The sequence below is a fragment of the Nymphaea colorata genome, chromosome 12 (assembly GCF_008831285.2).
Source record: "Nymphaea colorata isolate Beijing-Zhang1983 chromosome 12, ASM883128v2, whole genome shotgun sequence".
Lineage (NCBI taxonomy): Eukaryota > Viridiplantae > Streptophyta > Magnoliopsida > Nymphaeales > Nymphaeaceae > Nymphaea > Nymphaea colorata.
This window is the reverse complement of record NC_045149.1, coordinates 18,662,177-18,734,265: the sequence shown is the minus strand read 5'-3', so window position 1 is coordinate 18,734,265 and position 72,089 is coordinate 18,662,177. Positions and strand designations below refer to the sequence as shown.

The 72,089-nt window shown below is 38.3% G+C and overlaps 4 protein-coding genes and 1 long non-coding RNA gene across 5 annotated transcripts; 1 reads left to right on the top strand and 4 right to left on the bottom strand.

Annotated features, from left to right (window-relative positions):
* Positions 1 to 15,782: 15,782 nt before the first annotated feature.
* LOC116265472 (uncharacterized) lies at positions 15,783 to 17,177 on the bottom strand. The gene is made up of 3 exons (XR_007574835.1): positions 16,452 to 17,177; positions 16,100 to 16,269; positions 15,783 to 15,835 (listed from the first exon to the last, which is right to left on the bottom strand). It is a non-coding gene; the product is annotated as an uncharacterized LOC116265472 (long non-coding RNA).
* A 4,807-nt stretch (positions 17,178 to 21,984) lies between these two features.
* Positions 21,985 to 29,955, bottom strand: LOC116266305 (NADH dehydrogenase [ubiquinone] 1 alpha subcomplex subunit 9, mitochondrial). The gene is made up of 12 exons (XM_031647462.2): positions 29,794 to 29,955; positions 29,572 to 29,668; positions 29,242 to 29,306; positions 28,941 to 29,026; positions 27,950 to 28,034; positions 27,783 to 27,853; positions 25,587 to 25,718; positions 23,754 to 23,869; positions 23,523 to 23,646; positions 23,377 to 23,445; positions 22,900 to 23,020; positions 21,985 to 22,605 (listed from the first exon to the last, which is right to left on the bottom strand). The coding sequence occupies exons 1-12, from the start codon at positions 29,870 to 29,872 to the stop codon at positions 22,469 to 22,471; spliced, it is 1,182 nt and encodes a 393-aa protein (XP_031503322.1). The 5' UTR covers positions 29,873 to 29,955; the 3' UTR covers positions 21,985 to 22,468.
* Positions 29,956 to 32,060: 2,105 nt separating this feature from the next.
* Positions 32,061 to 42,822, bottom strand: LOC116266280 (glyceraldehyde-3-phosphate dehydrogenase GAPCP1, chloroplastic-like). Its single transcript, XM_031647428.2, has 14 exons — positions 42,593 to 42,822; positions 41,015 to 41,109; positions 40,758 to 40,825; positions 40,619 to 40,657; positions 39,207 to 39,307; positions 37,742 to 37,854; positions 37,383 to 37,482; positions 37,132 to 37,278; positions 36,555 to 36,615; positions 36,381 to 36,478; positions 35,964 to 36,106; positions 35,163 to 35,246; positions 34,067 to 34,156; positions 32,061 to 32,282 (listed from the first exon to the last, which is right to left on the bottom strand). Exons 1-14 carry the CDS (start codon positions 42,662 to 42,664, stop codon positions 32,225 to 32,227), a joined length of 1,269 nt encoding a protein of 422 aa, XP_031503288.1. The 5' UTR covers positions 42,665 to 42,822; the 3' UTR covers positions 32,061 to 32,224.
* A 4,001-nt stretch (positions 42,823 to 46,823) lies between these two features.
* Positions 46,824 to 49,635, top strand: LOC116265432 (pentatricopeptide repeat-containing protein At2g13600-like). The gene has a single exon (XM_031646024.2). The coding sequence runs from the start codon at positions 47,075 to 47,077 to the stop codon at positions 48,833 to 48,835; it is 1,761 nt and encodes a 586-aa protein (XP_031501884.1). The 5' UTR covers positions 46,824 to 47,074; the 3' UTR covers positions 48,836 to 49,635.
* A 7,547-nt stretch (positions 49,636 to 57,182) lies between these two features.
* LOC116265180 (probable indole-3-pyruvate monooxygenase YUCCA5) lies at positions 57,183 to 60,070 on the bottom strand. The gene is made up of 3 exons (XM_031645726.2): positions 58,782 to 60,070; positions 57,793 to 58,164; positions 57,183 to 57,670 (listed from the first exon to the last, which is right to left on the bottom strand). The coding sequence occupies exons 1-3, from the start codon at positions 59,457 to 59,459 to the stop codon at positions 57,446 to 57,448; spliced, it is 1,275 nt and encodes a 424-aa protein (XP_031501586.1). The 5' UTR covers positions 59,460 to 60,070; the 3' UTR covers positions 57,183 to 57,445.
* Between the last annotated feature and the right edge of the window lie 12,019 nt (positions 60,071 to 72,089).

Genomic DNA, 72,089 nt, shown 5'->3' with positions numbered 1-72,089 from the left:
GATGGGGATATCAAAGTTAACTTTCTACCAGCTGCATGTCTTAATCTTCGACAAAACAATCCTCTCGGCAGCAATGAACAAAAAATCATTGTACACCAAAAATTACTCATATAATTTACACCTTCTTTTCCAAAACTATCCGCAAGCAACTTCCCAAACCGACGATCATACAACCAACACTTATCAAATCACAAGATAACCTCATAGCCATGATCCAAGATTTGGCGGCCATGAAAAATAATCAGATAGGTATTCCGATGAACGACCAAATTTACATTTGATCTTACATGAAGTGAGTAGGATCAGAGGTCTCTTCTGACCCGGATTTGGTGTTGAATTCGGACTAGAGAGTTACAATTTGTATCAAACATCTAATTTGGCCTCGCTTAGTTGTTGGATTTCGGTTTCATATCAACGATCCAAAAAACAGGCCTAATACGCTCCGCTTCAAATGTTGGATTTGGATGTTGAATCACAAGCATAACTCAAACCTGTTTAAGTAGTATGGTTTGACTTTTGCATCACGGCTCTAGATCAGAGGTCTAATCTGATCAGGTTTACAAGTTGGAATTGGCCTTTGAAAACAGGGGTTTGATCAGACGTCTAACCTGATCGGTTTAACATGTTGGATTTCAGTATTACATGCAAGGTGTCGATCGAAGGTCGAATCTAGTTTGGTCTAAATGTTGGATTTAGCTTTTCGGCAAAATCTGTATTCCTAAACCATCCATTGACACGATGTTGGCAGACTTTTAAACATCCCAACAAACAATCAAGTAGGACATTGTAATGAAAACGTATCTATGTGCAAAGATAATGATTCCAATTTCCCCACGTAGACATATATCAAATATGAAATCTTCAATACAAGCTCCTTTGACGGGGATATCAAAGTCAACTTTCTACCAGCTGCATGTCTTAATCTTCGACAAAACAATCCTCTCGGCAGCACTGAACAAAAAATCATTGTACACCAAAAATTACTCATATAATTTACACCTTCTTTTCCAAAACTATCCGCAAGCGACTTCTCAAACCGACGATCATACAACCAACACTTATCAAATCACAAGATAACCTCATAGCCATGATCCAAAACTTGGCGGCCATGAAAAATAATCAGATAGGTATTCCGATGAACGACCAAATTTACATTTGATCTTACATGAAGTGAGTAGGATCAGAGGTCTGTTCTGACCCGGATTTGGTGTTGAATTCGGACTAGAGATTTACAATTTGTATCAAACATCTAATTTGGCCTCGCTTAGTTGTTGGATTTCGGTTTCATATCAACGATCCAAAAAACAGGCCTAATACGCTCCGCTTCAAATGTTGGATTTGGATGTTGAATCACAAGCATAACTCAAACCTGGTTAAGTAGTATGGTTTGACTTTTGCATCACGGCTCTAGATCAGAGGTCTAATCTGATCTGGTTTACAAGTTGGAATTGGCCTTTGAAAACAGGGGTTTGATCAGACGTCTAACCTGATCGGTTTAACATGTTGGATTTCAGTATTACATGCAAGGTGTCGATCGAAGGTCGAATCTAGTTTGGTCTAAATGTTGGATTTAGCTTTTCGGCAAAATCTGTATTCCTAAACCATCCATTGACACGATGTTGGCAGACTTTTAAACATCCCAACAAACAATCAAGTAGGACATTGTAATGAAAACGTATCTATGTGCAAAGATAATGATTCCAATTTCCCCACGTAGACATATATCAAATATGAAATCTTCAATACAAGCTCCTTTGATGGGGATATCAAAGTTAACTTTCTACCAGCTGCATGTCTTAATCTTCGACAAAACAATCCTCTCGGCAGCACTGAACAAAAAATCATTGTACACCAAAAATTACTCATATAATTTACACCTTCTTTTCCAAAACTATCCGCAAGCGACTTCCCAAACCGACGATCATACAACCAACACTTATCAAATCACAAGATAACCTCATAGCCATGATCCAAGATTTGGCGGCCATGAAAAATAATCAGATAGGTATTCCGATGAACGACCAAATTTACATTTGATCTTACATGAACTGAGTAGAATCAGAGGTCTCTTCTGACCCGGATTTGGTGTTGAATTCGGACTAGAGATTTACAATTTGTATCAAACATCTAATTTGGCCTCGCTTAGTTGTTGGATTTCGGTTTCATATCAACGATCCAAAAAACAGGCCTAATACGCTACGCTTCAAATGTTGGATTTGGATGTTGAATCACAAGCATAACTCAAACCTGGTTAAGTAGTATGGTTTGACTTTTGCATCACGGCTCTAGATCAGAGGTCTAATCTGATCTGGTTTACAAGTTGGAATTGGCCTTTGAAAACAGGGGTTTGATCAGACGTCTAACCTGATCGGTTTAACATGTTGGATTTCAGTATTACATGCAAGGTGTCGATCGAAGGTCGAAACTAGTTTGGTCTAAATGTTGGATTTAGCTTTTCGGCAAAATCTGTATTCCTAAACCATCCATTGACACGATGTTGGCAGACTTTTAAATATCCCAACAAACAATCAAGTAGGACATTGTAATGAAAACGTATCTATGTGCAAAGATAATGATTCCAATTTCCCCACGTAGACATATATCAAATATGAAATCTTCAATACAAGCTCCTTTGACGGGGATATCAAAGTTAACTTTCTACCAGCTGCATGTCTTAATCTTCGACAAAACAATCCTCTCGGCAGCACTGAACAAAAAATCATTGTACACCAAAAATTACTCATATAATTTACACCTTCTCTTCCAAAACTATCCGCAAGCGACTTCCCAAACTGACGATCATGCAACCAACACTTATCAAATCACAAGATAACCTCATAGCCATGATCCATGATTTGGCGGCCATGAAAAATAATCAGATAGGTATTCCGATGAACGACCAAATTTACATTTGATCTTACATGAAGTGAGTAGGATCAGAGGTCTCTTCTGACCCGGATTTGGTGTTGAATTCGGACTAGAGTTTTACAATTTGTATCAAACATCAAATTTGGCCTCGCTTAGTTGTTGGATTTCGGTTTCATATCAACGATCCAAAAAACAGGCCTAATACGCTACGCTTCAAATGTTGGATTTGGATGTTGAATCACAAGCATAACTCAAACCCGGTTAAGTAGTATGGTTTGACTTTTGCATCACGGCTCTAGATCAGAGGTCTAATCTGATCTGGTTTACAAGTTGGAATTGGCCTTTGAAAACAGGGGTTTGATCAGACGTCTAACCTGATCGGTTTAACATGTTGGATTTCAGTATTACATGCAAGGTGTCGATCGAAGGTCGAATCTAGTTTGGTCTAAATGTTGGATTTAGCTTTTCGGCAAAATCTGTATTCCTAAACCATCCATTGACACGATGTTGGCAGACTTTTAAACATCCCAACAAACAATCAAGTAGGACATTGTAATGAAAACGTATCTATGTGCAAAGATAATGATTCCAATTTCCCCACGTAGACATATATCAAATATGAAATCTTCAATACAAGCTCCTTTGATGGGGATATCAAAGTTAACTTTCTACCAGCTGCATGTCTTAATCTTCGACAAAACAATCCTCTCGGCAGCACTGAACAAAAAATCATTGTACACCAAAAATTACTCATATAATTTACACCTTCTTTTCCAAAACTATCCGCAAGCGACTTCCCAAACCGACGATCATACAACCAACACTTATCAAATCACAAGATAACCTCATAGCCATGATCCAAGATTTGGCGGCCATGAAAAATAATCAGATAGGTATTCCGATGAACGACCAAATTTACATTTGATCTTACATGAACTGAGTAGGATCAGAGGTCTCTTCTGACCCGGATTTGGTGTTGAATTCGGACTAGAGATTTACAATTTGTATCAAACATCTAATTTGGCCTCGCTTAGTTGTTGGATTTCGGTTTCATATCAACGATCCAAAAAACAGGCCTAATACGCTACGCTTCAAATGTTGGATTTGGATGTTGAATCACAAGCATAACTCAAACCTGGTTAAGTAGTATGGTTTGACTTTTGCATCACGGCTCTAGATCAGAGGTCTAATCTGATCTGGTTACAAGTTGGAATTGGCCTTTGAAAACAGGGGTTTGATCAGACGTCTAACCTGATCGGTTTAACATGTTGGATTTCAGTATTACATGCAAGGTGTCGATCGAAGGTCGAAACTAGTTTGGTCTAAATGTTGGATTTAGCTTTTCGGCAAAATCTGTATTCCTAAACCATCCATTGACACGATGTTGGCAGACTTTTAAACATCCCAACAAACAATCAAGTAGGACATTGTAATGAAAACGTATCTATGTGCAAAGATAATGATTCCAATTTCCCCACGTAGACATATATCAAATATGAAATCTTCAATACAAGCTCCTTTGATGGGGATATCAAAGTTAACTTTCTACCAGCTGCATGTCTTAATCTTCGACAAAACAATCCTCTCGGCAGCACTGAACAAAAAATCATTGTACACCAAAAATTACTCATATAATTTACACCTTCTTTTCCAAAACTATCCGCAAGCGACTTCCCAAACCGACGATCATACAACCAACACTTATCAAATCACAAGATAACCTCATAGCCATGATCCAAGATTTGGCGGCCATGAAAAATAATCAGATAGGTATTCCGATGAACGACCAAATTTACATTTGATCTTACATGAACTGAGTAGGATCAGAGGTCTCTTCTGACCCGGATTTGGTGTTGAATTCGGACTAGAGATTTACAATTTGTATCAAACATCTAATTTGGCCTCGCTTAGTTGTTGGATTTCGGTTTCATATCAACGATCCAAAAAACAGGCCTAATACGCTCCGCTTCAAATGTTGGATTTGGATGTTGAATCACAAGCATAACTCAAACCTGGTTAAGTAGTATGGTTTGACTTTTGCATCACGGCTCTAGATCAGAGGTCTAATCTGATCTGGTTTACAAGTTGGAACTGGCCTTTGAAAACAGGGGTTTGATCAGACGTCTAACCTGATCGGTTTAACTTGTTGGATTTCAGTATTACATGCAAGGTGTCGATCGAAGGTTGAATCTAGTTTGGTCTAAATGTTGGATTTAGCTTTTCGGCAAAATCTGTATTCCTAAACCATCCATTGACACGATGTTGGCAGACTTTTAAACATCCCAACAAACAATCAAGTAGGACATTGTAATGAAAACGTATCTATGTGCAAAGATAATGATTCCAATTTTCCCACGTAGACATATATCAAATATGAAATCTTCAATACAAGCTCCTTTGACGGGGATATCAAAGTTAACTTTCTACCAGCTGCATGTCTTAATCTTCGACAAAACAATCCTCTCGGCAGCACTGAACAAAAAATCATTGTACACCAAAAATTACTCATATAATTTACACCTTCTTTTCCAAAACTATCCGCAAGCGACTTCCCAAACCGACGATCATACAACCAACACTTATCAAATCACAAGATAACCTCATAGCCATGATCCAAGATTTGGCGGCCATGAAAAATAATCAGATAGGTATTCCGATGAACGACCAAATTTACATTTGATCTTACATGAAGTGAGTAGGATCAGAGGTCTGTTCTGACCCGGATTTGGTGTTGAATTCGGACTAGAGATTTACAATTTGTATCAAACATCAAATTTGGCCTCGCTTAGTTGTTGGATTTCGGTTTCATATCAACGATCCAAAAAACAGGCCTAATACGCTACGCTTCAAATGTTGGATTTGGATGTTGAATCACAAGCATAACTCAAACCCGGTTAAGTAGTATGGTTTGACTTTTGCATCACGGCTCTAGATCAGAGGTCTAATCTGATCTGGTTTACAAGTTGGAATTGGCCTTTGAAAACAGGGGTTTGATCAGACGTCTAACCTGATCGGTTTAACATGTTGGATTTCAGTATTACATGCAAGGTGTCGATCGAAGGTCGAATCTAGTTTGGTCTAAATGTTGGATTTAGCTTTTCGGCAAAATCTGTATTCCTAAACCATCCATTGACACGATGTTGGCAGACTTTTAAACATCCCAACAAACAATCAAGTAGGACATTGTAATGAAAACGTATCTATGTGCAAAGATAATGATTCCAATTTCCCCACGTAGACATATATCAAATATGAAATCTTCAATACAAGCTCCTTTGATGGGGATATCAAAGTTAACTTTCTACCAGCTGCATGTCTTAATCTTCGACAAAACAATCCTCTCGGCAGCACTGAACAAAAAATCATTGTACACCAAAAATTACTCATATAATTTACACCTTCTGTTCCAAAACTATCTGCAAGCGACTTCCCAAACCGACGATCATACAACCAACACTTATCAAATCACAAGATAACCTCATAGCCATGATCCAAGATTTGGCGGCCATGAAAAATAATCAGATAGGTATTCCGATGAACGACCAAATTTACATTTGATCTTACATGAACTGAGTAGGATCAGAGGTCTGTTCTGACCCGGATTTGGTGTTGAATTCGGACTAGAGATTTACAATTTGTATCAAACATCAAATTTGGCCTCGCTTAGTTGTTGGATTTCGGTTTCATATCAACGATCCAAAAAACAGGCCTAATACGCTACGCTTCAAATGTTGGATTTGGATGTTGAATCACAAGCATAACTCAAACCCGGTTAAGTAGTATGGTTTGACTTTTGCATCACGGCTCTAGATCAGAGGTCTAATCTGATCTGGTTTACAAGTTGGAATTGGCCTTTGAAAACAGGGGTTTGATCAGACGTCTAACCTGATCGGTTTAACATGTTGGATTTCAGTATTACATGCAAGGTGTCGATCGAAGGTCGAATCTAGTTTGGTCTAAATGTTGGATTTAGCTTTTCGGCAAAATCTGTATTCCTAAACAATCCATTGACACGATGTTGGCAGACTTTTAAACATCCCAACAAACAATCAAGTAGGACATTGTAATGAAAACGTATCTATGTGCAAAGATAATGATTCCAATTTCCCCACGTAGACATATATCAAATATGAAATCTTCAATACAAGCTCCTTTGATGGGGATATCAAAGTTAACTTTCTACCAGCTGCATGTCTTAATCTTCGACAAAACAATCCTCTCGGCAGCACTGAACAAAAAATCATTGTACACCAAAAATTACTCATATAATTTACACCTTCTTTTCCAAAACTATCTGCAAGCGACTTCCCAAACCGACGATCATACAACCAACACTTATCAAATCACAAGATAACCTCATAGCCATGATCCAAGATTTGGCGGCCATGAAAAATAATCAGATAGGTATTCCGATGAACGACCAAATTTACATTTGATCTTACATGAACTGAGTAGGATCAGAGGTCTCTTCTGACCCGGATTTGGTGTTGAATTCGGACTAGAGATTTACAATTTGTATCAAACATCTAATTTGGCCTCGCTTAGTTGTTGGATTTCAGTTTCATATCAACGATCCAAAAAACAGGCCTAATACGCTACGCTTCAAATGTTGGATTTGGATGTTGAATCACAAGCATAACTCAAACCTGGTTAAGTAGTATGGTTTGACTTTTGCATCACGGCTCTAGATCAGAGGTCTAATCTGATCTGGTTTACAAGTTGGAATTGGCCTTTGAAAACAGGGGTTTGATCAGACGTCTAACCTGATCGGTTTAACATGTTGGATTTCAGTATTACATGCAAGGTGTCGATCGAAGGTCGAAACTAGTTTGGTCTAAATGTTGGATTTAGCTTTTCGGCAAAATCTGTATTCCTAAACCATCCATTGACACGATGTTGGCAGACTTTTAAACATCCCAACAAACAATCAAGTAGGACATTGTAATGAAAACGTATCTATGTGCAAAGATAATGATTCCAATTTCCCCACGTAGACATATATCAAATATGAAATCTTCAATACAAGCTCCTTTGACGGGGATATCAAAGTTAACTTTCTACCAGCTGCATGTCTTAATCTTCGACAAAACAATCCTCTCGGCAGCACTGAACAAAAAATCATTGTACACCAAAAATTACTCATATAATTTACACCTTCTTTTCCAAAACTATCCGCAAGCGACTTCCCAAACCGACGATCATACAACCAACACTTATCAAATCACAAGATAACCTCATAGCCATGATCCAAGATTTGGCGGCCATGAAAAATAATCAGATAGGTATTCCGATGAACGACCAAATTTACATTTGATCTTACATGAACTGAGTAGGATGAGAGGTCTCTTCTGACCCGGATTTGGTGTTGAATTCGGACTAGAGATTTACAATTTGTATCAAACATCTAATTTGGCCTCGCTTAGTTGTTGGATTTCGGTTTCATATCAACGATCCAAAAAACAGGCCTAATACGCTACGCTTCAAATGTTGGATTTGGATGTTGAATCACAAGCATAACTCAAACCTGGTTAAGTAGTATGGTTTGACTTTTGCATCACGGCTCTAGATCAGAGGTCTAATCTGATCTGGTTTACAAGTTGGAATTGGCCTTTGAAAATAGGGGTTTGATCAGACGTCTAACCTGATCGGTTTAACATGTTGGATTTCAGTATTACATGCAAGGTGTCGATCGAAGGTCGAATCTAGTTTGGTCTAAATGTTGGATTTAGCTTTTCGGCAAAATCTGTATTCCTAAACCATCCATTGACACGATGTTGGCAGACTTTTAAACATCCCAACAAACAATCAAGTAGGACATTGTAATGAAATCGTATCTATGTGCAAAGATAATGATTCCAATTTCCCCACGTAGACATATATCAAATATGAAATCTTCAATACAAGCTCCTTTGACGGGGATATCAAAGTTAACTTTCTACCAGCTGCATGTCTTAATCTTCGACAAAACAATCCTCTCGGCAGCAATGAACAAAAAATCATTGTACACCAAAAATTACTCATATAATTTACACCTTCTCTTCCAAAACTATCCGCAAGCGACTTCCCAAACCGACGATCATACAACCAACACTTATCAAATCACAAGATAACCTCATAGCCATGATCCAAGATTTGGCGGCCATGAAAAATAATCAGATAGGTATTCCGATGAACGACCAAATTTACATTTGATCTTACATGAAGTGAGTAGGATCAGAGGTCTGTTCTGACCCGGATTTGGTGTTCAATTCGGACTAGAGATTTACAATTTGTATCAAACATCAAATTTGGCCTCGCTTAGTTGTTGGATTTCGGTTTCATATCAACGATCCAAAAAACAGGCCTAATACGCTACGCTTCAAATGTTGGATTTGGATGTTGAATCACAAGCATAACTCAAACCCGGTTAAGTAGTATGGTTTGACTTTTGCATCACGGCTCTAGATCAGAGGTCTAATCTGATCTGGTTTACAAGTTGGAATTGGCCTTTGAAAACAGGGGTTTGATCAGACGTCTAACCTGATCGGTTTAACATGTTGGATTTCAGTATTACATGCAAGGTGTCGATCGAAGGTCGAATCTAGTTTGGTCTAAATGTTGGATTTAGCTTTTCGGCAAAATCTGTATTCCTAAACCATCCATTGACACGATGTTGGCAGACTTTTAAACATCCCAACAAACAATCAAGTAGGACATTGTAATGAAAACGTATCTATGTGCAAAGATAATGATTCCAATTTCCCCACGTAGACATATATCAAATATGAAATCTTCAATACAAGCTCCTTTGATGGGGATATCAAAGTTAACTTTCTACCAGTTGCATGTCTTAATCTTCGACAAAACAATCCTCTCGGCAGCACTGAACAAAAAATCATTGTACACCAAAAATTACTCATATAATTTACACCTTCTTTTCCAAAACTATCTGCAAGCGACTTCCCAAACCGACGATCATACAACCAACACTTATCAAATCACAAGATAACCTCATAGCCATGATCCAAGATTTGGCGGCCATGAAAAATAATCAGATAGGTATTCCGATGAACGACCAAATTTACATTTGATCTTACATGAACTGAGTAGGATCAGAGGTCTGTTCTGACCCGGATTTGGTGTTGAATTCGGATTAGAGATTTACAATTTGTATCAAACATCTAATTTGGCCTCGCTTAGTTGTTGGATTTCGGTTTCATATCAACGATCCAAAAAACAGGCCTAATACGCTCCGCTTCAAATGTTGGATTTGGATGTTGAATCGCAAGCATAACTCAAATCTGGTTAAGTAGTATGGTTTGACTTTTGCATCACGGCTCTAGATTAGAGGTCTAATCTGATCTGGTTTACAAGTTGGAATTGGCCTTTGAAAACAGGGGTTCGATCAGACGTCTAACCTGATCGGTTTTAGATGTTGGATTCCAGTATTACATGCAAGGTGTCGATCGAAGGTCGAATCTAGTTTGGTCTAAATGTTGGATTTAGCTTTTCGGCAAAATCTAAATTCCTAAACCAACCCTTGACATGATGGTGGCAGACTTTTAAACATTCTAACAAACTGGATTTTTAATTTGGCATTTGGATCAAGGGTGTAATCTCATCTGGTTTGGATGTTAGATTTCACTTTTGCATGACGGGTCTTGATCAGATGTTTAGCTTGATCCGGTTTAGATGTTGGCCTTGGGCCTTGGAAACAAGACTTTGATAAGAGGGCCATCATTGATTGCCTTGAATATGCCCCACGTTCTTGAAATGAGGAATCATGTAAATTTTCATATTGTTCCCAAACTGACGTTGTGTTTGGTTGACACCCCAAAATGGAGTTTTGAGATGCAAAACCTCATTTTGCCTGGAAACCCTATTTTTGGGGTGTTTGGATGACAATAAACTGGATTTTTAAGAACCTCAGTTTTTCTCAAAACCTGGTTCAAAAAACCCGCTCCCCCATATTTTTCACCCTAGGGGCAGGTTTGGTACAGTTTTATGTCTACACTTAGAAAAATCTATGGACTTGGTTAGCATTTTTAAACGTGGGTTAATTACTTAATTGTAAATATACTACAAGTTCTCTATTCATGGATCCTCTTATTTCCAACTAGTAGCATAAATGAAATCATTATGCATTTTATAATAATTGAGGTAGTTATAAATGTGCTTGGTCATTAGGTTTATCGAAGGATCCTAATGATCAGTTCGATAGAAATTTATAAATCAACCCTGCTCTAAGGAGAATTTGAGCAAGGAACTATAGTCAAAGGTAATCTTAAAATCTAGATGCCTAGTGGTGGTATAATGGGTGATTTTATTTGTTCAACTATCATTTAGTTGTATATAACATTCAACTGAACTTTGAATTCTAGAGGCTTCATATAAAACCAGGTTTTTTTCATCCAAACAAATGCCATGTTTAGAAGGTAAAAACTTGGTTTCTTATTGTCATCCAAACTGACAAACCAGGTTTACAACCTGGTTTAGAAAGCGAAGTTTAACAATACCTGGTTTCCTTATAACCTGGTTTTAAGAGGGTGTCATCCAAACACCCCCTTAATATTGTCTCAACCCCCCACTTAATTATGTAATAATTTCATGAGCTAGAGTGGGAGGAAAATGAACAGTTAAAAGAACAGCCCTAGCTTGTTCATGAGCTCGGTCAGTGCATGTGTGTGTGCACAATTATATTGCTAACAGCCCCCATCTGCCAACGATGACCAGCTGCTATCATGCGAATGGAGTCAACAGCATGTTTGAATGACCTCTTATCAAACTCGGGAAACTCATGCAAGATATCTAAAATCAGAGAAATTTGTTGCAAAATAGTACAAGCAAGCAAAGCAACAGATTGCAAACAGTAACTTTTTTCATATGTCTATCATAAAGCTTAATTCACACATAAATTCACAATATATTAAATTCACAATATATTAAGTAGAACATGTTGCATTCAAACAATACTAACAAGTGAAGGAAAACAAAGATGGATGGTGGGTACCTTTAATTCTTGAAGCATACCAACAATTTTATCCGCTTCAGATTGAGGGAGAAATTCTTCTCCAACAAATTAATATCAATACAAGGCTCTTCTTGAGGAAAGCATCCAAACAATTATTGATATCTGTTGGATCTTCTTGGAACTCCATGATGAAAAACATCAGCCTCACACCTGAAATCAGGGCAAGGGTTCCTTAGAACCCTTATTGCCTCCCCAGAGAAAAGTATGGATGCAGTAAACTGCATATAGAAATATTCTGGTCGCACAACCTGCACTGTGCAGCATGGTGCATACTTGCATAAGACATGGCATATATAACAAGCTGACGCACCAGAGCAAACAAAATAGCAATAGAGATATAACATTTCCATTTCCAAAAGGTAGGCAAGCTGAACAGTCTTCAAGAGGTAAACAACCCCTGATGTATGTGTCAAATAGGTATAAGCTACAACAGAAAAATATTACAAAAATATGTGTTTGAACGAGAAAGCAAATCTGGTTCAATGTTATGGCCCATCTGAAGAAAAAATTTGTTCTCTTGTATCTAGGTTAAAACCGAAACAATCACCATCAAAGGTTGGCTGCTTTGAGAAATCAAAGTCTTTTCAATATTTAGTATAATGGACAATATCAATTGACTTGCTTAAGAAGTCAATGAAATAGAGGTAAAAATTAAGAAGCCTGAATAATTTAAGAATTTAAAGGATAGATGCCCATCAAAGGGACGAGAAAGCAGACAGGAAACCAAAATTTTGCACAGACATAATCAAAAGTCCTTTGTCACGTGATTTGAAATTTCAACACTTCAAATTGCAACTGAAGAGTATAAAACCAACAGTCCAATGCACCAATCAATGTTTCATCTCTGAAGGCTCGAGGAAATATACCAAGAAAACATGGAATCCTGAGTTCCAGTTTGTCAAAGATGCATGCAAAATGCACTTACATATCAGGCACTTCAATTTTCGAATTGGTAAAAACAGTCCAAGATGCTGACACAAGGTGCTGAATGTTCAGTTTTCAGTTGAGCAATTGGAAAGACGGGCTAAGAAAAACTGTCAATCCTAGTGATTGTTCAACTGTCTGCAGAAAAGAACAATACCTCCTAATAAAAAAATTTCCATATTGATCGTGAAGAAGTCCATGAACCATCCAGGCTGCTAGTTGTCGATACATGACTTGATGCCCTAACAAGGTAGCCTGGTAAATGTACAAAGGTGAATCGCGGATTAACTACTGTAAGTGTTTGAAAGACCCATTTCTAGCTATAGACAACAAGAATAAGTGAGTTACACATATCATGACTAAAAAAGGTACATGAAAAAACATCATATATGTTCCTCATCAGGAGATGCATGCCCTAACATTTAAGGAATAGATGCCACCAACTTAGCTATTCTCGATTTTCAAATATTCCTAGCACCCAAAAAGAATCAAGTACCTAAGAAGAGGCGATAAAGTTAGATGATAGACTTTTCACCTTACCAGTCAAAACACACAAGCTTAGTTACCAAACCTTCCCAAACTAAATGCACAGGTAAATAAACAAATCCAGTCTGAACCTTTACATACAAGCTTCCAAAAAATGATGATTTGTTTGATAAGAAGAATATTTAGTTTTTGAAGCTCATATATGTATTTGAACTGAACATCATGTCATTTTCTTAAACAATATGTGATTATATTTAACATTTGGCTGTTGAATGTAGAAACATCATCAATATATATAATCAATTTACCAATCAGCACAATATTGATAAAAATTGCAGCTAAACTCCTCTCTTTGTTAAAAGTTAACTTCACTAGAACCCAATGCTTTGAAATCAGAAGGTGAGATATCCCCAGCAGTCTCCATCCGTGGTTACGAAGTACCCACTTTACGTTGTGCCAATTCAAGTCCTCCCATAGACTTAGGTGCCAACAATGGATATTTCCATCAAATAGCCTGCTCAAGAAAAAGTGCCTACATAATTGGCTGATGAATGTCTCTTGTTCTAAATGATATCCACTGCCATGGCCTTCTAAAGTGTTATCAGATAACCTGAAAACTGCTTTAGATGGTAATGAACATAAATTTATTTTTTATGACCCTTCGAAATGATTCGTCTCTATCATGATGATTGTTGGTGTACTCACTGTTATTTTTGGCATCTCTCTCTCCGCTGGACCACAGTTCAATTAGTTATTTGGGCAACATGACCAACCTACTGTTATTCTTTACCATCTAAAATGAATTTTGTAAATAAACCTATTGTACATATTCAAATATTTAAAAACTGATAGGCAACCCACTTACGAAGCAACTATTTTCTGTTTTCATCTCACCTCATCTGCATGCTAATAACCTCACTCCCCTTAGCATCTAGAAAACAAGCCCATCACTTGAGCAGTTGGCTTCTTCCCAAAAGTGGATCTAGACAAGAGTTTAATGCATATTGAGGAGATGCGAACACATGAAAGGCAAATGGTGTGAAGATCGGAACTGTGACAGAGACTGCAATATGCAAGTAAAGGGGCTCATGATCTGAAAGTACATCACTTGCCAATTCAAACCATCTCTCTACAGATAATGCAGATGCATGAACTAAATCCTCCAGCAACAAAGAGGTTGTTGCAATGGTTTTAAACTGTTCTTATTCCATCATCTGTATATTTCAGTTTTTTTTTAAAAAAAAAAAGACAAAGGTTCAGCTTCAAAAAGAACCACATAAAACTCTAGTGGTGGAGCAGGAATTTGTCATCAGACCATAAGAGAACTAAGCTTACAATTTGACAAATGATAAGAAATTTCATAGCAAAAAAGAAAAAAATCCTCATTTCTCAAATGCAGTAGAGAAAGAGCTTATGGAGCAAAAGTAGGGACATCTAGTAATGCATAAAGGTGAAGTATGAGACAGACCAATAAGGACTGATCACTATAGCTGTCATGAAGGCCTTGATCAGACTTTAATTGTTGTGGGCACTACCCATTTCCTAGTTAAAACTATTTAGATATGCATATATACACATCCCTTGATCAAGAGGTATCAACCAAAGATTTTTACGTCTGCTTGCAATAGGGTTCAGGCTCATATTTTCCTTTGAAGCGGTCTTTCGGGGGAAAAGGTAATCAAAGTAAGTTAAGAAGTGCCCACTCAACTGGTAATTAAGAAACAATTTATAAAAGAATTCAAGTTGATTTAACAAAATAAAATCAACAACTGTGTAAAATGCATGTATGCTATCACTTTGGCACTAATGAGTAAGACAAATTTCTATGAGTTTTACTGATCAGAGCAGTTTTGCAGAGGAAGCAAACTAAAGAATAGGTGACCTTACAAAGGCAGGTAATTAAGTTCTGCAGAGGAAGCAATTAAGAAGTTCTCCAAAGGAAGCAATTAAGAAGTTCTCCAAAGGAAGCAAACTAAGGAAGAAGCGAACTCATAAAGACTGGTAAATTCTGTAGTTACCTGAACATGGCAGTCATGGAACATAGGCGTAACAAGTACATACGCGGGGGACAATGGCCCCTGCTTTGGCTGTTGAGCTGCTTACTTGTACTTGCCAAGTTCATCGTACCATGGTGAGCATTGGTCTCTCAACTTTGAATCATCTATGATAACCAAATTAGGCATCTTATGGGCTGCAAATATATGATTGGTGGGGTTTCTGTTGTTCGAGTCGTTGAAGCCCATCCTTCATCTCTTAATATGGCTAGAGCAACATCAAAAAAATTGCCCATGTTTCAAGTCAAACAAAGTAAGGAAAAACAGACACGAACAGAAATTCAAAGACAAGTCAAAGTAGAGAGAGAGAGAGAGAGCGACGAAAAACAGAAAAAAGAAAAATCATCCAAAACAAATAAAACTGGACCACATTATTCTAAGACATATTATCGCCACGGGTTCCCCATTCTTGAGCAAAGACTCGTGGTCGAAACCTTTCCCATTTATTAAGGACTTTGCTTGCAGAAATGGAAGAATCCCCAATTTCCCAACCCTACGAAAGAAGAAGAATAAACAAAAAGCATCTCAAACTCTCAATAATAAAAAACTGAAATAATAAGCTGAAAAAATACTTCCTTTTTCTGCACCAAGTAAAGTAATTTTTTCCCTTCAGCAGAAACACATAGAAAAAATCCAGAAACTAAAAATTTAACCTACATAACCTAGCAACAAAAATCAGCAGCTAAATAAACATGCAGAAAAGTAAAATAAATAAATAAATAAACCAGATGGACAAAGGATAAGGAGAAGAAATTACCGGTAGAAGTAAACTGACTTCTGGGCGACGAGCACCGCCTCTACAGCGATAGCTTCCACCAAGAAAGCAGCCATTTGCGAGAGCAACAGCATCCGAAGAGGAGAAATCTCGGCGACCTCCATCTCCCAAAAAAAATCAGCAAAATAACGAAAGGGAACCGAGAATCCTAACTATTCGAAAAAAAAAGAGCCCAAATCACTCCCCAACATAAGATACAAAAAGAAAAACATGGTAAAACTCACAGAAGAAACGAAAAGGAAACTCAAGCCAGGACTCTCAGAAAAAAATCTCGCAAGGAAAAAACAGAGGAAACAGAAACATATCAAAGGAGGAGGAAAAAGAGGGTGCGCACCTTACAGCCTGAGAGACGAGAACCGAAGCTTAGAAAGCGGCCGCGCAGTTGCAGTAGCTTCGCACCGGCGAAAGCACCAGCTGAGGGGCTGCAGGCGGGTGAAACGGAGAACGGAGGAAGCGGAGGAGCAGGTGGAGCAGTAGGGAACCCCTGCTCAGGCTCGAGGTCGAAACCCGTGGAGAATTACTAGATATGTGAAACCCTTATCCGGCGGCGTTCGATGAACCCCAGGCCCAGTCGGCTAGAGACCGGCGTTTCCGACGGATTGGAGCCGGACTTCCTGCTGCTGGAGGGTGATTTTGGTTGACTGAAACCCTAATGCTTCGTCTTCCTCTTCGAACCTTCGATCCCGGAAAACGCCACACGAGACTCTCGGAAAAAAGCTCTCCCAAGGAAAAAAGAGAGGAAACAGGAGGAGGAGGAAAAACAGGGCGTGCACCTTACAGAGTCAGATTAGGGCCTGAGAACCGAAGCTTATGAAATTTAAAAAAGGCGGGAAAAAAAAGATAACCGCCACAGTACGGATCGATCTTGATTTCCAACGACTACCGATCAATCTTGTTTCTCAATAAATACCGATCAATCTTGTTTCTCAATAAATACCGATCAATCTTGATTAAGAAACAAAAGTAAAAAATAAAAAGGAAAGGGAGAGTGGCCTTCCATATCTGGACGGACCGAACGTGGTGGACGCCCTAATAAATGAGCAGTAGTGGCCACCGCCTGTTCCTCCTCCCACAACAATGAGCGAGGGATCCACCGAGAGAAAATGGACAAGATACTATATTGCCTCTAAACGCTATTATTCGGCAAATCACCAATTGAAGCAGCAGATGAGTTGCTTTAAAAGACGTCTGATCAACTTTTCAATTACCGGATTCAGTTAATGGAGTTTGTATTCGGATTCAAATGTTGGCACTAGATTGGCCAACTAAATGGATTCAAAATCAGATTAGTAATTGGAAGCAATAAATTAGTCCCACAATTTATGTCATGTTACACAACGTCACATGAAAAAACAAGCCAAAAAATATATATCACCGAACAGGAAGCACGGACACAAACAGCAAAATCATATAACTAACACAAATGCTTTATTTAAATCTGTCAGACCAAAAAACAACTACAAAAACTTACATCTAAATTTTAGAAAATTTCACTTGTTTTACATAAAAATTTTGAAAAATGATATTTCAGCTCTAATCAAAATTTATAAACTTTAATTCAGTTCCCCTCATGAAAAAATTCTAGCTCAGCCTTCATGACATGCATGATTGCAGATGAGCTGGTGTCATATAACCACTTTCAACCAAATCACAGAGCCAGTCAACCCGGGCCTTATGGATTACAAATGTGGATTTGTGTTTCCATACTTGAAACTGATATTATTGGTTTTTCTTTCACTTCTTTTACCACTCTTTATGTTATTATGGACTCTCTCTCTCTCATTTTTTTCATGCTTTACAAATAAGAAGATGTTTTTTTTTTTTTTCCTAAAGATGAATCGTCATGTTGGAAACTTACTAGGTTCCAGCAATCATGCTCGTGTCACAATGTGTCTGATCTATGTCGACAAGCTTTGCTGTCCCAAGGTCTGAGATCTAATTGGGGTTCATTTCGATATCAAATAGAATGTTGCTGGCTTCATGATCCCTATGGATTATCCTTAGACAGGAATCTTCATGAAGGTATAACGGTCCTCTTCTATGCTCACTAAATGTTATTGTTTCTACGATGGATGCATTATACTCTAGTTGATGAGTGTCCTGCTTTCGCTCAGGTCCTTAGATCCCGTGGGCAAAGCCTAATGAAACAACAATTGAAAAGACACTTAAATTTCTAACACAAGCTGGCCGCGTTATGGTGCATTCAAACACATGTTGAAGCCATTATGATAGTAAAGGGGGAGCAAGACAATGGGATGCGAATGGTTGAGATAATGTGGGTTGGGATCACTTGGGCTGATACCATGAGTGTTCCTTTAATTGATTGCATGGACATCTGATCGGATTGCCTCAAAATGTTGGACGTGAGAAACAAAAAAGAAAAAAAACATCCCATTATGAAATGGGATCTGATTTGGATTTTAAAAAATGGCATCAGATTCAAATTAAAATTTAAACATTGGGTTTGTATTTGATTTTGAATGAGTTTCTTATACCCAACATCCAATTTGAAAGTCGGTTTTTTTAAGTAGTATAAAAATGTGGATAAAGTTAGGCTTGCGAGGTCGATTTAAAAGCACGATTAGGGCCAGATTCAATTTTGAATTTAGATATGGTACAGACTTCTTTGTTTGCATTTAATAAAAGTAAAAAATTTGTTTTGTAATAGAAGTAAAAATCATTACCCGTGGAAACGAGGGGTTTTGTTTTCTATTGAACAATTACATAGTTAATGATTTGTAAAGTAATGAGTCAGTTTCTAGATTCATTAACCAAAAAAAACCTGTAATCTTCCAAGAAATATAATTTTATTATGATCTATTCCAACCTAGTTGCTAAGTCAACTCTAATTTTATGATCTATTCCAACCTAGTTGCTAAGTATACTCTTTGACGCAGTGACCCAGTTTTCAGTTTATCATAGTCCAAATCATTGTCACAAAAAACACATTTTATTAAAAAAAACACATATAAAACATAAAAAACAAGTCAGCCGTATGTATAAAACATGAAAAAAGCACATTTTTTTTTAAACTCCAAAAAGTGGGTATAATATGGGTATTATACAAGATATAGTGCCGAGTTGTTTGATGTGCCCTTTAAAATATAGTGTTTCATGAATGTATCACAAAAAGTAAGACACATTCATCATAATACACTACACTATAAAAAAAAGTAATGTTCAAATGCTCTTTTTGTTAGTTGGGTAGTAGAGATACTTTATTAGTGTCCCATAAATCTGTCTTAAAAGATTGGACGGACCGTTCTAACATTCTATGAATATTTGTCAATGCTTTTGAGCATGTTAATGAAACACTCACAAAGTGTTCACACGATCCTCTTGCTTACATGCGGACTGATTTCCCAGTGCTCTAAGAAAAGTATAGCAGTGATGCAAACACTGACGTGCGACGCCCATTGCCTTTGGCATTGGCATAGTTTCGCTTTCCCACATGAAAAGAACGTAAAGGTTCAGTGGTGCAATTTGAGATATGAAAAATATTTTGAAGGAGCACTTATTCATAAATTTTCGTAATACTTGAAATAATGAAAACATATTTGACTACACCTAGAAATTTTCTTTTTTCCAACAACCTACATTGGTTAGGGGGAACGTCAGAAAATTAGGCAAGATGATTAAGATGTCTCCAGAAGGCCAGGTAATTTTCTCGTATGCCTTTTACACTTAGGACATCATCCCACTAATTTAACAGTTGACTTGATTGAAATAAATTCACAATTTTTTTAATAACAATAAAAAACCATGTACATTTTTTACAATGTTGAAATATCAGGTTTATGATAAAAAAAATTTGAAATACCAATTTATTGTCCACATCCTGATCGGCTGTGTCGGATATTGTGTCATATCGCTGGGTGCATGCCAAAAAAGTGCATTTGCATGAGGCCACAAGACGAAAGGCGCGGAACGATATCTCAAAATTCGCATAATTTCTTCTGGGAAATATTATCTCAAGTGAATGGTTATATCTTTCATATTTCCGAAAAAAAATTCTAATCAGCACAATGTGATCTTTCTGTACCCATTTTGTTTTTTGTTTTTCCTATTATTTAAGTGGCTTCATTTCCCATTTTCCATACGCTTCGAATTTGAAAATATAAGGACAACAAGTGGTGTTTCGAAGAACATCAAATGTTTTCAAGTAGATTGATTAAAGACCCAATGGTTTTTGTTGTTGCTTTTTTGAAAAAGGAAATCTGAAACACATCATTTGCGTAGCAATCTGTGGAAACTGGGGAATGAATTGCAACTTTCTCGAATGAGTTGAAATCTAGTTGGATCTGAACCCGTCTGACCTTGCACATAAACATCATTCGGTTGTTTATTTTATTTTACTATTTTCAAAAGCTTCCACTAGTCGAAGTTTAAGCTTTTGTAGTCTTAATTTATGCTTTGATGAAAGAATGTAAGGTTCTATCATAAATATGAATGTATATAAAGTAGTATAGGTTGTATATCTCTTCTCCTTAAGCATTTACAAGAAAATATTTGAAAGTTGCTTCTCAGAACAGATGAGACATAAAATTTGTAAAATGTTTCATTAAATCCCCTAAAGTTTGGTTTTTTGAAAGATTTTACCATGTCTATATTCTCTACATGGACAGGCTTTTCTTCTGACGTACGGCAATATGCTTCTTTTGACTGGCAAAGAAATTTGGGGTTAATGAGTCTAAAATTATGTTTCCAAAGTTGCTGTAGAGGAAATTTAAAGGACAGTTTGACCATGGTTGAGGAAAAGAGAACGTCAGGTTAACAACATCTAATTGCAAAGCATGGCCTTGAAATTTAATCAAAAGTAAAGAACTATGAAGGATAATTTTTAAGTGGCCTTCTAACCAGTCGATGTTTTTACCAGGAACACGTCTCAGTGTGTATTATACATTCTCCCAATCACATGGCTAATGGATTCAACTTCATTTGCAAACTGAAAGAGAAAGTTCAATACCCATGCTACCTCCCTTGGAAAATCTGGTTGATGTCTGCCGAAAGTAAACTTCTTGTCGATAAAAAGCAAGATTGTTATCTTGCAACTAACATCGCAAGGAACTGACAAAAGATGTCTTTACAAGCAGATTTCAAAATGAGGGAAGCAAAAGTGGGGAAACCAAAAGCGGGGAACAGACGTCTGACCTGCAACACAACACAGACATGATTTCATGAACGGCAGCTGCTCCATTGGCGTAGCTCCAACTTTATTTCTAAAGAACCAAATTGGCATTGCATTATAAACATAAAAATGTGTATAAAAGTGCCTTTAATAACCCACTCTCATGAAAATGTTCTCAGAGACGGTCAAACCTGCTTTTGAGATGCCATCATGCTTCTGCAAAGTAGAGGAAAGTTCAAAACAGTTCTGTCACTAGAACATAAAATTCTTGAAAAACTGTGGAATGTTGATTTTCTCAGTTGGAAAATGGTACTTTTTCTGAGATGTGACATGATGAGACCTGATCTCATATTAAGCCTAAAAGGTTGGCCTGTTACCTTTGTTACTTCGTCAAAGTACAGCCACCTTTTACTGCCAACATTTTAAGTGACGTATCCGCTTCATAAAGTGAAACTGTCGGAAGATCAATGTTAGTTTCGACTCCCATCACTTTGTCTTCATATGTTAACACTTGAGATCCGGGTTCAATCTCTCAGTTGACAAGGCCAACATGCATGGCACGTAGCAGGCAGACTTGTTTGCGGGTGTCATTTCCAGTACGTTGTAGTCGAAAATGTCCTAATCCATCCCATCACATAATATACCTCTATTTTGAGTACGGCAGACCACGAACAACAATGTTTGGTGATGTCAGAACGGTCTAAAGATGTTGCTTTTGCATTTACTATGAAGAGAAGAATGAGACTGAAGAACCACATGATTTTCTCTTACTGTGATTTTGTTGAAAGAAATTCAAGTATTCAATTAAGCTAAGATACCAACAAGAAAATTCCCTTTACAAGGATTTGAAAGTTTAAATATACCCGGACAAGTCGACAGTAGTAGCTTCAACCTCCTACACCTTATGAAAGAAGAAAATGGCTCCGCAATTTGAAACCAAACAAAGGTCAACAAGGGAAATAAAGTGGGAGAAAATTCCCCTAGAATTCAAGGGTCTCCAATGTCATTTATTCTCCTCAAACCCGTATTGTGCACCTGACCATAGACACGAATAATTTGGCTGAGTCTGTCCAACTGAGGCCAAAGCAAACATCGAGGGGCTGTTATCAGTCATCAAAGGTGATGCCAAATCCCGGATAGCAAGTAATAGACAGCAAAAGGCACTTTCAAAACCTGTCAACGATTATTGTAAAACAGCTCCCAACAGACTAGCAGATCGAAAACTAGAAATCCGGACTCGTTATTCTCTCACTGATCGTAGCACCAATAGAAGGTCCACCCTTACGGTAGCAAGTGAGGTACTCGGTTGGATAGCCCTTCAGTTTGTGGGGCGCAATCCCTAGGTCTTGAAACGTTAATGCTGCAAGTAGCAAATAAATATTAGTACATGCAAAAGCTTGAGAGATGCTTCTAAGAAAAAAAAAAAAAAAAGAAAAAACCAGAAACGATGACAATGACCAGCCATTATCAGTTTGCACAATTTCAATCGCCATCTAGAATGATTGGCTACCAACCATCTGGGTAAATTTGCTGAATCAGAGGGCACCACTTCCAAGAATGACCCCATCTTGAGGGCCTCTATGGGCCCAGTTCAGTATCCTCAAAATTTCTAAATAACTATGAAATGTCATATACAAGGAGTAGGAAAACTTACCATTTTCAGAAACAACTGTGTCCACTGTAAGGGATTCAATCTGATCCAAATTGAAAATGTCAGGGTTGGGAAGAGGGAATGGAACCTTCCGCAGAAAGAACTCTCTTGGGGTTGCAACAGCCTGCATGTCCATGAAACCATTCATTACCACCACTAGATGCCAAAATGGTGCAGCAAATGAAAGAAATATATTACTCCCCACCATCCATGGAGATGAACACAAACGGAAGACAACAAGGTTGACGGCTCAAAAAGCTACTGGAGAATGACCAAACCTCACCTAACTTGTTAATTTTCAGATTTTTGTTGAAGAACTACTTTTGAACCTATCAATAGCGGGGGCTATAACAAGAAGATAATTTCTAGACATAGCAACTTTAGGAAAGTACACAGTGCTAATGGATAGTGAAGTATCATTTACAGAGAAGTTAAAATTCTCCTTCCAAGGAAAAACATGAGCAATGCCATAATACTTACCCTTGCAATAGGAAAAGGTACATTAACATAACGGGGCCATTCACGAATAACTTCATACATCAGTTCAGCCTGCAGAAAAGAGAATTCATATTCATAAGTAACACAAGTTCAAAGATCCTTCCAACAGCAGCTTGAAAGAGTACTACCAGTTGATGTACAGTCATAATATCTGGACCACCCAACTCATACACCTTGCCCATGCTAGCTCCATCATCTTTCAAGGCAGCAACAATGGCAGCAGCAACATCAATGACATAAACCGGTTGGATCCTGAACTGACAGCATCAGTCAATTAAGCAGAAAAGCTTCTTTCAAACCTCAGGCAGAAACAGAAAGCATGCATTAAAAAAACAGGAATAATTTGAGAAACTACATACTTTGATGATCCATTCCCTATCATTGGAAGAAAACTCCACTTCTTCGCAAAGTGCGCCCACTTATTCATAATTCGGTCTTCTGTACCAATCATAACAGCTGGCTTCATGATCGTTGCCTGTAATAAGTTAAAATAAATCTACCTGAGAAAATCTCATAGGAAAATGAACAAGATGTTAAATTTGAAATTTCAGCTTCTGGATAGAACTGCAAATGCATACGGCAGATAAAATTATTTATTACATTCACTTGCAAGGACAGCATTTTCCTACATTTTGACACTTTCAGGAAGCAGGAAAAGAGAAGTCTGTTACATCAATATTTTTAGCTTACAAAATTGTCATTGAATGGCAAATGAAGTGCCACACAGCTTCCAATCAGAAGAACGAAGTGTTAGTTACCTACATGTAGTGAAGACTCACTCGTTACTTCAGTTTATGTTTAGCTACAAGCGATGAGCCAGATGATATCCATGCTCATAGACAGGAAATTGTTGCCAATGGAAACTAATCATGACAAGACACTATAGCAACAGAAGCATAGAGAACAAACAAGAAGAACATGTCAAAAACCATAAATCTGGACCACCAGTCAATCGATTAAACTGTCTGAATTCCCAAAGTGTTTCCACAGAAGAGAACTGCGAGAGTTTAAAAATGTATAGACAGGTAGCTATGTAAGATTTGGAAGTTAATGAAACAACTAATACCCTTAATTAGGATATGAAAAGGAAATATATAGAGATAGAAGAAATACCAAGTACCCAGAGTGGCATAAAAGAATAGAAAAACAAAGGCGCACCAATAATTAATCAACTAAGGACAATAATTGCGAAGCAAAGAGTATCCAGCAGAATCAAGTCTTAATTTCTTTGATATGAAAAATTGTTATCCTTCTACACCATATTCATGAATGGAAGTAATTCCACTTCCAACTGAATCCCCTTTTACTGAAGAAGTGTGGGTTAATCTGCAAATCACAAAGGTTATACCTGCTTCAAAGGTTTACTCTGTAGCACCCACCCTTCTCATCAACCTGGAAAGACATTAACATGGTATACCAAAAAAATCCTCTGGAAAGCTTGTCAATAAGGGGCTTTTCGAGTGCAGGCAAAACTCTTATCTACCCAAAGCTTCTCCAGAAGAGATCAATCGGCTTTGAACATTGAAGAGTTTTCGCTCCACAAATAAAGTAAAAATTGTTGCCCAAGAACATATTCCGTTGTTGACAGTAGTTTATATACCAAAGGTTCACTGGTTGTGGAGGAAGGGTCTTGAATAAAATGCAACGCCTATGTCTTTTTATTTCATTAAATCAAGTATACCAAACTTTTGCATAGGCACAATTCTGGTCAACATGCTTTGGCTTATTAAAAGAGATAACATATTGTCCTCCAAAGGAGGGTGGAACTTTTGCTAGCAAAATTTTTGCTTCGTCTAAAAGTTTTATTGACAAATTTGGGGCCGACCTAGCAAAACCCACTTCTAGACAAATCTTTACCATATGACCAAACAGTTTCTTCATAAAATCCAACATGGATCATAGGCCTTGTTGTGCTCCGTAAGTAATAGTTTTCACCTATCAGTTGGGTCGTATTCTCAACAATTCATATCCCATACTACTATTATTTCTCTTCTAGAACTTAGGTTGTATAAATAGGGAAATAATCTACACACAAAGATAATTTGCCTTAACATTATTGTTCAAAAAACAAAATCTAATACTAAATGAATAAATCATAGAAATCTATGTAGCACACATTTGAAACAACATAAATTGTATCAGTAGCACCTAATTAAAGAAGGGACGAGGCAGATGGGAATTGGGGACTCCACCTCTGGTAACTCTCTCAGAACAACCGCTTCTGCAGCAGCTTTGGCTCTCAGCATTCTGGATGGAGAAGAAGAAGATGCCCCTAAGCAGGACATTTGTATAAATCTCATGATGCCACCATGTTCTCTAGCTATCTGCATATAAAAATTTCCAAATCCACATTTGCAGGACAGATCAATGGGATGACAAGTCATGGGAAACAATAACTAGAAGACAAAATAGGTATTGGAAATCTCTGATATCCACAAAATTCACTGCAGATTCATATAATTGCAGAGCACGTACTGCAGATGGCAGAACAGAAGGATTAGCAGAAAGTCATAAATACTTGGCTTTCCTCAGGGAGTGCTTTCCATTCGAAGAAGAAGATGAGGAAGTAGCGCTAACACTTTTCAAAAGATATTTTCATGTTTCAAACGTTAAATTGTGGTACAATTGTCAATTAGGACATAGGTCCACTGCAACAAGAAGGAAAAGAGCAAATAATCGTAATCACGCTTTATGCTACAGTCTACTAAATGTCCCAGTTCCTGCCATGCATTTGCTAATAGATTAATATGCAAAAAAGGTTGTGCACTGGAGGCCCATACAAAATCCGCGGACACCAGATTCCCATACTAATTGACAAGTTTTTTTTCCAATGCATGTTTCCAATTTGGAGTCCCATCTTTGTCAAAATACATCTACAAATTCGCATTCAGAGCATATATATTATGGATAGCCTAGATTTACCTCACTAAGTCTTTCACTGAAAAGATAGGTAAGATACCTATCCTTGTTAAAAAAGACCCGCGACGCTCGTCTTCTCCCTCTCGATTTTCTGTGTTCTTCCGCCTTCCGGCTGGTGCTTCAGCAGCTGGAGACGGACGGTGGCTGGGCGACCGGCGGCGGCTGGCGACCGGCGACCCTACCGACGGCAACCTTTCTCCATTTAGCGGACGGACGGCAGGTTTCTTGCTTTGTTAGTTTGTATGTTTCGTTTTGATTTCTAAGGTTCCGATCAACATGTTTGTTGCGGGATTTGTTCTTCTTTCTAGTTTCCCAAAATTGATTGCATGTTCATAACTGGTTCGCCATCTTAAATTGGAAGCACATTCCGATGGTGGTGTGCTGTCTACTGAAAATCAAGGATTTCCTGCTCCCTATTCATCTGCCTCACCACATGGCATGTTTTGAGTTTTTTCCTTTTTCTTGATACATTCAGTTCTCAACTGAGATGATTTGTTCGGGAAAATGGTAGAGAGCATATTCTTTTCTAGTGGCTTGAAGAAGATTCTGCTGACTGCTGGTTTCTCTCTTCTGTGAAAACTGCAACTTGCACATCAATTCGTTCCTGATGTCTGTTTTTGGGTGCTAGTGTAGTTGGAGTTTGGCAATGCTTGAAATGGAGTAAATGAGATTGTCTTTTCACACAACTGTGTTTACCGTTTACTCATTTTAAAGGATGCCCATTTGCACTCAGGCCTCAGCTCTCTTTCATGTGTGGCTTTTTCCATTTGCTTCATTTCCCTGTGCTTCAGATGTGTCCCCTTGTCTGCTTCCATTTGCTTTCATGTGTGGCTTTTTGTTACGCTCTTGTTGAGTTTTCAGGCATGTTCGTTAATTTGATTATAACTTATAAGTTATGCACTATGTAGCTTATGATTGTTGTTCACTTGTGATGATCTCATTTGTTTTTTCAATTTTTTTCATTTTTTTGAATTAAAAATATATAATTATCGCCATACTGCCGTACCAAGATTCACGAAAATGCCATACCAGTGTGACATAGTTCTTATTTAAAACAAATGAACTAATGAATCTATAAGCTTATTACTCATTTCTGATCTCACACAACTTGAATCAAGGTTTATCACAATGAGCACTGAGACGTTAGACAGATGTAAGTGGATGCACATGGTTGCACCCAAAATACCTGAACATTGAATTCGAGAAGTCAAAGCTACAACCACACGCATGGCAGCAGCTCATGCGAGTGCAACATGGTGAGGCAGCCCAAAAGAGTCGGTGTAACATAGCCAAACACTAGCCCCACCAAATTCTTTTTGAAGGGTTGGAAATTTTGATGACACAAATTTCTCCGACACCCCTAACAATAAACTACTTCACTTGATGATTTGCACAGCATAGCAATGGAACAAAAATGCCATGAAATGCATAGAATCATAGTAGATAAAAGGGATTCAAACTTAACCTACCTTAGCTATATGTTCAGCCATATCAAGGTTCACTTCCTCAAAACTGTAGTTCCGAGTCTCATACTCTCTTCCTGCAAGCATCCATAAATATCAATCCACAATGAAAATGCCTTTAAAATTCCAATCACAACAGGAGGAACCAAGGACATGAAAAGCAAAATACCAACCAATAAGATTCAGCACAACATTAGCTTTTGCCATAACTGCCTTGATTGAACTTTCATCTCGTGGATTATATTTCATTGGTACAATCTGCACACAATATTATAAACTTAGATACCTTCTTTTCTAAAAAAAAAAAGACAGTCTTAACCAAACTCAACAAATAACGAAGCCTAGAAACATAGCATCATGCAGTTGACCCCGCTGAATGAGTTAAAATAATCAAAACATACTCTAGCCAACTTGGTGAATCTTTATTCCCTTTTTCCCTGAACATGGCACAGATATGACAGCCCAGCAAACCAGGTAAAATGAAATAACTAAGTTGACAAGATGGAAGAAATTAATTCAGCACTTTCTTTTGGAATCAACTCAATTAACAACCCTTTCAGAATAATTTTCCTACCAATTCATGATGGCAATAATACACGACTGCAAGAATCTTGCAATCCATGCAATTGAATATTCATTAACGTTCTAGTCTTCTGGACATTGATATTGTTGTCAAGGACTCAAGGGCACACCTATGCATGCACCTAGGTTCCTCAGGCATGGTTGTTCAGCATAGGCATGAACAAGCAAGAAAGAAAAAGGTTTTCACTTTTCTTTTTTTCTTCGTCTTTTGTTTCATGAAACATTTTATTTGCATTTTTCCTCTTATATTTCTTCTTTTTCCGCAATATGTAGCAGTTTCTTCTTTTCCTATTCACCATTTGCATATTTGATAGTTATGGTTCGCATGCTATGTATAACCTTTAAACTTTAATTTTTCAACTTCATTAAATTTCATGCTTTGAATTTCTAATTATTTGTATAACATGTTTAATGTGCCACTCAATGCATAGGCTGCAGGTGGTGCTTTTGTCTATATAGGTTCTAATACATGAGATCGCACCAACATCTGCAGGCGCTAATATAAGCTGCACAGGAGAATACGCTACAATGGAAGAACTACTTAGAAACAGCAAAGTGAACAAGAAATGGCCACGTAGTTACCTGACCCAAGTCACCCATCAATTTGAGATGTCTATGGGAATCCTCCGAACCTCTGAAAGGAACCAAAACTTGTGATCCCATTTTGGCTGGAGATAAGGAATTGTATCATCAATCAAGAATACCAAGTAATAAAATAACATCAGAACACCATAAAGCCATAATGCTGAATCCAAGCACCGTAGGACTAGTTTGAGAAAGTTGCTAAATGTAGTAGAACACGATACCAACAGCTAAATCGAGATACACTTTTTAACATAAACTCTGTGAATCAAGCGAAAAAAAGGAACATGTACATACATACCAAGCTGTTGTACCACATAACGGCCAAGGAACCCCGTGGCCCCAAACACCGTCGCAACAATTCCACTGCCAAAAATTCACTGACATTTCAGAATCGAATTCATCCAACGATAATAACACTGGTCACAAATCAATCAAAACCTACGAAAGAGAATGATCGTGTCAACGACCCCTAATTATAAAATGGCGAGAAGCCTTGCAGAAAGTCTCTTGATTCAATGCGTCATTGTAAATTTGGGGGGCGCAAACCAACCAATAGATGAAATTAAACAGCATCAAAAATCAAGTGATGAGATCGTCGCAACGAACGAAACGAAAATGGACACTTCACCTGACGGATGATCGCCCACCGGTGCCCTTCCGAACGAGATGCCCAACGCCCTTAACCGCGAGAGTGGACGCATATCTTGGATGTTCATTTCTGCATTCTGATGGCCACAAGAATAAACATTGTAAAAACAATTTACAGGAAACCCGGGATCAAGAAAACCTAACAAGGAATTCGATGGGGAAGACAATTAGTACAGAAACCGAATAGAGAAGAATCGAAAACCTGAAGATGCGTAGAGGTATCTGAGCGTGGTGGAGGATTTCATCAGAGGCCCAACACGCCTCGAGTAGGCTTCCATCATCTTTCCCCCTCTCTTTCCCTCCCTCTCCCTCTATGAAGAGAATAACTGGGAAGTGTAGTGAGGAGGAGCGCGGTCTCCTTATTTCCAAGATTGCTGCAAGCTAAACGCGTTGGCGGCTCGGAGCCGACTCGGATAATGGTCTGCAGAGGAAAACCGGATAATGAATACGAGGGGGTGCCAACTAGCAGGATTCCTGACTCGGCTTCAATCAATATCCGGTTCCATATTATAATCGGATCCCAACGGAAATGTTTTTTTTTTTTTTCTTTAGTACTTGAACATATTTCTTTTATCACCATGGTGCATGCCGGGTTCGGTATGGGTTGGATCAAATTTTTACTGTTTAGAATGGCAGGTTGCTAACTACATTTTGCTTTTCTGTAAATCAATATCTGTACTTGGGATCCAGATCCAACTATGTCTGTTCGGATATCGTTCATATCTGATTTTGATGTTGAAACATAATCCAGATTAAATTTTGAATAAAAACCCAAACTCTACGTTGATTTATTTGTACCACTGAAGTTGAACTTGGTTAATCTAAATTGACCTTCCTCACTCGTTTGTGAACATTGAGTAATCCAGATACTATGGTTGCCTTTGTTTCATCGTTGACCTGGCATTTGCAGTGATATGAAATCATTAGGATCTAACATATAACGTGAAAAAATTCATGTTACTCATATCCTCAATTTGTTTAAATTGAAAATAATCCAAAACATATCTTTTAATACGAACTTGATCTAAAAGCTAACAAATGCAACCAAAAGTTAGAAGCCGGAAGCTCTCCAGTTTTTTCTATTCTGAATTTAATCCTTTCAAACGCTGAACGGGTCAAACTTTTCCACACAAAAAAAAAAAAAGAAAAACATCGCCGGTGTTTGTATAGGTGTGAGACAGAGACTTCATCCGTCCGGTACTACCGAATTTTCTGGGGTTAAAAAAGCCACGAAAGTTATTTATGTTTTGCTTTTAATTAATTTATACCAAAGCAATTAATGATACGAAAAATTCAAGCAAGCGCAATTTGTGAAGTTTTAGAGCCAAGCTACCGTTCTTCGTGATTAAGAACCAATGAGTATATTTTCTTTTCCTTTTTCGGGTAGTTACAAACTTTTTGGAAGGAAAAAAAAAAACCCAAAGTTTTGCTAATGAAAATATAGTTCTGAGATGCCAGTGCACTCGTTCCGCGTCATCGCCTTCACGTTCTTGCCGAAGTTGGTGCTTTAGGTCGATGAGTGGCATCGGTCAGAACCACCACTTTCGGCAAGTCTGACCCGTTGATACATCTCAACTGATCGGAACAAGTCGATATCACTTGCCGGAACGAAGAAAGTTTTTATGTCAACTATGATGGGGAAGCCAATGTGAGTAATTAAAAAGAATAATAATAATTTTCTGAAGATCAGATTTTTTAACAGTTAATAAGAAATATTTAAAAAGCACAGAGACAATTAAAGAGAAATAAAATGAATATAATCGATAACAGTATGCGTTTCAAACCAAGGCTTCATGGGGAGACGACATGGGAATGGATGCCCAACCCGAAGATCGCGGGTGGCATCCCCAAGGTGACGTTTTAATACTTGTAACTAAATACTTGGGCGTAAGTATTTAGCAACGGATACCTTTTGAATAGAGTTTTTGTTTTGCCTTCCATATACCTCCATTTCTTTGATTGCCTAAACCTTTGTTATAAGTATCTTAGTACCATGTTTGTTTGTACATGAAACTTAAATACCATTTGTTTTAAACAGTAGTTCAATAACAATTATTTTAAAAAAAGATGCAAGCACTTCAACAGTACCAAAAAAAAAGACAAGAGAAAAAGCCTTCGAATTAGTCTCTCACCTATTTTGGTAAAACTTTATTGCTATTGTTAGAACTAAAGTTTGCATCTGAATGTTTAATTTCGGGATGAAACTTACCACCAAATATAACTTTTATTTCACCTGTACACTAAAGTTCCAGTTATTCAAACGACCGTCATTTTCCAACTGTGGAGATTTTTTTTAAAAAAAAAAAAAAAAACGAAGTGACAGCACCTGATCACGTTGTTCCTCTATTACAAAACGTCTGATCCCTAAACACTGCAGCGGTGAGCGGTGCCTCTCACTTCCTTACCAATGCCAGCTACTATTCACGGTCAGCGGGTTACACGAAGCAAGCATGCGAGGAAACCCCCAAATAACAAAACTGCAACCATTTTATATCCATTTATTTGCAACTTTCACCTGGAAAAATACTATTACATGGAGCCCCAATCCTATACTCCACACTAGTAAAAAACCATAACCCTCCTTACTGCCAAAATTGCGTTACCCTAAACCGGGGTTTCGCATGAAGAACGTCTCAGTTACTTGATGACGCCACCAAAGCCATGTGCTCGATCAGATCAACAACTCGGTTGCTGAAACACAAAAGAAAAAATAATGACAATAATTAGCCGCAAAGCTAAGATCAATAGGTGTAACAGGTCCCCTGATTCGTTATCATCTGAAGCTGACAAAGACATTAGGAAGACGTTGACCCTTCAAATTTCTACAGTACAAGTCAAGCGAACAAGCCATGCTAAGCATGCAACGTCGTCTGAGAAGTCTATGCGTTTTGGATAGAAGCCTCCCTAACCAAGGAGACCAAAAATGGCAAGAACCAAAAAAAAAATTAGCACAGAGTACCTCGGGTACAAGAAACTCGGTTATTCAATGCTGTCTCAATGAATCTGCGAAACCAGCCCAGTAAGGAGAGCAAGGAAAGTATCATATCGACTTCAGTTCGTTTGATACTGAAATATGGACAAGTCGGCACAACTTTGCATCTACTGAGGTACTAGGAGTGATTAGGCATAAGCTTTTAGATGATACTTAAATCGATTGCCAACTCCAGATAGGGGATGGCCGGCATTCTCGGTTGATTCAACCAGCATATTCACTACATGTTTTTTAATGCTTTGTTAATTATATATCTGCCATGAGTTAAGACGCCTTAGTTTGTATAAAGGCTCGCCCAGTCTTCGGGGTGTCAAGCTTTGCTGATCACCTAGGCTAGCTGGTTTTAGGCGATTTAAGAATGCCTAAATATAGCCTGGATGCTTAAGCACTCAATAGCCTTGGTTTTTTCAATTGACAATCTAAAATTTTGTTCTTTGTTTTCCTCTTATTTTTTTCGAGACAAATTTAGATTTTCTTCTGCTTTTGTCCAGTTTTTTCACCTTTTGTTGTTGGCTTGTTGCCCCACTTGCGTCAATTTTGCATTAAAAGTATGCGTGTGTCCTTACACGTGGACTTATAATTATAGTTAAAATCCAATTCATATAATATCATATCTTGAGTAATTTATGTTATTCCAAGTTTTTAAGTCACATACATCTTATTAACCTGTTTATTTGAATTATAATCGAGAACACATTTTATGCCAAGCAATGCTAATAATATCAAAAATTGATGTTCCTCTTTTTTTATTACTAATTTTAGGTATTGTTATAAAATTATAATTTTCGAAACTAGAATTAGAGGATTTACTAGTTAGCATTCAGAAAATGGGCAGATTTTGGGTGCTCTGTTACATTCAAAAGTATTGACATTTACTTGTAAGCTTTTCTTCACCCTATATAACTTGTAAAACTTTAGTTGTTCAACTTCGTGCATTTGATCTTTCAAACTTTTAAGTATGTTTATTATCATATCCGATGCCTAATGTATTTGTGTCATCGTTCATTTTAATTGTTTTATTATAAGTTGATAAGTTCATTATTGGTACATATAAATATTATATAGTTTTATCCCTGCATCCTTTAAAATCATACCCATGTACCTAGCAACCACATTTTTATGGCACTGAAACTGCGCAAACAAGCGAGGCTGATTCATATTTAGTTTCTAGCATTCCCAAGCAATTATCAAATTCTTTTCTACTGTTGAAAACTGAAAGGTTTATTTGAATCCTGTAGACCATCATATGATATTTCATGTGTATTAACTTTAACAATATACACTACCAAACGACCTTTTTAGGCCAATTGCAACTTTTGACACCGTATCAGATGATATGCATAAGCATGTGTTTGTCTTTGTCAGCAATTTTAAAATTAAAAAAGAGGAAACCATGTTTTCAATTTTGTTTAATTTTGAAAGGTCTATCATGAATATGCATAAACTAAAAAAGGTCAAATAAAAATGGAATCCAGAATGGTACCTGTAACCCCACTCATTGTCGTACCATGACACAAGCTTCATGAATGAATTGCTCAAACCAATGCCAGCTTTTGCATCAAAGATGCTTGACCTGAAATAAAATCACCATATCAAGCAACTTGATGGTTTCATAATTAAACCAGCCAGCAATTAACAACTAAGCATTTCCACGCATACATGCATAGCCTGATGGCTGACCTCTGGACTACAAGGGAACTTTATTGTCTTTACAAGCATTCTGTAAGATCCCACATGAGATTGGTTTAGTTGGTCTCTACAAGCATTCTGTAATATCCCCCTAGTGACATCGCTCATATGCAAACCAGTCACAACATTTTGCCCCATATTAACCTTGGTATGGTAAAAGGTTTGAATACCTAGACATGGTTTTCTGGGAAAGGATATTAACAAATTCTTGATTAAATAAAGATAAATTTGTGTCCATGCATGTACAAGCTTATTCAATTAAGGTGTATAATTTGAAGATTCCAAAAAGATTTGGACTAGCACAAAAATAACCCAAAAAAAGCCTAGTATGTGCATTTCATAAACCAAGTACAAAAGAGCCCCATATTTGAGACGGTGAAGAAGAGTCCTATCTCCACCACACACTGGCTAAAAATTCGTTTCCTTCTTGGTGCGTGCCACTTGGTCAATAGTGACTAAAGACTCCCTTCTTGGTTGATGCCTCTTGGTCAACCCTTGCGGCTTTGAAAATGTTCACTTTCATAGAATGCGTGGCCATGCATGATAATTTTATGTGTTCGCGCTTGAATAGGCATATGCCTTTGTGTGTGTGTGTGTGAGTATTGCACGGCCTTTTGGTAACAATGTATGCCCTATTACTATCTTGAGTAGATTGTGAAATGCTTTAACCAAAACTTTCCTGCTTTTAGGGACCAATGGGTGCTATGCGAAGTGTTGCAATTTTGGCATCAAAATCAGAAAGAGTTCATCATTCAACGTATACACATTTCATTGTGTTTGCTGTTTTTGTTGTATTTAGTTATTGGAGGATGTGAAATTGAAAATAACAGTGATGTTTTTGTTTCTATTTCTTCAAACATAAATAATCTGAAGTTGTGTTGATGATTCACCTGCTGTCGCCGACAAAATCATTGGAGACCACATCTTCATCCGTGTACCCAAGAATGCCCTTCATGGGACCTTCTGAAGCAGCCCTGGTGTCATTGCAGTTCATTAGCACATAGCAGATGGTCATTATGTAGAAATTCACCATGTTCCACAACATATAAAAATCGTCCAGAAAATGACAGCTAAATCATAAATTTTTTCCTGTGCAACAGAGGAAGTTGAGACTCCCAAATACAATATGAGAAACAAAACCAAAGACTTCACTTCCCAGAAGGAGACCTTTCTGATAATGCAACATTGGCTAGAGAAGCTATAAATATGTCAAATCAAGAGGGATGTTTGCCCATGTAAAATATATATATATATATATTTTGCTCAGACAAACAAACCAAAGGCTTCACTTTCCAGAAGGAGTTCTTTTTGAAATGCAACATTGGCTAGAGAAACTAAAAATATGTCAAATCAAGAGGAAAGCTTGCCCATGTTAAAAGAACAAATTTTGCTCAGACAAATGAAACCAAAGGCTTCACTTTCCAGAAGGAGTCCTTTCTGAAAATGCAACATTGGTTAGAGAAGCTAAAAATATGTCAAATCAAGAGCAAGGCTTGCCCATGTAAAAAAAATTGTTAGCTCCTCTAGAGCTGGAACATCTATACTGGAAAGTTAAAGCAGTGAAGCCCATCTTCATAGATTTCAGAATTTAATATGAACTGTGAGCCCATGCAGCTATGAAATTTTAGCTTCTTTTACATGCTGGTGATCAGCAAAAATTGTGAAAAAAATCAGCATTCTTTGTGGCTCACCTTATTGCTGCCTTTACGGCCTCATATGAAGCTGGTCTCTCCAACCGACAGGTAAGATCCACAACAGAAACGTTGGGTGTTGGAACACGGAAGGCCATGCCAGTAAGTCTCCCATTCAACTCAGGAAGCACCTTTCCCACAGCCTGAGAATAAGCAGCAAAAAGGTGCTACGATTAGCTTAACTGCTCAAACATAACCAACCCGAAGTAACCAATTTGCTGCAAGAGTATGTAAACAGTAAAGGCTGAAGCAGTATTTGCGATCCCTAATGAAAAGTTAGTAAGTATTTCAAGGAATGGCCAGTAGATAAGAAGTTCAGCAATACAGGAATGCACTGACCAAGATAAGAACAATGTGGCATAAACATGACAATGCTACACATTGAAACTGGTCATGAGATGCTGAAAACACATATACCTTGGCAGCACCAGTGGAACTTGGGATAATATTCTGCCCTGCTCCACGACCTCCCCGCCAGTCCTTCATTGAAGGACCATCTACAGTCTTCTGTGTAGCTGAATTGGGAAAACCAAGCATATTATTTAGAAACAACACTGAAATAAAACAACAAGCATGAGAAAAGCAACTAACCGGTTGTAGCATGTACAGTAGTCATGAGACCTTCAATAATGCCAAACTCTGAATGCACAACCTGCACATAATTACCAAGAAAGAGTTATTCTTGCTTTCACACTTGCCATCTTTCTTCATGAATGAAATATATCGTCGCACACACCGCTGACTGAAAAGAGATCCAGCCAATACTAGGGGGAGCTGACAAAACCTGAGCTCAAGGCCAGGCGGTTCCTTGGGTGGCTGAGTAGAAGCCATACACGACTCATCTGAGAAATCTTCTAAGCAAGTGGAGAAAAAAAAAGAAAAAAGAAGGGACATTCTACAACCGAACATTCAGTCAAATCTAGATTTTACTACAAATGCCAACATGATTGCTTCAACCAATAAGAAATCAGACCTTCTAGACCTTATTAAAGCTAGGAGCCTAGGATCTAAACCCATCTAGATCTCCTTTGCAAGGTTATAACCAATTAATCATCACTCCAAGATAATGGTTTAGTTGAAACTTGACCACTGGAAAGCCATAAGATGGGTGAAGATCCTACTATGCATGGCACAGGAGTACACAGACTATAGTAGAAGAAATACATACTTTTGCAAGAGGAGCCAAACAGTTGGTCGTACAACTTGCATTAGAGACAACATTCATTTCAGGTTTGTAGCTGTGCTCATTTACACCCACTACAAACATCGGGGCATCAGCTGAAGGGGCAGATATCACCACTTTCTTTGCACCTGCCTAGTAGCATAAGAAATTAAAGAAAATGAAATAATGTTCGGTTGTTCACATGATATAACAGACCAATACAAATTTCAACATCATTACAAGACCTGATTCATTACCTTAAGATGTGCAGAGGCCTTCTCAGTTGTGGTGAAAACTCCAGAAGACTCAACTACATAGTCAACACCATGAATGTCCCAAGGAAGCTCTGCTGGGTTCCTGTATGCAGCCGGTGACATGGTTAGTAAAATAATATAATCATGAGCATTAACTTTTTGTTATAGTCAAATAAGAGACTTGAATAACCACAAATATGCAAGATTAGATAAGATCAACCATGGCATCTCAGACCTGGTGAGGCAAGCTCTTTGCTGTCAAACTTTTTACTGATGAGGAAAACTCATGACTGTCTTACCAGCCCCAGTAACAAGAATTGGGGAGAGAGAGAGAGAGAGAGAGAGAGAGAAAATGTAATAACCTTTTATTAGAGACAAATATCTTCTTTCCATTGATCTCCAAGGTCGAGTCGTCCAAAACCCTAACAGTTCCTTTGAACCTTCCATGTGTCGAGTCATACTTAAGCATATAAGCCTACCATGAAAAACAAGGAGACATAAAACATCATTTGTGAAGTTAACAGGTTACATAACCAAGAAGAAACTACAATGTAGATCTGAAGAAGTACATCATAATGTGACTTCATGAAATAAGTTGATTGAGTAAATACGAGGACTATGTGAACTGATTTATACTTTGTCCAAACAACTCAATTGATAATTCACAAGGTGTCACATGCAAAGTTACTTTTTCAAATTTCAAATACTAGATTCTGACATTAACTGTTCATACTTCATACAACTCAAACAATTTCTTTGTCTCGGTTAAATGCTCAAGAGCGAGCATTTATAGGAGAATGATAGAGAAGATTGTTTGTCTGCAGATACACAGACATATATATGAATATGATCTTTACTTTTGGGCATCTAATTTGTAGGTTCATGACCTTTTTCTGGCCAGATTCTAAGCATTTCTCAAAAATTCATCTACGCAGATGGACCCAGATCGTCCAAAATTATAAGTCTGATCACTAAAATCCAATATGTAGACCTCAGTCACACGGGTGCGCCAAATATGGTAGCACACCCGCATCAACTCGAGTGCAGGTGCGGCCCGACACAACACCCGATTCGATTGGGCCTCACAGCACCCGACTTGGTCAAACAGAATTGGTTGCTAATGACCACACCCATTCTTCTTTTTTCTTATCTTTTTTTCATTTTTTTTCCCTTCAGCTATCTTTCCCTCTTCTCTCTCTCCTCCCCTATTTCATTTAATAAAACTTTGAATTTTGTATGAGATTAAGATAACCTTAATAAAAAAGTTTAAAAATATAGACAAATAAAATTACTTATGTAACATATCACATATATATGTGTGTACATATATATATACACACACACACACACACACACACACATATATATATATATATATGCATATATATATATATATATATATATATATATATATATATATATGCTCTCGCCACACCCGCACACAATTTTTTTTTAACTTGCCCCATCCCACACCGGCACCCGCACCCATGTGACATAGATGTAGGCTGGATTTCATGAAATGTGAGTCCAATCCATTGATTTTGTTGTTCTTTAGCACTTGTTAAAACCTGATGTACACACACATATACAGCAGTGTATTCTACCATAGGTGCACAAAGGCACACATACACACTTCACACAACAACCATATATGTACATACATATATATTGGAAGACAAAAGTTGAGCCTATTCTACAATCCAGGCAGGTTGCTAATCCTGCCTCTCTGAATCCAAAGAGTATATATGTGTCTGCATGTGTGTATGTGTCTGCGTGTGATATCCACACACATACACCATATATATATGACAGAGAGAAAGACGTTACCATATACTTAGCATCAATAAAAGGGTCGTTCACAGCAACAACATCAACACCATGTCCTTCTGAAGCCACACGCAACACCAGCCTTCCAATGCGGCCAAAACCTAAGAAAAATGAGTATGACAATATAAGACTGTCATAGTGTCATAGAATCACATATTAAAATTGTTAACGTTTTAGAAGTTTTAGAAGTCTTGAACGTAATTGTATTCTCAGGATGAAGCAGAAGAAGCATAAAAACATACTCTATAATAAATGAACCACAGTGAAAACTGAAACCATATATGCAGTCACATCTTTCTCTCTCCAATGTATGTCATGAAAACAATCATTCCCAACACACACACACTCCTACATGCAAACAAGTACGGAGGTGAACATTCTTTCAATTTCTTTGCCAGTTTTGTCTTTCAAAAGTTAAAACTCTATAATGTAAGACTGATGCAACAGTTAAACAGGAAAAGAAATATCATCTTCTCAATGAAGACACTAAACAATGTATTTAGAGGAACTTGCAGCACATATCAGCTCCTGTGATCATTATAGATGACTTTGGTAGTTATGCCCACCTGCGGTCATTATTGTTTTCAATTGTTTTTCAGTTGTTTTCAAAATTTCAAATTGTTAAAGTTGTCAATCTTCCTAAGATAATTTTAGCCCTAGAATGCCAGCTTGCGTAGGCACTCAACTGTGCCCTTTAGGGGAAACCATGCCCAAGTGCTGACTAGAGCTTCTGACTACCTGCAGCACATGCCTTAAGTGCCTATTCATTTTCAATCCCTTTTTTGAGCCACAGGCATGGTAACCGGTCAGATCTTAGTTACAATCATTTTCACAAATGTCGTCCTCAAGAAAATTTCCACGAGAATTTTCTTGGGTACTTTTCTCCAACATTGCTTTTCGGCGATGTAGTTTTTTTGGGGTAAATCTCAAGAGAATCTCGATGTGTATTAACAATTAAAAAAAACGTAAAAAACCTTTAAAAAATAAAAAAAATCAAGAAAAAATATTAAAAGCTCGGGAAAAATCACAACAAAATCGCAATAAAATTGAGAGCTTTTCATTTTTGGCGTGATTTTCAAAATCTCACAATTTCTGCCCATCTTTTTGTTTTAATTGATTTCTCGTCTCGTCAATATCGCAAGAATTTTGCGATATCTGTGACACTGGCTATGATTCTCTAGAATAAAAGGAACTTATAATAAATTACATATTTGACCATCAGATCACAATGAAGAGAAAAACAAAAAAGGAACACACAAAAAGAAAGAAAGAAAGTCAAAGCAAAGGAAATGCAGACAAATTTCTAAATGATAAAGGGCATTAGCATCAAACCTAGAAAGTCCATAAACAAAAGCATTGAACTGCAAAAATGAGATTAAGCAGTACAGAAGATCACGACAGAATTTCCTTACCATTTATGCCAATCCTCACAGTCCCACTGTTTGCAGAACCTAAAAAATGTAACGACAACAATAAGACAACAATGGTTCAATAAGTGCTCTTCTTTTTTAACTTCCACTAACGAAAGAGAAAAGAAGACCGTTTACTCACTGTTAACTTTTGGAGGCATCTGAGTCGCTGTAGACCTTATAGGCTGTAAACTTCTAGCATTGCGAGACCTAAACAGAAGAAAACATGGACTCCAATAATATCACTGCATGAAATAACCACCACAGACTTTCTCCCAAAGTAAAAATTATTTTGAGAGGTAAAGAAATTTGCAAAAGTTCATCTCAAGGATGTATAAGGAGAATACCAAAGTGACTGTGTTGTCTTTCAAACATACAGACATGGAAGAAAGCACTTACTGAATGGAGGCAGCATTACCAAAGTGATTTGTGTAGCCCAAGAAGTTATCTTGGAGCCTCCCCTGCTGCAGCTTAAGCTTATTAAAGCAAGCCCCCTGCCAAATAATAAATGTTCAATGACCCATTGAAAATATAATTGTACCATTGAAAATGGATATGTTTGGTCAGCATACATTATATAAGGACCACACCATCAAACTACTCAAGCTAGAAGGTAACACAGGTTCCAATTCACATATCTCGAAAAACAAAAAGCCAGAAGATTTCAATTGCAACATGTTAACTGGATTAGATGCATAAACACAACACAAATACGCTTTCTTTTCTTAAAGTTACTTAAAGGATCAGTTTTTTTTCTTTTGGAAACAAAAAACAAATGAGCCAAGAGCAGAACACATAATTCAAAAAAGATGAAAAATAATCTCCATAAGGCTTTCTTACCAGTGAATCTGAGTTAAAGGAATAGCTCGACTATCTTACTTTGAAACTAAAATAAACGTACAAGACAAAGGAAAGGGCCCCAGTATGTATAATATAGCCAGTAAATCAATCTAAACAGATGACCAACAAAACCCTAAAAGAAAAGAAAAAATCAGAAAAAGTACAAACAGAAACCTAAAGCAAGTAAGAAAGGCCTGTCTGCAGATGGCAAATGATTAAAAACAAAAACACAACGCACATGGAGGAGTCAAATAAATAAACATTGTGCGCATGTGGGAAAAAAAAAACAAAAAACAAAACGATATGATTCACTTGAGACATTGTAAGGTGATGGATGCACAGATGACTTTGAATTTAAAAGCAAATAGAACTTATAACATAAAGCAAACAGATGATGAAGTGAATCTACAGGAACACGCACGGACATGACAGGAGAAAGCCTGGAAGTGAAAAAAAAAGTCCTAAAAGTTAACGCCAGAATTTCTGAGGAACATCCTTGAATGCAATAACTTGAGACAAGGACGGAACGGATCCCAGAAAAAGAGAAGATCTATAACCCGGTAAAAGAGAAGATCTAAAAAATACAATCTGAAGACCTCACTAAGCGCACTCGAAAGCGTAATCAACTCGCACATAATAGAAGCCGGAACTCCAAAATGAACAAAAGGATCATCACATTAACAGGGTCAGACTGAAGAAACACTCTTAGAACCTCGCAGAAAGCGAAAAAGAGAACAAACAAGCATCAAAAGCCTTAAAAGAAAACAATCATCAAATAAACAATAGAAACCAAGAATTCATTGTGGATCACGTCCGTCGAAACAAATTAGCACAAATGATTTAGAAAATAACCAGAAAAACCGCAGAATTCAACATTGCACACACGTCACGGGACCACCAAAACCAACAGTCTCTTCACTCAAGTTTCGCCCGATCCAACAACGATATCACACGCTGGTGAAAACATCATTCTCCGATGGGCCATGTAAAGTATCCATCCACGCCTTGGCGTCCAGCAACCGCCGACATCATCCAGCATCGTATTGGCAGAACACTCTACAAGGGAAACGGCGTCCGGGTGCGCACGAGCGAAAAGATACAGACCAATTGAAAAGAGAAGAACGTTACGTTTCTTACCTTAAGAGAGGCCATGGCGTGGGATCTGGAGTCAGCGACAGAAGACGATCTGATCATCGGAGATGTCGCCATTTCCCAAGCTCGACGGAGAAGGAAACGCAGGCAGCAATAATCAAAACAAAACAAAAGAAGGAACGAAAGAATCAATCGCAGGGAGGCTGCCACCCGTGAAACCTAGAAACCGCAAGATGAAGGAACGGACGGAAGGCATTTATAGGTGGGAAGGGTTGGCGTGGGCTGCCCCGAGGACGAAAGAGCGAGGGAAACGCCACCGACCGATCTTCGCGCCTTTGGGAGCTCCTTTAAATCCTGACCATTCCTTTTGATGGCGTGGCATCCAACACCCCAAAGCTTGCGAGTAGTACGACGGAAGCATAGTTTCAGCTCTCTGCCCGAGGTTGGTGGCCATGCACTTAATTTACTTAATGACCCTTCATTCTCCCCTCAATCCCTCGCATAATGTGTTATGAGTAGATGTCTTTAACGGGAATCGTTTGGAATATCTCTTGCCCTTTCCTTCCCAGGAGAAGAACAAAGGCGCGCACCCTGGAGGCTCTTCCAGTGGATGTAAAATGACAGATATGTCCTTATTCTTGTCGGGCCTTTTCGGGAAAACTTGTAGAATTTTCTTCGTCATTTCTGATATCTTCCGGACCCATTTCGGTCATTTCTAGCCCTTCAACGGCCTTCTATTTTTCGCAATTTCTCGGGGTATAGTCGTCCTTGTGGAAGTCCAGCTCACCTTTCACCCAGCGGTGCGGTTATTGACTCGGTCCTCGCGCTGGTTCCACGACCGAACCGTACCAGAACTTGTGTGTTCGTGAACTTCCGATCACCGGCAATATCATTAACTTGGTCGTGAATTTCGTATCTCTTGGATCCCGAATTCAACCTACATGATGGGCATCGTGTTGGCATTTGTCTTGGTCTGCGTTTTGCATTTCTTTGTGGGGGAAGCTTTGATATGCACCGTTCTTCTTCCTTGCCTGTCAATATCATGCACAGTTTAGCTTGCTGGAGACTGTTTAAATTAATTCACAAAAGAAAGATGCCCTTCGAATCTTATGCATTGTTTTGATCCAATTTCATCCGTAGGACTGTGATTTGCATAGTTGATTTGATATACATGTCGATTCACAAGTTTTGGATTTCCCGCGAGCAGAATATATAAATAAAAAAGCTGTGTCAGTAGAAATTAAGGCCAGTTTATGTGCCATGATACAAAAAAACTTTGGTTGGTGAGGTGGGGTCGAACGGATGCAATCAAATAAGCAGCCATTGTTTGATTCTTATAAAAGTTGGCTGCATTATTTGACAATATATAAGGTCGTTGCACATTAATTTAATTTTTCTAAACTGGCTGCCAATTATGGCCTTTCTTTTGGGTAGGTGCTTGCATAACTTCGTCTTGAATCTGTCTTAAGTTGACTGCAAAGATTTTCATTGGCTTCCCTACATTTCAGAGTTTGAACTACTTGAATTGTCTAAGTACCATTTGCCAAGAGCTTTCATATGAAAACAAGTTTCTTCACAATGCCAAACAAATGTCTCACTACAAAAAGCTGAGGATTTACCGACGGTTGAAAAACATGGGTAAAACATGGAGATGCGTCCATAAACGTTTTACCGACGTCCATGGCGGTCGACGATGTAGATAATGTCGTTGAAAAACAAAAATATTGTCGATGTCAATAGACATCGGTAACAAAACTTTTATCTACATGTGGTGGCCGTTAACTTTTATCAACATGTGACAGGCATCGGTTTTTACTGACACTTTGTAGACGTCGTAAAACGTTTTATCAACATACAGATGGACGTCGATAATATATTTATCGATGTAATTTCATGTGTCGGTGAAGATTTGTTAATTTTCTTTATTGACCTACAAAATGCACTACTGCAGTACTAAGCCATCTATAAAACCTTGCAGCATTTTCTGTTTTCTCTCCATCACCATACCAACATTATCATAATAGTTATCCATGTTAGAATGCACTCAGTGTTCAGTCCCTTTATTTGTTCACATAATATCATAAACAAAAAAAACTTGAAGCAAAAAACATAAAATCATTGTGCTCAAACAATATCATAACCTAAAACCATTTACAAATTGAAAAAACTTAAAATTAAGTTTGAGCAATCTAGCTTGTTATCGTTTAGATGTCAAACATTGACGAATAACACCTTCAATTGCGCCAAAAACTTCAGTAAACACCAGTGGGAAGAAGATGAAGGAGAAAGGAAAAGAGTGAATAAGAAGAAAGAAGAAGAAGGGCTCTGACGGAGTTATAGAGTCGAGAAAGCCTTTACCGAAACGTAGGATGCATGGGGAAAGGTATATTTTAAAATGTCGATAAAAGTTTTACGGCAACTTTTACCAACGTTTTACAAGTCTCAGTAAAGGTGACTTTTAATGATGTGAGCAAGACCACATGCAGTGAAAGCTCAACTTCAAATGACATCCTAGCAACTAGGGGCAAAATCAGAATTTTTTTTAGGGGCAGGCCAAACAGTACGTCGGGCCAAACTAAATTTTTTTAATTTTTTTAATATATATATTTTTTTCTGCGCTCACTCATGGCCCCCCTCCATCTGCCCTGCTAACAACACACGTTAGCAAAAAGTTATTTTCTAGTGACGTTTTTTTTTTAGCAAACGTTGGTCAAAATGACATGTTGATCGATGCTTGTGAACAGGACGTCAGTAAATGCTTAACTTCAACGACATCCTACCAGAATGTGTTGATGAATGCTACTTTCATCAACATTGTGTTCTGAACGTTGGTAAAAATTAATCTTCACTTAAGTCTACCTTTCATTCGCGTCGATGAATTCGTCTTAATGGATTGAACCATGCTAGCACTTCTGCATAATAATTCTACCAAGGATGCAGGGGCGGAGCCAGGATTTTATTTAGGGACGGGCTGACAGTCCAACTTCTGAATCTGGGTAGGGCCAAATTAAATTCAAATCCAAAAAATACATGGTGTAATTAAAAAATTATATTTTTTTCAATGTAATTTTTTTTTTTCATTGGCCAGGGTGGAGCCATGGCCTAGGCGGCCCCCCCCTCCCTCCGCCCCTGCAAGGATGTCTAGCTTTCCTCCGCTTCGGTGAGTCCCTCTTAGTGGATTGAATCACGCTAAGTACACTAATTATTTTGACGGCCCGATACCCAATTTGATCTCAAGGCAAAGAATAACCAGTTGGGGGATGGGGTCAACACAGCACCCGTAAGACAAGTCAATTCATGTGGTTTCTTAAAGTCACTTGCGAGATAAACACCAGCATTTTGTGAGATAAACACAAAATATATATGCATGATCATCATTAGAACCATCATACTTGCTGACCATTGATGAACTAATCAGATTAACCAACTGAAGTTGGCTTTAGTCATTATGTATTGAACAGGGGCAAAAGCTTATGTGAGGGTTGGGCGATAGTAAAAAGTCATAGCAAAACTGACAAAATCATCAAACCAATTTCAGATCACTTGCAATCATAATAAACAGGTCATTTCTCAGTGTTTTGAGACAATTGTTTACTTAATTAAATCAAATACTTATGGCTTCTTATTGAAAGATTATTTATTTATTTATTTAATGGACTATTTCTCGTTTGGCAAGACAAGCAATAAATGAAAAATGAATGAAAAAAAGCCAAAAAGAATGTTCGACTTCTCAAGGGGTAATAAAAAACAAACTCAAGCTTGAATATGAGTAACACCTAAATTAGGTGTGTAAAAAAGAAAAAAATAATAAATAAAGAAACTAAAGTTCTAGTGATATACTGCTGAAAGTTGAGTGTGTTTGTCAAACAAAAAGTTTCCCTTTTTACTTTGAGTGTTTTCGTAGCAAAAATTTGATCCACAAAAGCAGATTAACTTTTTCTTCTTTTTTTCCGACACATTTTCATGAGTACCTGCAATTTGGCACGAGGAGCGGAAGCTTGCCTCTCTTCTTCTTGTCTCTAGAGTTCAAGGTTGAGTCAGAGTATAAGTGTAGGAGCACTGTACCTTTAACTTAGTATTGCATTCTGTCTTATAAAGGGCTTATTGGAGCAACCACACTTTAACAAGTTCTCAAACTCAACAAGCCAATACAAATGTATCGAATTTTCCTTCACAATTTTCCGGAAGTAACATAGCTAGTCAATCGGCAGGTCGGTGAAAGTTCGAATTGTCAGTTGAATTTTGGTGAACACTGCTTCTTTGACAGATGCACAACATTCTAATTAATTGAGGAGTTTATGATTGTACCGCTGTCTACCAAGAATTTCCGTAACTGTGGAGCAGGAAAAAAAGCTTGTGCTTGTTAGGGGTATCTCTTCCTCGGCATTTTCTGAAAATAAGGTCCGTGGTTGTGTCCTGCCGAATTCCAAACTTAAAAGCTCCCGCGAAATCCAACGCTCTATAAGCGCGGGCAGTGGATATAAGAAGAAAAGAGGGGGAAGCCAGTGAGTGAGACGTTACGTCTTCATGCTTGCCCTACCCTCTGGACACTGCGCTACACTAATACAGAATTCCAGTAGAATTTGTGCTTTGATTAATCTGTGCTATTCTACTGCTAATTTGGAACCACACCCACTTCCCAATCCCATTGCTCTAGCATCACGGAACCTCAATTCTCTAAGAAAATGCAAACAATTCCACGCTTTGGCGGTTGTCCTGGGGCTCTCTCAAGACGTTTTCGTGGCTACCAAGGTCATCTCTTCTTACTCCTATTGCGAAAATCCGGTCGCCGCTCGTCGACTGTTCGATTCGGTTCTCCGAAAGAATGTTTGTGTCTACAATTCTATGATAAGTGGATATGCTAGAACTGGGTTTGTTGATGAACCCGTTTGTTTGTTCCGTGAGATGAGAGCCTGCGGTTTGGAGCCTGACCACTATACCTATGCTTCAGTGATGAAGGTTTTCAGTGAAGTCCAGGATTTGGATGGTGGGAGAGGTATTCATGGACTGATTGTCGCCAGTGGATTTGATTTGGATACCGTTGTCGCAAATTCAGTGATGAGCATGTACTGTTCTTCGGGGAGTTTAGCCAACGCACAGCAGTTGTTTGATGAAATGTCTCACAGGAATTTGGTGTCCTGGAATATTCTGATTGCAGGATATACGAACTGCTATGATGGTGTCACTGTGTGGAACTTGGTGAGGCAGATGCTGGTAGAGGGAATCAAGGTCGATGATTTCACTTTGGCGAGTTTGTTTGATTTATGCGGGAATTCCGAGCACTTGAAATTTGGATTAGAGATTCACGGTTTTATTATTAGGAATTTGTTGATGTTTGATGCTCATGTTAGTTGTTGTTTGCTCAACATGTACGCAAAGTGTGGTAGGTTGGAGACGGCTAGGCGGGTGTTTGATCACATGGATAAAAGAAACGTCGTTTCTTGGACTGCGATGGCATCATGTTATGCTCAGGGAGGGGACAGGAAAGAATGTCTGCAGATTTTCCGCCTAATGCAACTCATGGATGGTTTGAAACCCAACCGTGTCTCTCTAGTAAGTGTCCTCCCTGTCTGTGCATCTCTGGGTGCTTTACTAAAAGGGAAGCAGATTCATGGTTTTTCTCTTAGACATGCAATGAATTCAGATGCTTCTATGTGTAATGCATTAATAGACATGTATTGGAAATGTGGGAGATTGGATTATGCAGAAAGTGTTTTTCATCACACTTCACAGAAAGATGTGATTTCTTGGAGCTCAATGATTTCTGGTTACGGGTTTCATGGACATGCAGAGGAAGCTTTTACTTTATATGATAAAATGCTGAAGCTGGGAATCAGACCAGTCCACCTAACATTTCTAGGTATTATATCAGCATGTAGTAGATGTGGACTTATTGATAAAGGATTCGAGTATTATAATTCAATGACGTTAGATTTTGGAACTATTCCTTCTTTAGAGATTTCTTCATGTATGATTGACATGCTAGGAAGAGATGGGCAGCTTGAAAGAGCCCTGGAGTTCATAGAATCTATGCCTGTAGACCCTAGTCCTAGCATGTGGGGTGCTCTATATGATGCTTCTAGGCGTCATGGGAACCTTGAGATTGGAAATATGATCTCAGCAATGCTTTTAAAAATGGAACCAGGAAATCCATCAAACTACATTGCTCTTTCCAACACTTGTGCAGCTTCTGGGCAATGGGATGATGTTATTGAAGCGAGAAGAGAAATGAGAGAGAGGCATTTGAGGAAAGTTCCTGGCTATAGTTGGATTGCAGTTAATGGTTAGACCTTTTCTCTGTTCTACTGCAGAGGTATACTTGTGTTGGGTCGTAGCTGAGCATCTCTAGACCATCTCACTAGAGATTAAGAATCTACTTATATCACAGGGTGACACCAGAGAACAGCTTGACTCTATGTTGCTTTGTGCTGGCATCAGATAGCTTCAATTGAAGACCTATGAAGATAGAAGCTGTGTACCAAGATTGCTCGAGGCAAGCTTGCTGGACATATTTTTTTTTCTCTGATGAGTACTCCAATGTTTATACTTAAACACCTGCACTCTTGACGGGCAAATCTCGGTGAGCCCCTGACTGCCTTTGCCTTATGAAGACAACATCATGGGAAAACTCAGGGTGCTGGCCAAGTTGGGACTTTAGCCAGGTTCTTCATCCCAACTCCCTTGATTAACATTTAAAGGTGACAATTTGAGTCTTGCAGAGGACTTTTATCTAGCCCGGGTGATCATGGGACATTCACATGGGTAAAAAAGTTGGCCTCTGATACTGAATGCTATATAACTGTAAAGTAGACTGTCTTGTGTACATGTTGGGCTTGTTACCTCAAGATCTCTTGTATTACTGTTGTCTTGGCTGTCTGGAACTAAAGAATGCATAATTTAGCACAGACAAGAGCAACAGAGTCTCTCTTCCATTTTCTCCTGTGCTAGAAATTAAAAAGTCCGCCTTCATGTCCCTAGCGTATCCAATATTTGATGTCTTTATCGGTTGGTTTGACTGTTTCTGTGGGATTCTTATCAACATTGTGACAGCAAACTCGTTATCCATTGGGTGTCATCTATTCTTTTCATGTGCATCTTTCAATGAATCTGCTTAAACCAATTGTATGATTATCTCCTCATATTACAATCAGGTTACCTCCCTACTTGCTCTTAGCAAGATCATATTTCAAGAATAGCGACTTGAGGCAATGATGCAACTAGTGAGGTAAAACTGAGGCGCATCAATTGCTGGGTGTTCTTTCAGGCTCCATGAAATGATTTAGATTATGTCTTGTTTTAGTGCAGGATATGAACATCATATTATAAGAGGGATAAAAGGTTTGCTAGTGGCCCTTTGTTTAACTAGTTGAAGCAGTTGCTAGTTGCAGTATGCATATTGCTGTGCTTGTTTGATTGACTAAAAGTGCAAATTTGCTATTTCTACATTATTTTCAGTTTTTATTCATTTGGGAGGCTAGCTACCCTTTTTGGGCATCCATTTGATGCACCCACTTCACAAGAAAATAGTTATATGTGGATACACATCGACCAAACTTATCCACTAGTACTTGTTTCTTGAAGGATTAGAATCATAATGTGAAGGAGCTGAAGTATCAGATTCTTAGTCTCACGAATCACAAATCATCATGGTGCGATAGCAACAAAATTATTTGCCTCAGTTTTTTAGGATTTAGAGTACTCTAATATGGTTTTACAAAAGAAAAAGGAAAAGGAAAGAAAAGCAGAAGAGATGCATAGATTGGACCTAGTTCCTACAATGATAGATATAATGCAAACATAATTCCTGGTGACTAAGTTTTTAGGCCCTTTCTTTGATTCTGTACCGTGCAAGTCATTTAGACTGAGAAATTGCTTGGGGTTCCTCACTTTCCAAAGAGCAGCTCAGAGCATATAAACCATGACCTGAGTTATCTATTTGGAGCAGTTTCTTACCCTTCTGAACTATAGTAGTGTATGTCCGAGCTCACAGTCAACAAGCTCTCCCTGTGAAGTGGATGTTCAGCTTTCTGGCATGGATTTATTTGTCGATGGATTTATGATAATGTTACAAATTAGTTGTAGTTGGATCTGTTGTTTTTTTTCTCAGGTTTTGCTTTCCAGATCTGATCCAGACCTGACATCCTACATAAATTGGCTGGACAGAGCTGAAGGATTTTAAGCCAAAGTCTATCATTTTAAAAATGTCATGACAAATAAACCTTAGATTTTATACATTATCAATTTATCATGTAGTCATTTCAGTGAAGTGGCTCCCAACTTGGAGGAAATGGAAGGGTAATATTGTCTCCATCAAATTTTATGGAATTCCCAGCTTGAGTTAAAGGGTGATCATAAAACCCACATAAACACCCAATGGATGGTTGATTAGTTTAAACTTTAAAAGTTGCAGAGTTCAACAGTTAGGATGTATGTCCTTTACCGTGGGGCTGAATGCAGAAAGGAGACTTTCTTTATGGGCAAGGGATTTGATACTTGAGGGGTTTTACAATCTAGTGGCATCTTGCTGCTTTCCTTTTTCTTATTCCACTTTGTGTTCTATTAATTCTTTTAAATTATATATTTAGATGTCAATATCATGAGAGTTTAAAGGGTCAGAGCTAATAAATCTCTAGGAATTGGTAGCTTCAAGTACCATCGGTAGCGGAGCTAGGTGTGGGCTACTGCCCACGCCAGTCAACACCAATCCCTGAAAACCTTTATTACGAGGGAGCTGGATTTGGGTCCAGCCAAATGTCACGCCCACACCAAACTCACATCGATGCCCCATAGGTACCAAACCCAACTAAGAGTTGTGCCCCTTTGATAAAATTTTCTGGCTCTGCCACTGAGTACCATTAAGTACATTTCATACTTGAAGTTCCATCTGGCAGCCTATTTGGTAATGCTAGTCAGCTCAAGGTCTTCATGTTGAAAGGCGTCTAAAGATTACTGATGCCCTTGTCCTTTGGCATTAACCCTATGGTCCTGTCTCTGAGATCTGAGGGGATCTCAAATCAGTGCTTTCTGGAATCCACTGTTTAATAACCAGTGGATTTCAGCAAAGCAGCAGCATGGATCTGAGATCCAAGCTGCTTGGGTGGTCCAACCTTAGATCTGTGGTAAACAAGCATGGCCTGAGTGAGAGAAAGATTTTCTTGATGTGAAAGGGAGACAAGTTCAAAGATTCCAAATGGAAAACAAGAATTTCATTTCATGGTAAAGGTGCATCTCTTGACTTGGCAGGTTCACCAAAAAACTGAGTAACTGTCCTCATCGGTTAGAAAAGAAAGGCATGCTTTATAAAGGCATTATGGGTTAATAAACAAGGTCCAGACCCAGTTGGCTTAAGATTTTCCTATTTTAGGATGTCTAGAGCTTTTGATACCGAAGTTTTTGTCCTTCTGCACAAACCACAGTGAGGGAAAGGCTTTCTTGAGGGAGACATGTCCAACGGTTTCAAATGGAAAACAACAAGAATTTCATGGTAAAAGGTGCATCTCGGACTTGGCAAGTTCACCAATAAAACTGAATATATTTCCTCATCAGTTAAGATGGGCATGCTTTATAGAAAGCATTCCAGGTTACTGAACAAGGTCCAGTTCTAGGTTGGCTTCTGACCTACAAGATATATATCTGTAGGACAAAAATTGGGATTTTTCTCATACTGAGCATAATTTTCTACACATTATTCATGAATACTTCTAAAATTGGCAGTTCCTTATTTGTCCTTGTAACGAAATCTTACTGTCTATAGAGTCTATACAGTGAAAAATTGATAACATATGACTGTAATGATGTAATGATGAGTTTTAAGCTCATACAAGTAAAAAAAAAAAGAAAAAAGAAAAAAGTGGGATCTCAGAAAAATATTAAGATGGTGAGGAAATGATCGTAGATCATATCTCGTGGTCTACCTTCAACTTGCATTTTTGAATCAACCCTTCTTTATAGCCTCTTTACAATATGCACCTACCGAAGATAACTGCAGTGGTTCTCTGAAAACAGGGGAAGATCCAATTCCACCTTGCTTGTTCACCTCCTCCTGTTCATTTCCTAAGTGGATTGTTTAGATGACATGAAAATTGTATTCAAAACCTTTTTTAGATAGAGACTAGTTTAGGATAACATGTTTTGATGCTAGGCGAGGTCTTGGCCATGGCTTTAGTAGCAGCCCCCAGCCCAGACCCTAAAGTATCCCATTCACCTACACTAGTCAATTTTCACTCTCCCTTGCTTTTCCTTTCTGCATATGTTTTCTACTGTAAGGTGTACCTTTCTTAAAAACAAGAACTTTAAAAGGTAATTTTTCATCACTGCATACTCAGGTGTATGCCACTTTTTACTTGTTTGTAACTTTGTATGCCATCTCCTGTTGGCATTCACCGTCCAGTTGAAACATTTTCCTTTTCTTTCGCACCTGTTCCTTAAGATATTTCCATCATCTCCCACTTGGTTCATGCCACTTAATTCTACTTCTTGACTCTGTGCTTTAGACCATGAGCCAACTAATTGAACTGTGTATATGTAATATGGGGCTGACATTCAGCAGGTTTGCATTGGAACAAATTGAACTATGTTTGATTCAATTAAGTGTGTCAATGGCTATAAAATGGAAATTGCAGCCTGTGTAGGCATGTGCGTTAATGCAACCCCTGCAAGATTTAATTTCTGAATTTCTTCTTCTGTTTTAATAGGTTTCCATGGGTTGACCAATCCTCGTTGGGATGTGAGGGCTTTTTCTCAAGATGGTGCTCACCTATTCAGCATACGTAAACCATTTTGAATTCTATCTTATGTTTTGGGGGGGGGGGGGGGGGTGGTGGGGGGTGAGAGAGAGAGTACTAGCTGTATTACGTTGTACTCTGCCCAAAATATCATGTTGCAAAAAAGACAAGCCATGGTGAGATCTGTCCGTTCAAGGAATTGATGTTTCTTTGACATAAATAAGGAAAATAAGTTAACAGTGACATACAGCCAAATACAATTTTGAACTCATATGAAAGAGCACCAAACCTTGGCAATTCCTCCTCTCTCTGACCATGAGGTGTATCACATGGCTCTAACCCAAAAGTCAGTCCCTTAAGTCCACAAGTTGAGTGAACAAACACAGCAGCTAGGAACAAAAGGTCCCCTCATAGAGCTAGGGACCACCTTAGCTGTAGCCAATAGTAAGTGATGGACCACCATTTCTATTCTTCAACAAACTGCAGCTGCCGCAAACCCGCGGCGCCTTAATTCATCTGTATGACTAGTGCTGTTTTTGCCCTAGCATGATTGGCCTGAAAAGAAGGAAATGCAGAAGGAATTTTTGTTTTACTTCTTGAACAGGATGTGTTTAGCTTTACCTTGATCATGACATCTTGATTAAATATCACAGGAGGCCCATGATGGTGAAACACCATTGTTCATTAGAAGGAGAGTGGAGGTCTTAGGGATGACATGCCCAATCAATTAGTCTCTTCTGATCCACAACTTAAGCGCAGCTGGATTGGGTCCCCTAACTACATATTCTTCTACTTACCTATAGGCTGTCAGTATCCGCCATTTAATCAATTTGGGTATCTCTTCTACCATCAAACAACCATTCAAAACTGGCTAATAATCGACACATGTCAGGTCCCCGTTCCTTGATCGTCGGACTCGCCATCTCTTTTCAGTATTGCAGGTCCAACTTCCTCTCTCCAGAAGCAACTTGACGGATAAACAGATTCAGCCTTCCATCTCTCTCTCTCTCTCTCTTTCTGTGGTCGCAGTCAGGTAGCATTAATCGTACCTCCATCTTGGACTCTTGTGAAAAACTTTAATGAGTTGGGCCGAGCGCACCCCATCCAGTGGTGTCACCATCATCCTCATTGGATCATCACAGAGCTAGGAAACTGCCTTCACTGGGAACTAGCAAGAATAAATGTTCAAATGGAAGGCAAATCATGCAAGTGGGTAGGGGTTCTCCAGAAACAATTAGGGCTCCGTGGCCTTGAGGTAATGGCGAATGGCTAGTACAACAGCTCAATATCTAAGTCCATAGAGGCTGACCCACATGGCCTAGGCCTTACAATGGTCCGGTCTATCCCCTCAAATGCATGTCATTTTCTTTCCATCATCCTTGCGCATTCATTTTGCTAAAGCCAAATCCAAGCGGCCTCTTGGTGGGGTTCATACCTCTAGTGATAATAATGTAATAATAATTTTTGTACCTTTGTAGTATTATCTTTATATGTTTCTCACGAGCAATATTCGGTCGAATCGCCACAATGAAGATTGCGATCTTCACTGCTACAGTGTGGTCATGAACGATATTAAATGCCTGGAACTTCCGTTCTACCAATGTGTGGGGTCATTCTTTTCTCCCCTGCATTTTGGAACGAACAAGCACTTGCCGAAATGTAAAAGATATGAAATGTTGAAGACCATCAAATGCAATAGCGAGATAGCTGAAATGTAAAAGATATGAAATATAGAAGACCATGAAACGTAATATTTAGATGATTGAACACAGATACCAAGAGATGCAAGTCCCCTTTCTGCTGTCATTCTAAATCAAAGGAAATTTTAGCCACCAAGTTAGCCATCGTTATTCTTTTCTGAAGTTGCCTACAGAATCAATCTCTCTCTCTCTCTCTCTCTCTGTGTGTGTGTGTGTGACTGTATATTAATGTCTGTACGACGCGCCGTTGGTGATAGGCACTGTCAAAAGGATAAGTTGGGTAGCCATGAATCCTTCTGCCTCCTTCTAAGCGTTAATGGTGGAGGAAATGACAATTCAACCTGCGGTCACGGCTGATGCAAGCTATACACAGACAGGCATGTAAGCATGCACATACACACACACAGTGACATGCTTGCATGCAGCCAGATGAAGATAGAAAAACCTGGATAGTGGTGCCTCGCACAGTGATGGAGGCTGATAGAATGTCCAAGTCTTTCTTTTTCAAGGCATCCCTAGCGGTGTGACATAAATTCTAGAGAACAGGAGTTTTTTGACATAGTTTGGTAGAGGGCTACGCTCTCCACATGTTTGAATGGGAGCATACGGTCAAGACTAAAAATCTCTCAAAAGCGTTCTTCTCCACCATTCAAACAACCCGGCGCAGGCAGCCGGTAATTATCGGCACCCCTATCGACTTAGAGGGCATGGCATGAAAATCCTCTTAGGGTGATGTGAAGCCATCAGTATCAACCCTTTTTGTTTATTGGCTAAGTTTACATAAACAGCTGTGAATCATTCAATTACGTTGACACGAAATTAACAAATATGAAGAACCCTTTTTCATCATTCTAATAAATTACAAAGAGCTCTTGATTTTTAAACATACTCTTGATTGAAATGTCGTGAAATGATATTTATCAAATATTCAACGGATCTCACGGGAAAACTTGGCGTTGGAGGTAAAACAGAGAAGGCAGTCGTGACTGTCAAATAATCAGGTACACAGTTCGACTTTCATGGGCGTCACTTCTTGTGTAAGCTCAAGCGGAATATTGTAACACCAGTGACCAAGAAAGATAAAAGGTGGGTACAGGCCTAGGCTTATTTTTTCTTCTAAAGAAAAGAATTTATCGTTCTCTGTTCATGTAAATGATGCTCAAAAATTCGGTCTCGCATGCATGCATGTGCAGCCATATGTACACCCAATGTCCAAAAACAAATAAAAATGAAAATGAAATAGAAATAATTCCTCCTCTATACTTGGCATGTGACCTTCAAATTGTCTCACATGACTTCACCAAGAAAAAGGAAAAAAAACAGGGCATAACCTGAGCTCATTATTTATTATTTATAACAAGCACAGAGAGGCCTGTGGCTGTGGAATAGAGATTAAATATTAATGTTGTAACATGAAAGCTTGAATAACCAGTCACTTGTTAAGCTGGTGTTTATTTTTCTATGATGAATATAAAATAGTTCATAGGCCAAAAAAAAATCAGGTACAAGTTTAGAATATTAATATGGAGGGCATAGAAAAATGTGGGCATCTCCTACAAACGAGAAACAAGGGTGGAGTAAGGCGGCAGTTTTCTCCCATGTGTGCGTTCAGGATGGACGCCGTTTGGTGAATGATAAAATAGAAAAGAGAACACAGATTGAAAATTACAGCGGCGAGAGAGAGAGCGTACTTGGGTATCCCATCAATATGCTATGAAGGGTCTTTATAATGATGTGGAAAATAAGAAGAAACTTTCATGGTAGAGAAAAATAGTTGGGACAGAATGAAAACGACATGACAGCACCAAAAGATGGTGAGATCTAAAAAAAATGAGAAAATGGAAGTTTTTAACGTAAGAGAAAAAAGAAAAGAAACACAGTGAATCTTTCCCAGGTTGGTAACTTTTTTCTTAGTTCTTCATCCTTCTTGGGGTAACTTTTCGATGATTCAAGAAAAACAATCTTTACGTTATTCATGGAAACTGAGGGAAGTTTACAGCTAAGTCTTAGATTCTGTTAGCCCCAACCTCAGGATTTTTCACCATGCTTTTATAAACCGACAAACACATAATCTGATTCGACTCATGGCGTCAGGCAAAGGATTAATGTAGAGAACTAAGAAGGTAGTTAACATAGGAAAAAACCCTATTCTTTCAGTGATCGAACTTTAAGAGATGGTACAAAATTTGCAGAAACAAGAGAAAAAGAAAGAAAGAAAAGAGAGCGAGTCACGCCTCTTTGTTGCATACTTTTCTCTCCCAAATCTGTACATCTTTCTACTTGTGAACACAAAACAAAGAACACAGGAAGACACATTACTATCAAAACTTGAACGTCAATGGCCGGGCTGCTGTTTCTGTACCTCGTTCTTTTTTTCTTTTTTTTTTTAGATACATATTTAATGTACACTCAGTCTCAGACCATATCTTTGTTGTTAACCCGAAAGGCAAAATAACAGAGGCTGATGAATGATCTCAGAACTGAGATATGCATCTTCTATGGCGAGGCATGAACTGTTTTGTCTGCTTTGTTTCTTCTTTCCACATCTTGGCAATGTCTTGTGCTGTTTTAACTGCATCTATTGAGGCACCCGACAGCCCCCTCTTTGTGAACCCAACAGCATACAGCCCAGATTTCCCTTTCCAGCCATTTGGGAATGGTGTCTTTGGAAACCCAGTTTTGGAGAAGAAATCAGATTCCTGCCAACAGAAGAAAAAGAACAGTTAGTCACATTTCAACTGCTATTTTTTGGTATTTTCTTCTAAAATCCATTTTAGAAGACAACCCAGTTCACAAAATAAGATGAAAGATGGATCCTCACCCTTAGCCAGTAGGGGACATTGCTCTTGTAGCCCGTGGCTAGTATGACAGCATCTATATCAAGAGTCTCGCCATTGACAAACTCCACCTTCCCAGGCAGAAACCTTTTTATGCCTGGAACAACCCTGATGTCTCCGGACCTGATCTTCTCTAGAGCACCAATGTCCAAAACGGGGGTCCTTCCCAATGTGTTCTTTAGATACAGAGGACCCATCGCAGGGCGTTTGATGCCATACTTCTGAATGCTTCCGAGCTCCAACCACGCACAGATCAGCAAGAGCTTGTCCACCAACCAGACTGGCAGCCACCTGAGCAGGAAGGCGGCCACTACGTACGTGGATATTCCAAATATTTCCTTCGGTAGAACATGCACCTGTTTTACAGAGAAAAAGCAGACTCAGTCAGTCGCCGAAGCTCATCTGAATGCATTAAATAATGACCAAAGAAAACCACAGACGAAAAAACAAAATGAAGTTGATCCTTTTTTTTTTTTTTGGTGAGAGAGAGTGGTGGGCTAACCCCACAAAAGAACACAGCGAGGAATCTGCACTTCCAACAGTGAAAAGTAAAGGTAGACACGAAAACAAAGTTCTTGTTTCATTTAATTATTGATGGTTCATATGCTTCAACTATGAGGTATCACATCAGCCTCCCCTGAGCATGATGAATCCATCTTCAAAACGAAGAAAGCGTAGCAGACAAAACGTGAAGATCCCAATTTGACAACTTTTCTGAAACGCCAATCAAGCACAACAGCCCCAGAGCAAAAAGGAGAAATCCCCACTTGACAAAAAAGCCAAAGCGCTATCAACATGAACAGTTTCTTGATTTCCAATGGGCAAAAACACAAAAGTCAACCAAAAAAACTCCCGCAAAAACCAACTCAGAAAAGCCAGAAAAAGACAACAGTAAAACACGTTTTTTTTACTCTCGCTTTTTACGTTCTCCCCATAGAAAACAGAAACGAACGAGAAGGAAGCAAGAACTCACCGAGTTCCTAACGACCATCGACGGCTTCGCGTCAAAATCACACAAATCCAGGCTCATTTCCATGCCGGAGTTGCCGCAGCCGACCACCAACACTTTCTTGCCCCTGTATTCCTCACCGCTCTTGTACTCACAGGCGTGTATCACCTTGCCGCCGAAATTCTCATTCAACCCATCGATCTCCGGCACCACCTTCTCGGCGTTCTCGCCGGTGGCAACCACCAGCCACTTGCATATGTACTCCACCTCTCCGCCACCGTTGGCGGCACCGCCCTGCACGTGACAGGTCCTGACTCGCCAGATGCCGCAGGTGGCGTCGTAGACTGCGGACTGGACCCAGGTGTTGAAGTTGGGGGTGATGCCGAACTCGTTGGCGTAGTTCTCCAAGTATTCGACGAATTGCCGCTTGGAAGGGTACTGAGGGTAGTGAGGCGGGAAGGGCATGCGAGGGAGCTCGCAGAAGCGCTTGGGGAGGTGCAGCTTCAGGCGGTCGTACGTGCGGCGCTGCCACAGGGAGGCGATGCAGTCCGCCTTCTCCAGCATCACGAACGGCACGCCTTGCTGCTTCAGGCACGCCCCAGTCGCCAGCCCCGCCGGCCCGGCACCTACTATCACCGGCCCGTTCACCCATACTGAGCGACGGGCGAACAGCGGCTGAAAATGGTCAGGCATGCGCACCATCCTCTCTTCTTGTTTCTGTCGTCTGTTTAGGTAGGAACAGGGTGTTTTAGAGAGAGAAACTAAGATGGTACTCTAAAATATGAGATTGGTATCGCTGTTTTGATTGGCTTTTACAGGAGAACGATCGAGGGACAGAGAAAGTAGGATCCTTTTGGAGCTTGGAGTGTCGGTTTCGATTGGTAGCAGAGAAAGAGAGAGAGCTTAGGTGATGTAGGTGTTCTTGCTTTGATCAGTCTTGGATTGGAGAGGTTGAGAGAAGAAGGGGAAGGCTTTCTTTGGTCTTGGTTGCTTGGTAGCTCACAGAGAGAAGCAAACAAAGTGAGTTAAGAGAGAGAGAGAGAGCAGAAGTGAATAAGATGGATGGGATTGGAGTGAGGAAGAAGGGGAGGGGTTGAAGGAGTTTAAATAGCTTTGAAGGAGGAAGGGAGAGAGGGGGCATGTGTTCCTTACCAGAAGCCATAACCTTTGAGCCACTGTCAAAAAATCATCACCTCCCCTCAGCCGACTCCCTGCTTCCAAACTCCCATTTTGGCTTCTTTTTTATGGATACTTTACTGCATCTCCTTTTTTTTCTCTCTCTCTCTCTCTCTAAGAATCACTCCAATCTTAGCCTGTTCTTCATAAGTGGTGTTATTTTATTCAAAACAATGATGAATAATATTATACTATTTAAAGATGGCATACAAAATAGTTAAATTAGTCTTTATTCTTATTGTTGTTATTTAATGCATATATGGATTGATAGTTGTGGAATGCATGAGCTAAGACAGTCAAAGCCTTGGACTTTATATGACAAATTTGCCCCTCCTCACTTTTGATCTTATGGCTGGGGCTGTTCTATCAGTCACATGTTAGTGTGAGATAAGAGCTGGCATGCCAACTTTGTACCAAAGTCAAGTTTGCTTTTGTGTTTTTCCTACTGTCTGTATTGAATTTCCTTCCTTTGCTTGGTTTCTATGCATTACATGGGCCATCATGTTACCCAACTCAATCTCCAATGAGATTATGATCCCTCTTGAATTCAAGTTAAAAATGCCTCAATCTTGAGCTGAGATAAGAAACTCAGTTTGATACTTTATATGAAAATCAAACAAGATCTCCTCACCACTCAGTTAAAAGAGGTTGGCTTAAGCTATGTTCAATTGAAACAGGAAACTACTGTCTCTGGGGAAAAGACAGGAGTATTCCAGTTTTAAATCCTTGAAGAAGGTGACAGTAAAAAGGTAAAAAACCTCTACAATTCCTCTGGATTTACACCCAAAATCAAAGCTAAACGAAAGCAAAATCTTGTCAGAGATAAAGTGGCCTGAATCTTAAGATAACCAAGAAAGATAAATAGTCTGATCAAACACCAAAATTATATTGGAGATATCAGGACATATCACCCTCTTAAACTTCGAAACCATCTTGTTTATGTTCTCTCTCTTAACTTCTTAAAACAGTAAAGCCTGATATTTTGTCCAAGATTTTTGCACAGAAGAGTCTTCGATGTTTTACTGCAAGATTTTTTTTTCCCCTCACAAAGAACTTAGTCACACCATTATTTGTGATATTTTGCTGTTATAAGCTACAGGCAAAGGCATGAACCCAGATATATAAGCTGCCCTAATCAAGCACTCAACTATAAAGTATGACAGTGATGATGTTAGTTCCCCATCTTTTTTACAAATGTCAGGCAGATTTTGGCAGTTTGGTGAAAGTCCTTCTATTTCAGATGGTGCATCCAATATGTAGAAGAGAGATCTATTGAATACTAATCTACTCCGTCTCTCACTCATTTTAGCAGTTTTTCCCCATAAACAGTTTCATGAGTTCTTGTTTCTTTCATCTGCTAATATATAACGTGGGTTCTTGGTGCTTTTTTTTGGCCCAATCTACGTGTTTCTTGTTTTATTTTGTACAATATCAGCATCAAGAAGTTTCACGCATAAGATTGTAAAATATCTTTTTATCATTGAATGATCATATTGAACATTTGGTATAAAACGATCTACATATATAATTATCGATCTATCATTTCTTATATAAAGTCAACGTCTATAAGTTTTATCTTACATGATATATGTACATATATGTATAATAAAATGTTGTGTTAGTGAACAATATGATGAAGCTTAAAGTATCTACCAGTTGTGAGCAAAGGACATGAATCATGTTTACATTTAATCATATCATATGCAAGGTTGCTTAGCGAAGTTTGCTTGTTTAGCTTGTTTCTAAATCATCATCATTATTGGACTCATATATATTCACTCCTGATTTTTTTAAAAGGGCTATAATCTTGTCAGTGAAGTGAACATGATCACAACGTGATTTAAACATTTATTTAACCGGCTAAAAATTCCCTCAACAATATTCCATTGTTTTCTTTTTTTAAAAAAAGTTCTGCCCAGGTTATATTTTGAATTATGTTTGACAGACATAACATGTATTGCGAAATTCTCAAGTTTTTTATTTAAGAGTTAGATTATTTTAGTCCTCTCCAATTTAATATTTAAAAATCCATTTTTTTTTTCATTTGGCTAAGAACGAGTTTTCAGCTACCCAACATTGTGAGCTTCCTGGTTGATTATTTTAAAATTTTCTCTTAAAAAACCGTGAGAAAAAAAAAATAATAAAAACAAAGAACAAATTAGTTAGAACTAAAAGGTTTGACAAGATGATTAAAAAATTAAAATAAACTACTGTAGAAGGGCCGTTATTATTTTATTAATATAATCGATTAATTTTTCATTGTATATAGATTGTAAAAATTATTCCGTCTAGTATCCTAACTTCCTAGAATTATGTCAACTATTAGTTGAAAAAAAAATCAATTTAACTTTATAGAAATTTCTACTAAAACGTCAGAGTTCCGATCAAAAGGATTAATGGAAATTTGGAATTATCAAATTATTTAAATGTCTTAATTACTTCGTCTTCGCCCTTCGTCATGTTTCTCATTAAGTTGTTAGAGGCGCATAAAGGGTCGCAAACCCCCGATTATTTTACTCATTATTTTAATAATATCTCCCTAAAAAGAGGCGAGTGGACGGTGGATCAAATTTCGATTACCATTTTTAAATTTTCTCCTTACCAATTACGAAAAAATCGCCACGATCGAAGCCATAATTTGATTATTAAAATATTAAGCATGTAAATGTGAGACCCAAGCAAAACATACCTCATTGAAATTCACAATTTACCCCGAGTTTTACAATAATTTTCAAAAGTATTCTAACCAGACCTAGGCTCAGTTCGGTTCAAATCAAGATAGGCTCGACAATGTCGGACTCAGGAACCAATGCGCGACACAGCTCGATAGAGCCAAGTGGTGAAGACCGAGTCAACCGATCAGCCATGTCTCCCAGCAGAGGCGCAACTTGAACTCACCACGGTTCAAACCAGGTCAAAGCCATAAGGAAGGGCATATTAGTAACTTCATCTTATTTGCTGGGACCTCCCTGAGGGCGACACGTCACGATCGCCGGGCCGGTTTCGGATCTAGAGGTCATGATCTGGATCCAGAAAGGTGGGTGGAACCGAGGAATTTTGATATGGGACCCGCTCCCTTTAAATGAAACCCGGTCTATAAATATCTGTCCGCGCCACGTGGCAGCCAGAGAGATGGAAGGGACCGACGGCCTCATGCGTCCACGTGGATTAGGTGGCCAGAATGAGGCTATGGGAGCGTGGGACCCGCAGCCCTCGTGATTGGATCTCTTGGTCCACGTAGGACGGGGTCACGCGGGGGCCCCATGCCTCCCACGCCCCAGCCTCCCAAGCCACGCTCTTCCCTTCTAGTTGGCAATTGGCAAACATCATTTTCCATGCCCCATTTCATCAACTTCACCCACCTTTTCATTAAAATCCATCATCTAACACAAGTTAATCGTGATTTTTGATTTATTAAATATATCTTATTGAACAAAAATAATTTCAATCTTTAGAACTGTAATGAATGAACGATTTGAACACCTATTAATATTAATGGAGTTGATGGTTTAGCCTTTTCTGGGCAAGTGCGAGGAGTATTTTATTTTCATATCATCGGCCGTGTGAGAGTCAAAGTCCCTTTTCTTTTCCATGCTCATAAGGCCTTGGGGGCTAGGTGTGGGCCTAATATACATCACCTATTACATCGTTCTCACCGCGCGGTACATAAGCTGGACCAGCTATTCTATGCCCATTAGAATAATCATTTAGAACATTTTCAACATTTTAATTTAGGAGTAAAGCAATGCTCCAACAACTTATAAGATGATATTGGTGCCTCATCGGTTGCCTACCGATGCATCGTATGTATTTTTTTGATAAATACGTACTGCTACATGTAATTAATTGAATTATAAAATAAAACATTTCTTAAAAAAATAAAAATAAAAACTTTGTATCGGCTTTGTATTGTATTGGGCAGTATGTATTGGCCGATACGCTCTCATACAAATATTGGTTGTATTGCTTTCAATGTGAGATGTCTTGCTTGAGCTTGGTGCTTCTATCATGAGCATCCACGAATTTCTAGAGACACTCGAACTCAAATGCTCTACGTTTTTGCATTTTAACTGTCATATCAGGTTGGTGGATTCAATATTTTTTGGCTTTCAAATGCACCTCTAGTGAGACTATATATATATATATATATAAGGGGGAGAGAGAGAGAGAGGAAAAAGGTTGAACTGTTTATGTTCTAAGAACTATTACCACCTAAAGTCCAGATAAAAAACCTTTTCACAATCGAGAGCATGAACTCGGTTGAATTACGTAACAAGCTTTAAACGCAGAATGTCGTCTTGTAAGGCACCTTAGGTAAAAAAAACAAATCAATCGCTAGAAACACTTGGTGGAAAAATTATCTTATTGTCTATGATTGGATTCGAAGCACATCTTTACATAAATTAGTACTTAATTTGTAGAGGTTTAGATTGGGTAAAAGCTACAAAGCACAACCTTTAATTAACTGTTTAGAAGATCGAACAGTTTAAAAGCCACTTTTATAGAGAGAGAATGAAGGTGATCGTTGTATATATATATATATATATATATATATATGGGCATGGCCAATTTGCTAAGTAGTGAATGCATGTGCGTTGCTCCTGCTCACTCCTTTTCATGGCTGATGGGATAGGTTCAAATCCTAATCCCGTTTTAAAAAATGAGAAGAAAGAAAAAGTTTTTTGTTTCTGATTAAAATTATGATCTGCCAACTTTGATGCAGCCAAAAGTGCCTAATTAATTCAATATAATATCATTTTATTTTATGATTTCGAAGAGAAAAGGGGTCCAAGGGATCCCCCGGTGCACCTTCCAAAAGCAGGAGCAGGAGAGTCCCTAGGCACTATCGTCCATACACATACTTGCAGGGAGGCGTGCATGCGTGCTGGTGAACTTCACAAGGAAGCACACCCTTCGTAGGGAGTGAGCCCTTTTCGGGACCTTCGAGGCTCCTTCCCCTATACCCACTCTCTCATCTTAGAGATGAAGAGAGAATGAACTAGGAAAATTTAAAAGAAAAAGGGGAAAGGAAAGGAGGGGAGTGAGATCACGCGTATAAGGGAAAAGATAAAGGTGTGTGACAAATGTGAGTACGCGTACCAAGAATGCCAGTTGCAGAGAGATGGAGTGGAAGGTGGGACGAGAGTCCCTAGGAGGGGCTCTTGCAAAGTTGGGATTTGTTTAATCAAAGATTTGGGTTCAATTTCTAGGAAGGATCTCATCCATCTGTGGTGTTTTTGTTGGTAGCTAATTCAATATTGGTAGCCATGGATGATGTCCCTTAATGAATCCCATTGTGACACCATTTTCACTAAACATTATCTCCAACCCTCTCTCTAGAAGCGTATGTTGGTATCTTCCTTGTTGTTTCCATGTTGTTTCATATATGTTTGTAAATATATATACGAAAAAATATAAACACATACCAGTTTCTTTCTCTCTCTCTCCATACACACACACATATGAAGATGATTGTACTTCTTCATTTGGAAATAAAGCGAAGCATGCACCATCAATCTCTATCCTGTTCTCTCTGCAGTTGCACACCACATTCACGAAAACGATTACATTAGTTAGCTTGCAGTTCGGGTGAAATTGTTATATGGCACTCACAATATCTAACCTGCTCTCTCTCACTATTTGGTTTGCAATTTGAGTAAATTAAAAACTTGGCAGCCTCAATCTCTATCCTGCAATTACTCTCCGAGCATGCATCTGGGCAGTCCATATTGCGGCTCAGCTACCTGCAATGGCTCTGTGCATTGGATCGGCAGGTGCGCTTTTTCTGCTGTTGCGATCTGTCATCCATCCACCTCATACCTCTCAATTACAACCAGCTGACTCCTGCTGTCTCCCACATTACAGTCGATAACAGCAAAAAAGCGATGTTAATTATAAAAACTGCTTCATATCGTAGGGCTAGGGCATGGACCGATTCCTACCACATCAGATACAAGGCTGATCTAGGGTTATACGGTTTCACACTCATGTATGTGTGTGCAAGCACGCTTTCATACTGAACTCATGTATGTGTGTGCAAGCACGCTTTCATACTGAACTCATGTATGTGTGTGTGTGCACCCGCTTATGTGTGTGTATATAGCACTGATACTGTTATATACAATCTTTTTTTTTTTTTGGTAAAACTCTCGAGGTCATATCCTTATGTCTTTGAAGTTCTGGTTTGCTTCCGGATTTTATATAAACTTGTAATGCATTCAACTCAATTATCATGTTTGCCACTGTTTATAACTCATCTAAACATGACACGAGATGCGAACCTCAAACCCCTTGAATATGAACCGCCTTACAGCCGCCCTATTGTTCTATACCCATTGCGGCAAAGAAGCTGGTGGATTTAATCAAACTTGCAAGAACAAGAGCTGACCATCTTCATCTCTTATGTATGTGAATTTTATGTCATTTTAAAACCCAAATTTGGTAGATAGGCCCCAACTTGCTTCTAATTAAAGATTTATTCTCTTGTTTGTTACAAACTACTGTCTTTTGTATCGTTGTTTGCTCAAGAACATGCATTGGTGTAGTTCAATGACGCAAAAAAAATAAAACGGTGGGCTATTTTATTGTCATTTATTTGTGTAGTTTAATTAAGCCGTTGATTTTTCATTTCCCTAAGGACAGTTGACATTATTAGTACCTAATGCGGTATATCTTTTCTACTAAATAATACATGATAAATGCATCTATTGGTTTAAATCAATAAAAAGATGCTTTGGAATGATGATTGCCTCATGGATACTAATGATAGACCTAACAATTCAAAACTGATTCAAATTAAGACAATAGAAAGCAAACGCGATATTGGTGAAATATTCATATACTTGCTACGTACCATCTAATTATTCTACGTGGCTTTTGTAATCATGTAATAATTACTAATTACATATTCCTTTTCCCAGCTGATCACTAGACCTTATAAATATTTGGCTACTTTGAGGGGTGGTTAACTGTTCACTGTTCGGATGTGTCTGGAGGGTTCTGACATTCACCTTGCTTTTGAAGTAGGAGTAAACAACAAGTCGAGCTACTCGAGTTCGACTAGTCTTGGCTGGTGAACGAATTCGAACCGAGTCATTTGCTTAACGAATCGAGCTTGAGTTCATGAGTCGACTCGTTCAAATAATCGAGTTGAATTCAAACTCAATATGTAACTGTTGAGTTGAGCCTTAATAGAGTTTGTCGAGCCTTAATCAAGTCGATATATTCAAACAAGTTTACGAGTTTGTCGAGCCTTAATCAAGTCAAACTCGAGTTTAACACGTAATGATGAATATCAAGTCTATTCAAATGAGTTTGTCGAGCCTTAATCAAGTCGAGCTCGAGCTCAACACGTAATAATGAATATCAATTCTATTCAAATGAGTTTGTCGAGCCTTAATGGAGTCGAGATCAACACGTAACTGCCATGTTGAGCTCGAGTTGCTTCCATCGAATTATTCTCGAGCTCAACTCGGCTCATGTTCACTCTACTTTCAAGGTTTTGGGATGACTTATAGCTTTGGTGGCAGAGGACCGCCTTCAATTCAATGGAATACACCTCATCTTTTGCGAGTCCCACCCACACAAGTCAAATTTATAGCTTCAAATTTGAAAACCTATTCAGAGACCTGGATATTCATCAGTTGGGCACAATACTATTCACCATAGTAAAGCCAAGTAAATAACAGGACCTTTTTTTAGTGCCTAGTGATTGGTGTTTTCCGTGTGGATTGGTGTCACAACTTGGGTCATTCATTCACGAGCCTAAGAAATTTCAAGTTCCAAGAAAAGGAGTTAAATGTTAGGTTTTTGTTGAGTTCATGATTAGTTGAGGGGACCCACTAGATATCAAGAATGCTTACTCAAACATTTAAATAATCTTATGTTATGTACCATAAAATAATGTTTCTTTTCATAACATACTCATTGTTTCCACAATGGACTCCCCAACGGGGAATCACACTTTACTGTTCTCATTATTGCGACCTAATTAAAAAAAGTGATCCCATGAACCGACCTCACATCGATAGATGTTCTTTAGAATTTTTTTCCCTCACAAAAAGCCACCTCCACTTCCAAAGACTACCAAGAACTAGGGTTTCTTTGCCACACTACCAAAATCAATCACCAAATTGAGGAAAAGCTTTGACACCATGTTTGTTTACCATGAATCCGCAATTGTTATGAGATTACTCCGGATTTCAAATCCATGGATTGATGCGCTTGCACCATCTTCCCCCTGCTATCAGTCGACTCAAATCCACTGTTTGTTTAAACAGGCGGCGGCCGCTGGCGGCATTTCATATTTGAAGATAAACAAACAAACATGCCCTAGTTATCATATTTATTGGTCATCCACTAAGACAGCACCGCCGTCATAATTGAAATTAATGGCTCAAGAACACCAACACAAGAGGCCGATGCTTGTGAAAGGAAAAGATGGAGCATTTAAGCATATGTGGGGAGGTTAAGGTCGGTCACAATAGCTCACAAAAAGGCCCTTTGATGCCATAAAATAGTATTAGAAGGCCATGATCTCCTTAGGTAAACCTAATGGGCTTTCTAAATAGCTCTTCTCCCTTTTAGGTTAGGCTTTTTTTGTACTAGTATTCTTTATTATATTAGTTGCTTCTGTTAAGGGCACTCTCATCAAGATTCCTGGCCTTTTTTTTAAAAAAAAAAGGCTTGGAGTAACCATATTCTCTTTTATTTGTTTATGAATATGCGTGAACTGCTTGGTCAAATGTGAAGTTGATCACATGGCCTCATGAGAACTAGTAAACCAAAAAAAGAAAACAAAAAAAAAAGGAAGAAAGAAAGAAATATGTAATGAGAAAAAAAACACAAAACCCTAATCTCAAATTAATTTACTAGTCCATTTACAAGCAAGACCATTGTTCTTTTAGGGTTTCTAAAACTACAAAGCCATATTTATTGGAAGAGGCAACTGATAAGTGGTCCACAAAATAGCCACGTAGTTCGTGAAATGGCCACTTAGCATTGTTCAAGGTTCTATTTCGTTTGCCCAACAACCAACCTTTTATATCTAGAGTTCGAAACTGGTTATGTACACACCTCTGTGCATTTTGTGCACACGATACCTCTAACAATATATATATATATATATATATATATATATATATATATATATATATATATATATATATATATATATATATATATATAAAGAGTTGTAAAAATATAAAATATACATTTTTTATAAAAAAATTCTACAATGCACAAACCCCTTACCTTTTCCTTTATATTTGTTGCATGCACACTTTCGTGAACGCGACTCGTCTCGCTCAAGTTCCATTAACACGAGACAACAACTAGTGTCCATTATAAAACCCTAATCATCTTCAATTTCATTAACAAGAGAAAAAGCAACCTCTTTTTAAGCAACTTTAACTAAGAGATCATGATCTTTCATTAATTGAAAGGCTGGTTTACCATGTTGAATGTAGATGACCTCACTCTTCATCTCATTCCCCATTTGACCAGATACCATCCACCAGCTTAAGGTTCCTCTCTCTCTCTCTTTATATATATATATATATATATATAAAGAGACCCAACCAGGAGAGTGCATGTGGGTGTAGCATCTTATAATAAAGATTGAGAGCATCATGTTCATGTAGCGTGCATTAATGTGGTTATCCTTGAAAACATGTTGACCTGACGCATAGTTCGAGGTCAGCAGGGAGATGGAGTCGCGGATCTCGAAGAAGGGAGAATCCTAACTGAGGCTAACTGTAACTGCCATGTGGTGGCCTTCCAGGGAGCAGATGGAAATGGGGCTCAGCCAGCTACCGCCGTTTCGAGAAACTCAGGTATCGAGAGAGGTTTTATTAGATTAATCCCATGCGTTCGATCCTTTACGCAGTGATTTTAATATATTGAATCTGTTCTGTCTCTCATCCATCTGGTTGTCGCAGCAGAACCTCTTTCGTCTCGGTTTTCTGTTTTTTCTTTAATCTAGCTCCTTGAAACTCTGGCTTTGCTTTTCTTGTTGAAGCAGAAATATTGATCGGTTCAATGGGGGGAATGCCTGTCGATCGATCTGCAAGTTTTTTGAGAGATTTGTGGTTGGAGTTTCCATAATAACACGCATGGGGTGGTTTATCTATACATCTCCTTTGGACAGCACCATCAGCAGTTATAAATATCCGTATATATTTATCGATTTATTTATATATAGCTTTTATAACATGCAAACTAAGTAAACACGAAGAGTATGTATGGTCATAAGACTATAAAAATTTACATTTTTAAAGTCAACCTACAAATTATTATGTATTTTATTGGAGAAATAATTTTCACATGTACCACCTTGTAAATCATCAACCAATTTGATTGGATAATTTTATATATATATATGAAAAACTTAATAAAGTGATATGCTAATTTTCTCAAAGATTCCATGTCAATATTATTGAACATGCTAGCTAGAGCCGGATTTCTCTCTCTCTCTCTCTCTCTCTCTCTCTACCGTTACCATTGCAAATGAATAATAAAGAACATGTTCAGTGGTTTCTTTTTTTTTTCTAAAAAAAAAGAACTCTTGCCGAATGGATACACATATTGTATAATTAAGTGTTAAGGATATATTTCTAATATGTAGATAGCCGAACCAGCGCCGCTTGATTTGGTCAAAGCTAGTGTTGCATGTATTTGGTGGTTAAGTAACGTAGATCATGAAGAACGGAAACTGTTAGAAAACATCCAATGAAAGTTAATTAAATGCTGAGAACCGATATTACTATCAGTGTTGATTCTCAGCGAGCTCTAACCTAATGAATATTAAAATCAGCGTTCTATAATATAAGATTATAAGCGTTGAAATCGTTCGTCATGTGGTCTGCAATTAATATGCTACAGCCGCGCGCATTCCATAGTAAATAATGTAACCTTTTATTTATATTTAGACCCACAGTCTTAAAACGAGTAGCTAGCTGGTTTTTTGCATCTATAATTAGAACACTATGACTTTGTTCAACGCATAGATTCGACAGAATAAGTATGTTGGCATTCATTTGAGTATGTGAAAAATAAATAAATTATTGTATAAATCGAACCATCAAGTTAAGAAAAAAAAAAAAAAACACAAACCAATTCATGACATACCCTCGGCATGTGAGGCTGGCAAGTGTTCTATGTGTTTATATATATATATATGTGTGTGTGTGTGTTGAATTTATAGATTTATCCATCAAGGTTTGTGTGTGTGTGTAGAGGCTGGCAAGTGTTGTATGAACACACACACACACACACACACAAACCAAAATCTTTGATGTTAAGAATGTCTTGGGATTATTTCTTCAATCCAAACACAACATGAGAACAAGTCTCATAAGCTTGTGGCATCATATTCTCAACTTCTCTTCATCAAGTCACCATACTGAAAAATTACAGGAGTTGAACAAGTTCATGATCTAAATTAAGTGCATGAATAAAGTTTGGAAAATGACTTCTTGTCTTCGCCCTAACATTAAATGAGATATTCAAGTAAGCATAATATGCTACCACCATGGCTATAACTTTTCAACCAAAAAATTGATGAGACATGACTGGATCATTTGACCAAGAGCGAGAAGAACTGAAGGGCGATATTAATTGAACATGCAAGAATTCACGAAGCTGGTTATGTGCGCCATAAAGATGTATCAATTTTTCGTGCACCAGTAAGGCTAACGATGAAAATATCCATTCGTTAATGGAAAAAGAACAAATTTTTTGAAGACATAAAAAGAAATAAAAAAATTTGAAAAGATTGAAAAGTACATTGCTGTTAAAATAATTACCAAAATACCCTTTGGCGTATATTGGTTGCATGCACCTAACGGCACACACAACTCACTCACAAGAATTCATGTTGATGAACCACAGAACTATCAATCCACCATACTTGGAATCTGTGAAATCTTACATCTCTGATTTTGGATTTTGCCATGATTTGGCCATATTGATTGGAAGTGCATGGTCGTAGAAACATCATCAAATGATATTTTTAGTTTCAATTGCAAATAGTGGTAAGCACGACACCCGATTCCCAAATTAAAGGGTGTATCATAAGTCCATTCAAACCTTGAACCAAGAAGCATAAGCAGGGGCCATGATTCCCCTTAGATTTTAGGGGGAGAAGTTACTATACTT

Coding starts and splice junctions, on each gene's coding strand:
- LOC116266305 (XM_031647462.2), bottom strand. CDS start 29,872: ATGATGGAAGCCTACTCGAGGCGTGTTGGGCCTCTGATGAAATCCTCC. Junction 29,307..29,571: donor GGTGGGCGATCATCCGTCAG/GTGAAGTGTCCA, acceptor AATTTTTGGCAG/TGGAATTGTTGCGACGGTGT. Junction 23,870..25,586: donor TTCTGAGAGAGTTACCAGAG/GTGGAGTCCCCA, acceptor AACTTATTACAG/GCAACGATCATGAAGCCAGC.
- LOC116265180 (XM_031645726.2), bottom strand. CDS start 59,459: ATGGTGCGCATGCCTGACCATTTTCAGCCGCTGTTCGCCCGTCGCTCA. Junction 58,165..58,781: donor CGATGGTCGTTAGGAACTCG/GTGAGTTCTTGC, acceptor TCTGTAAAACAG/GTGCATGTTCTACCGAAGGA. Junction 57,671..57,792: donor ATGTCCCCTACTGGCTAAGG/GTGAGGATCCAT, acceptor TTCTGTTGGCAG/GAATCTGATTTCTTCTCCAA.
- LOC116265432 (XM_031646024.2), top strand. CDS start 47,075: ATGCTTGCCCTACCCTCTGGACACTGCGCTACACTAATACAGAATTCC.
- LOC116266280 (XM_031647428.2), bottom strand. CDS start 42,664: ATGGCGACATCTCCGATGATCAGATCGTCTTCTGTCGCTGACTCCAGA. Junction 40,826..41,014: donor GGTAATGCTGCCTCCATTCA/GTAAGTGCTTTC, acceptor TCTTCTGTTTAG/GTCTCGCAATGCTAGAAGTT. Junction 37,483..37,741: donor ATATTTGTCTCTAATAAAAG/GTTATTACATTT, acceptor GGCTGCATACAG/GAACCCAGCAGAGCTTCCTT.